This window comes from Vitis vinifera, chromosome 9, assembly GCF_030704535.1.
Source record: "Vitis vinifera cultivar Pinot Noir 40024 chromosome 9, ASM3070453v1".
NCBI classification, from domain to species: domain Eukaryota; kingdom Viridiplantae; phylum Streptophyta; class Magnoliopsida; order Vitales; family Vitaceae; genus Vitis; species Vitis vinifera.
The window spans coordinates 24,045,015-24,117,103 of record NC_081813.1 but is presented as its reverse complement, the minus strand read 5'-3'; the positions used below and the strand labels follow the sequence as shown (position 1 = coordinate 24,117,103).

The 72,089-nt window shown below is 32.6% G+C and overlaps 5 protein-coding genes across 9 annotated transcripts in view; 2 read left to right on the top strand and 3 right to left on the bottom strand.

Moving 5' to 3' along the window:
* Positions 1 to 10: 10 nt before the first annotated feature.
* Positions 11 to 1,793, bottom strand: LOC100242815 (coniferyl alcohol acyltransferase). The gene is made up of 2 exons (XM_002270172.4): positions 1,329 to 1,793; positions 11 to 1,020 (listed from the first exon to the last, which is right to left on the bottom strand). The coding sequence occupies exons 1-2, from the start codon at positions 1,758 to 1,760 to the stop codon at positions 52 to 54; spliced, it is 1,401 nt and encodes a 466-aa protein (XP_002270208.1). The 5' UTR covers positions 1,761 to 1,793; the 3' UTR covers positions 11 to 51.
* A 14,069-nt stretch (positions 1,794 to 15,862) lies between these two features.
* Positions 15,863 to 23,820, bottom strand: LOC100253078 (uncharacterized). The gene is made up of 4 exons (XM_059739617.1): positions 23,679 to 23,820; positions 16,724 to 16,950; positions 16,498 to 16,617; positions 15,863 to 16,404 (listed from the first exon to the last, which is right to left on the bottom strand). The coding sequence occupies exons 1-4, from the start codon at positions 23,818 to 23,820 to the stop codon at positions 16,102 to 16,104; spliced, it is 792 nt and encodes a 263-aa protein (XP_059595600.1). The 3' UTR covers positions 15,863 to 16,101.
* A 6,227-nt stretch (positions 23,821 to 30,047) lies between these two features.
* LOC132254306 (coniferyl alcohol acyltransferase-like) lies at positions 30,048 to 41,623 on the top strand. The gene is made up of 2 exons (XM_059739616.1): positions 30,048 to 30,159; positions 41,238 to 41,623. The coding sequence occupies exons 1-2, from the start codon at positions 30,048 to 30,050 to the stop codon at positions 41,621 to 41,623; spliced, it is 498 nt and encodes a 165-aa protein (XP_059595599.1).
* A 10,437-nt stretch (positions 41,624 to 52,060) lies between these two features.
* Positions 52,061 to 53,754, top strand: LOC100263348 (coniferyl alcohol acyltransferase). The gene is made up of 2 exons (XM_002270040.4): positions 52,061 to 52,607; positions 52,705 to 53,754. Exons 1-2 carry the CDS (start codon positions 52,173 to 52,175, stop codon positions 53,680 to 53,682), a joined length of 1,413 nt encoding a protein of 470 aa, XP_002270076.1. The 5' UTR covers positions 52,061 to 52,172; the 3' UTR covers positions 53,683 to 53,754.
* Positions 53,755 to 71,527: 17,773 nt separating this feature from the next.
* The window catches only part of LOC100241082 (uncharacterized), a 12,743-nt gene continuing 12,181 nt past the window's right edge, over positions 71,528 to 72,089 (bottom strand). For 4 of the 5 annotated variants that reach the window (XM_010656913.3, XM_010656915.3, XM_010656914.3 and 1 more), the window contains one exon: positions 71,690 to 72,089. This exon is cut by the window's right edge and continues 154 nt beyond it. In XM_010656913.3, the coding sequence (XP_010655215.1) occupies positions 71,926 to 72,089 (164 nt within the window). In that variant the 3' untranslated portion in view covers positions 71,690 to 71,925. Of the gene's footprint in view, positions 71,547 to 71,689 lie in introns of those variants that run through there. The other variant, XR_002030897.2, reaches the window with a different exon arrangement.

Here is a 72,089-nt window from a genome sequence, read left to right as displayed (position 1 = left end):
AAACCACTTGGAACTTTCATGTATATTGCTAACAGAGGGCAGGTATATGATCTATAATTTAAGATACTCAGATGCTAAAGGCCTAAAAATATGAGCAGCTTCCTTCTCAATCAAATCCATCTGGCCTTTCAAGAGGTGCATGTACACCACCCAGTCACCATCTCTGGCCGGACTTGGCATTGGCATCACGTACCCAGTTTCCCCTCCCCATGGAAAATGGTATGATCCCAGAGCCGGCCTACCCCACCCGAAATCCACCTTTGACACCGGGAATCTCTGCCCTGATGACATCACGAATGCTGGTTCATCGCTACTGCTACTGCAGTATATCTTTGTTAAAGCCGGTTCTGGCCGGTGAGCCTCCACCCAATCTATCAGCCCCAAGAAAAGCTCCTTTGTCGCTGCCCCTTCCAGATAGTCATGAACCGCATCTGCCACCCAACTCAATGGTTTCTCTTTCAACTCATGTATTGTCTTCTCACCAATGGCGATGGACAGCACATTTCCAATGTAAGATGCCATGGCTGTTTCTTTATCCTCGTCTCCAATGCTTAACCTCTGTCTTCCGTCCACCACAATGCCCATCTTGCATATCTGTTTGTTTGAATTTCCTACCACTGCAGCACTTTTGGCCACCATCTTCCACAGAAATGCAGTGAGAGACTCTAGTTTAGTCCTCCTGTAGGAGCTACCCTTGCTGATGGCTAGTGTTTGGAGTAGAATGATCTGTTCAGCCATGACATAGAAAAGGCGGCTTATGAGAGGATCAGCTTGGCGCTGCTGAGCTCTGGGAGGAGGTAAGGCTGAGTAGGGGATGTACATGTTGTCAATGGACGGATCATAGGATCCTGGATGTCGAGGGTTGAGGAGAGAGCGCCGAAAAGACGGTATTACGGATAATGGCTTGCATTGAGCGATCTCAGCCCATGAAACTAAGAACATATTGGTAGAATATGCATCTGCTATCCGATGATCAAACGTACAGGCAACCACAACTCCACCACATTTGAGCTCAGTTACCTGCCAATTGGTCATTTTTTTTTTCAAAATAAGCCTATTAGAATTAGCATGTAGTAAGAGTAATTTTACCATGAGAGCATACATTGCAACTTAATTCTTTGAATATCCTTCACGACAAAGATCAATAAAAAAATGCGTGCATTCACATTAAAAATTCAGTATTAAGTTTTCTCGTGAGTTATTTCCTTTCTATTTTGAACCAAGAATGTGATCCACCAGCTTACATAAATAAAAACTACATATTGTCCCATTAATGTACAAATATGCTTATATGCTGTATTTTGATATTCAGGGAGGGAGAGGGTTACCTGGACAGAGAGAACGCCATGCTTTTTCTTAGGGACAAGCTTGCCTTCAATACTTTCGTCGGGGTTATACAAGTCGAGGTCTTTTAGCTTTACATCTGCGTAAGCCTCCAGGAAATCAACCCCATGGTTATTGCAGAGAAGCTCAGGCTCACCCAATGAGTTCGACAAAACTTCTCCTCCAAAAGCATAGTAGGGCACCAGTGCTTGGGCCATGGCTTCCTTCAGAACCCTGACCATGGACCCAAAGGTGAAGTTTTCACCTCCATTGACACTCTCATGGGGCTTCTTGTAACATAAAAACACGCTAACATCTAGTGGAGGCAAAAGCAAATCCAGGTTGGAGAGTGGTAGCCAATACTCCAGAATAGGCAGCACCGCTGCAACTATATCTTTCCTGGTCACAGTTACAGTGAAATCTCCTCCACTGCCCATGGTTTCTACTTACGTTTTGTAAGCCTGTGTGGGTGAATGAGTGGGAGAGAGAAGAGAAGAGGATATGGATTTATAGGCACTAAGCACTTGTCCCAACTTACACTCATGGCCAACAAAATTTGCTCTTTAATCAACCAGTTACCCTTGAAGTTGTCCAATTCTTCGTCTTCTAGTCAATTAAACTATACATATAGATATCTGATGGCAGCCTTGATCCATCTGTCCACGAAACAACAAAACGTTTTAAGTGAAAAGAAACTATTAGGATGCGACTAAATACCTGACTGCGTCATAATAATATATATTGTTAGGGTGGGTAAACCATAGTTAAACGCCATAATGACACCAATTATTCAAACAATTAGCATCATGCATTAAAATATTGTGAATTTTTTAATATTTTTTTAGAAATTAATTGAAGTTATCCAAATCAGGTGCTACCTTATATGTTAAACCAAGTGATTATTGGACCAACCAATAATATAATCATTTTTTTTTAACAATTAACTGATCATGTACACATATATCATTCATGTCACCATACGCTGTATAAACATTTTTTTGCCATTGAAAAGAAACTGCTCACTTGTTCAGAATAATGTGCTCGACTTTCAGAATTGCCCAGCTATGACTTTCAGAATTTTGTACCTTCCTTTTTTTAGACGCCCACTTGAGCCTACTAGTCATTCTAGAAATTAAGGAATACATTTAAAAGGATGAACCATATGTTATTCCTTGCAGGCAGTATATTTTTATAGAGTTACGACGTTTGTTCTGCCAAAAATCATTATACTGTCCTAATGCAATAGAGGGAATAATTCACAGAAAAGGTTAGTGGTTGATTTCCTTCCATCCTTGAATTTTTGCACATTGCAAACATGGAGAGCTTGGGTCGGTTATCTCTTGTGCAGTAGTACTTTCCATGCTGGTGTAGATTATCTCTCACACAGATTTACTCTGCAAATGCCTTGGCAGATTTTTGGTTGCATGCTTATTTCCTTTATCAGCCCCCCACAAGCTAGTGAGTGGTAACTTGTGCACTTCTAGATTTGATCAAAAGTACTTGGAATGAGTTCTTAGGTAGTGCCTTTGTGAATTTATCAGCTACTTGTAAAGGTGATCGAAGACAGCGGGTAACAAGGACTTCGCTTGCAACTTTTTGTCAGCCAAAGTGGTAGCCGAACTCAATATGCTTAGAGCGGGCAAGGAAGACGGGATTTACCATCATGTGAAGCACACTAAGGTTATCACATAGGAATTGAGGAGGTTCACGTATTTGAATGTCAATATCACAAAGAAGTAAGTCATGTTATTTCTGCAGCACGGTAAGCAAGGGATCGATATTCGGCCTTCGAGCATGATCTATAAACTGAAGGTTGTGCAGATGATGCAGAAACTGGATGTGCTTCTTCTTGTCTCTGTGCATCCTGCCCAATCATCACCACAAAAACTAGTTAGGCAAAGCGAGCTTTTCTTAAGAAATTTGATACCATAATCCATTGTTCCTTTCAAATATCTTAAGATGCGTTTCATAGCTTGCATCAGCTTCACCAGGTGCTTGGAAACATTGGAAGGTCTTGTTACCGCATGTACAATATCAGGCCTTGTAAAGGTTAAACATTGGAGGGATTCAACTAGTTGTCCATATTGTATAGGGTCAATGGGTTGCTCATCAAATGGTGTTAAGGTTGCTCATCAGTGGTGTTAGAATTGAATTGAGAACCATGGGTGTGTTGATATGAGCGCACTCCAACATTTTTTAATGCTCTAGTAGATCTTAAGTGTGCTTTGCGTGAGAAACAGACAACTCGTCAGGAAGGTATTTGACCTCCAAACTTAAAAATAATGCAAGGGTCCCAAGTCCTTGAGAGAAAATCTTTTCTCAAGGTGCTAATGATGTCACTGATGATGTTGTTATCATTTCCTTTCAACTACAATATAATTAATACGAATGCGTATCAAAAAAATGGACTGACCTTTGCAAAGAATCAACAGAGATGAGTCTTCTTTACAATAGTAAAAACCCAAATGGAGAAGAAATTGAGATAGTATGTCAAACTAGGCCTTGGAGCTTACTTTGGGCCATAGAGAGAGTGATTTAACTTGTATAAATGATTAGGAAGGTCGTGTTTTATGAATCCCAGAGGTTGTTCAATGAATAGTTCTTCTTTTAGAAACCCATGTAGGAAGGTATTCTTAACATTCAATTACCTCATTGTCCACCTCAAGGTCAACGCTAGTGAGAGGATTAATCTGATTGTAGTATGCTTTATAACTGGGTTGAAGGTCTCTCCAAAGTCCAGACATGGTATTTGAGAGAATCCTTGAGCAACTAATTATGCTTTGTATCTGTCTATGGTTCCATCTTCCTTCAACTTTGTTTTAAACACCCATTTTGAACCCACGACATTAATTTGCTTCTAAAGGCATAGGAACCATATTCCATGCATGATTTTGGGTTGAGGCCTTGATCTCCTCTTGCATTGATTCAAACCAATGTAGAATTTTTAGTGTTGTGAGGTATGCTTTTGGCTCCCTAATATTATTTCTTGTGGCAGCAAAGGTGACCATTGAAGATTTTAGACTTGGGTTATTATTAAGCTTACTTCTAGTGATCATGTGAGTTCCATGGTTATCTTTCTACTGCTTCTAAGGACGAGAGATATCAACCATGAGTTGCTTAATGATATATTTTGAGGAGATGGATTCAACATACTCATTTGTTTGCCATTTTTGAGGAAAAGCGAGATTAAAACTAGGTGCTTGATAATACAAGGAAAATTACCAACAACGACTATATTGTAGCCAATGTTAAATTCAGTATGGGAAAACATTCCAATAGAATTTACACTTGACACTTCTGTATTTTGATCTATCCTATAGTTGGTGGATATGTTTCCTTCATCACTAAAATATTTTCCTTGTGTGGGTGTATTTTTCGAAATAGTTTTGACTTCAACTGCATTATAAGTAGCACATGGGTTGTGGCTCCACTTCATGTCTTAGATGACACATCTACTTGGTTGGTTGGTTGTGTTCTCCTTCCAAGGCTTTTTTTTGTTGATTTGTTTTTGGAGTCTCACACCATGCATCCAAAGTTAACAATAATTGAGACCATTTCTATAGGAATTTGTAGGTGATTTTCCTTGACAAAAGGGTTAGCATAACGAAAGCAATTTTCATTGAAGACAACATGATGAGATATGTGTACTCTTTTGGTTGAAGGATACAAGCATATATAGCCCTTGTGTAGTGACCTACATCCAATAAAGACACATGGATATGTCTTAAGCTGAAAATTTATTTTTCTTGTAGTCTCTGAGATATAGAAAACACTAGCAGCCAAAAATTCTCATGCTTCTATATTTTGTATATAGAAAGTAGCCTTTTAAAAAATAAATAGTATATACTTTACCAAGGTAGCCTTTTTTACGTTGGGAAACATTTTTAATAAAATAAAAGGAGTTATCTAAAAAATGATATGAAAAATGACTCAAATTAGGCATGATTTCACGAATCCCTTAAATCTAAAATCTCACATAAAAATCAAACAATTTTTAACAAATCCCTATAATTGATGTGTCCTAACCTCATATACCAAAGCATTGTAGTGTTTAGCTTGCTACTACTACATTTGAGAGAGGTATTAGCACTAAGATTATTGCATAGCAGTTATCCATAGTCCTCTACCCAATGTAGACTAACTTGTTGGGTTTGAGCTCTAAAAAGTAAAACATGATATAACAAAATCAAACTTGACTATCGCATTGCTATCATTTTTTATGCATTGATATTGATTTGAACATTTAATTCATATCTCTTACATTGTACATGACTTGGATGCATTAGGAGTTGTACAAAAGATACAAGTAATGAGTTCTTTGTAAGTAGATAAGTTGTCCACAATTAGTTCATGGATTTGGATAATCTAGTAATTAAAGGTTGTAGTGCAACACCTCCTAATTGGAGGGACGACTTGTCTTGGCTATTATGATACGTTTTCCTTGGTAAGAGCACTAGTATATGTGATGTACACTAAACATGACCTATGGTGAATCATGATGTAAGACTATTAGTTGTTATAATTCACCAAGTTATTATATTGTATGGACTCTCAACCTTGAGAAAACATTGAGTTTGTGCCAAAATCAATAAGAGACTTTGACTTATGAGTGAGACCTTAAGGCAGTCATATAATCCTATGGATTGGGTCACTATTGATAGAGGTTGGTGGTGATAGATATTCTTAATAGAGGCACCATGATATCTCATAATATTAAGACAATGTAACCCTTTGGGTGATCCAAAAGATATGTGATCATGAAATCTATGGTCATAACAATTCTTTTAGTAGAATTTGACATATACTCCTTGGAGCTACAGTACGTCAATTGATCACATGATAAGTGATATTTATAACTCAAGGATTTGAGAGGTACTCTTGATAGGTAATAGCACTACCTTGTTATGTAATAGTATATGCTCCTTAGATCTACAATACGTCAGTTGATCACATAATAAGTGAGATTTGTAACTTAAGGATTTGGGAGGTACTCTTCACAGGTAATAATGTTATCTTGTTAGATTACGGATACCATTTCATGGGGGGTTTGCATGCAATGGATAGTAGATCATGAACTTGAGCTTCGTCTTGTTGTTATTCATATGGGGTATTGGAGTGTAGTTAGTTTCCATGTAGTGGGATATTAAATCAACTTCAGAATTAGATTTTGAGGGAGTCGGTACTCCTATAGGTCCTAGTGGTCCTTACTTTGAGCTTATATACCATAATGATAGAGTTTATGAGGGCTCGATTGGGTCTTGATTCACTCTTGTACATAAGAGTGTTTTGGTAATTATGTAAAGTTGCACATGGGATAGTGAATAAGGTCTTTAGATTGGGTTAATTGTTTAATTAGATGATCTTGTGTGGTTAATTAATCAATTAAGACTCATTTTGGGTTAAATTTAGTAACCTAAGCCCATGTAGGCTTAAGTGATCACTTTAAGCCCAATAGGGAAACCCTATAAATACCCTTTTATGAGATTAGGGTTTCCTAATGACTTTTGGTTAGTCATCTTCCACCTCTAGAGTGAGAGCTAAAGCTTCCACCCTTCCAAAGTCCACTATTTGGAGTATCATGGTCATAGTTTGAGTCATTAAGTGTGAGACTTCCAAAGCATTTAGACCAATGTCATTAAAAGCAATCTTTTGGCTCACCTAGGCCATTAGGGTAGGTAGGGCAGTTGAAAGTCGCTTTTGAAAGACCCAGACAAGGTGACTAAAAAAATCCAATGCCTAGGCAATTGCCTTGGGATAAGGCGTAAGGCATAGAGGCGATCGTATTTGACAATGAGTTAAGATTAGACATACTGAGATTACAATTTCATTGAATCTGACATTGGATTAAATAAAATATAAAATGAAATATTATTTTATCAATCATAGAGATAATTAGATGGGGGGCTATTAATTTAGTCTTGATGGAAGTGATGATAATTATAATTTCAATTATGACTATGATGAGGATGCCCAAAACTTTTCTAAGATGTTCATTCTCTTATTTTGTTTTTTATTATGATTTTTAGATGTTTAAAAAATTAGAATATCAATTTAGATAGGATGAATATATCTAATATGATGTTTCTTCCATGTGGGGTGCAATATTTAGCACTTTGAATAATTATTACTATTTTGTTAGTTTTATAAGACATAATTAGGGATGAAAAATAAATAGTATTAACTATTGAAGACAACACTTATATTGGTAAAGTATCAAATATGTAAATATATGTTTATTTTTTCATTGCCTTATTATAATCAAGTTATCGCCTAGTTTTTTACCTTTTGCCTTAGGCTAAAAGGAGTCTTATCGCCTTGACATCACTTTTGATTTTGATAACATTGATTCAGACACATTCTTTATCGTGAGGAAACTGATTTGGGAACATCCAGATGTAGGTATGAGTTTCAAATCTCTAAATCCTTATTATTCTATAGTTTTTGAAGACATTATTTTTCGTTACATTATATTAGAGATCCCTAAGGATAGATTCATGCATCTTATGAGATTTGAAACTATGAGTATGTAATTATGAGTAGCATAGTACTAGATGAGGCTTCCAAGGATAGAGAATCCTCCTTACCTTTCGTAGAGGTTGTTTTTCTATTGGAGAGGGTTTCGACTTTATTCCCATAGTTTATGCCTCTTTTAGCTTCGATAAACTTGCCTTTATTAAGGATTTGATTCAATGCCTCAAAATGAAAATTTTCCCTTTTTAAGGCTAAGTTTTTTCTCAATCTCTTAATTTCTAAAATTAGGGATTTATTTTTTAAATATTAATTTTTTAAGGCTAAGTTTTTTCTCGATCTCTCAATTTCTAAAATCAAGGATTTATATTTTGTAAGTACATAATTACACTCATTCTATAGAAATTTTACCCTTTCTAAGATTTTTTATTTATTTTTAAGGTAGAGATTTTATTAAGCAAATTGGCAGTCTTAATAGAACATATATTCATGATCTATTATTTACATTTAAGCTCTCTACTTTATTTTTCAAACTCTCCTCAAGTAGGGCTTAATATACTTATTCTAAACTATCAAACCCACATTATCAGGACTTCAATATCATTTAAAGGATCAAAGTCACAATTGATAGATGCAACAAATGCAAGATAATAGTCATTTTGCTCATACCTATTGTCTTTGAATTTTGAGATTCACCATCATTTGAATCAACGTCACTCCAAGTAACCCAAATATCATTCTTACTATCCTTGGGACTAGGACAATAGGTAGCTATGTGTCGTAGCCCTCCATAATTAAAACATTTGACTTTCTTACCCTTGGATGAGGATTTTTCCATTTTTTTGAGTTTTCTTTTTGAAAATTCCTTTAAAGGGTCCTCACAGTATTTTAATCTTTTTTTTTCTTATCAAGCCCACATCATCAAGAGTCAGAATATTTTCATTAAATAAATCATACTCTCTTTTTTAATTAGATTTTGTTAAATGCTGGCTGATGAGCGAGGACTTTCAAAGAATAGAACGTAGTTAAAAAAATTATGAAGGCATGCTCTAGATCCAACAATGAAAAAGATGGAAACCGAAGTGGATTTTTAAAGACAGTGAGTACATAGAAAATCACGATACACATGTTAGGAAACTTATTTTAGAGTGAACGCTTGTAAGAAATTTCCAAAACCACCAACTTTTAAAAAAGTAGGGGGTGGTTAGAATGTCATGAAAAGTACTAGGAAAAATGCAATCTATAGTTAAAAGGCCCCAGAAACTGAATGACGTGGGATTTTTAAAAACAAAACGAACTTAAAGGGCTGCATTATTATAGTTAAAAAGGGCCAACTAAGTGGATTTTTAAAAACTGAAGGCAAGTTAAAAGAGCTTTTGAAAGTTGCAGAGGAAGACTTGAAAAATATGAACTCCTGCTTTAACATTGATCAATACGTACCAAGCTTATTTGGGTTGTAGTCTAGATACCCACCTCATAGATCAGTGATCTGCCTAATGGATATTGGCGGCATTTAAGCAGATCAATAATTTAAAATAATTTAAAATACATACATTTTTAATATGTCATCTAATTATTCCCTAGATTGGACTTCTTTACATAAATATTTCCCTTTCTTTTATATTTATTATTATTATTATTATTTTATTATTTAGAATTTTTTTTTTCACTTTCTAAGAGATGTTTGTTTAATTACTAGAAAGAAAAAAAAATCTCAAATAATAATAATAATAATAATAATAATAATAAACTTAGGGAAACATTCACGTGGAAGAGTCTTGTGAATTAATGTTGATGGCATCACAAGTAAAATGATTATTTTAAAGAATAATTAGATGATTCATTAACAAGTGCATATATTTCAAATTATTTTTAAACAAATGAAGATATTACCGATTTAAAAATTTTGGGATTCTTTTTTCATATATATTCATATTAGTGAGTCAAAACCCTCTTTTCCTTATCATATTTCTTATTATTATTTTTCTCTTTTTCATTTGACATTTCTTTTAATATGTTCATGTATTCTCTCATAAAATTTCTTTAATTTTAATTAACTTTGGACATATTAAATTAAAATGATAATATAAAATAAATAGTTAATATAACAATTTAAATAAAAACACAAATATATAATGAAAAAAATAAAAATATTATCCCACAAATAATATACTTGATGATTTCAAATATTAATTATAATAATACATTTGATAAATTAAGGTTTAAATTTATATTTTATATTTTATTATTTATAGGTTTATGATATTATATTTTTTATATTATCATTAAATAAAAGATTTATTTATTTTATAAATTCTATCACATGTAAAAGTAAAAATATCTTTGTAATACTATTTTACTATTTTTATTATTTTTAGTTTTGCTTTAAATTTATTATATCAAAATTTACTAAATGATGGTGCTTTTATCTTTCTTTTTTTAGTTTTAACTTCATCATGGATCTAACTTTTTGTTTGGTTAAAATCTTTAATTTTTTAAATAAAAGAAAATATATTTGTCATTAAAAAAATTGTATCTAACCTTTTATATTAATTTCATAAGAAATAGGTACATCCTTAAGAAAAATAGGTACATCAATTCCTAGGGAAATCGGGACCCCTATCTCCCTTATCATGGTTTATTTGTTCATTTTAGGACCTTGATAACTAATTGAAGGTCCTCCCCCGCCCCGGAATAAACTTTGGAACCTTAAGTACATTCTTAACAAAAATTGATACATCCATTCCTAAGGGAACTGAGACCCCTTCTCATGATCCATATATTCGTTTGGGGACCCTCAAGAAGAGATTAGAGGTTATTCCCCACCCCGGAACTAACTTTGAAACCCTAGGTACATCCTTAAGAAAAATTGGTACATCTAATCATCAAATAATCGAAACCTCTATCTCCATTCTCATGGTTCATTTGTTCCTTTGGAGACCCTCAGGAAGTGATTGGAGGTCATTCCCCACCCCGAAATGGACTTTAGAATCTTAGGTACATCCTTAAGAAAATTTGGTACATCCAATCCTCAAGCTACCAAGACCCCTATCTCCCTTCTCATGATCCATTTGTTTCTTTAGAAACCCTTAGGAAATACTAAATTTTCTTAAAGATGTACCTAGGGTTCCAAAGTCTATTTCAAGGTAGGGAATGACCGTTAATTACTTTCCAAGGGTCCTTGAATGAACAAATGGACCATGGGAAAGGAAATAGGGGTCTTAGTAGCCCGATGATTAGATGTATCAAATTTTGTTAAGGATGTATTAAATTTTCTTAAGAATGTACCTAGGATTTCAAAGTTCATTTTGAGGTGGGGAACGACCTCCAATGGTTTCTCAAGGGTCCTCAAAGGAACAAATAGACCATGGGAAGAGAGATAGGGGTCTTAGTAGCCCGAGGATTAGATGTATCAAATTTTCTTAAGGATATACCAAATTTTCTTAAGGATGTACATAGGATTCCAAAGTCCACTCTGGAGTGGGGAACAACCTCCAATCACTTCGTAAAAGTCCTTAAAGGAATAAATGGACCATGGAAAGGAAGATACGGGTCCTGATAGCTTAAGAATTGAATGTACCTAGGGATGACAACAAGACAGGTCATTCCTATCTCATTCCCATCCCAATTATATAATTTTTTTCCTATTCGCATCCCAAACTCAAGGCAGGGCGAGTTGGTGTCCCCCGTACCCATTTACAAAAGAGCTGATAATCTCATCCCCATCCCAAATGTGTTTTCAGGACGAAGCAGGTCGGGTAGGAGCGGATCGGGGTAGGTATATTGCAACTATTTGACTAGGTTGAAAAAAAAAATTATTCTACTATTGTCACAACTTGAAGCCACTTATCTATATTATGTTTTTTTTTTCCAAGGGAATTATGTCTCTGGCAACAAATAGAGCCTATTAAACATAACATGAGTCTCTATAATTTCAATAAACACTATCTGGGTTCTCATATTTAAGCTACAAAGAACCCCTTTCAAAATGATTTGCACTCCAAAGACACCTATGTTATGTTGTCTCTTCATCCACATTTAATCCAGCATTTGTTGTGCAACAAAACTGAAAATGCCCATACGAGGACAAAATGCATAGATCTAAGCAACCTAAAAAATCTCAAATCCATTAACTAAAACCAGAAAAATATGAAAAACAAGTCATATTTCTAACAAAGCCTCAAAACTTACAATTTTCTTACCTGGAATGGAGGAATCCATAGAAACCCTAATAATTTGTTGTCTACAAATATGGTATTTTGGTTTTTAGAGCAAAAAGTGTGCTTTTAGGTGAAACAGGAAGAAGCAATTTAGGAAGAAGTGAGAAAACGAGAAGAAATGAGAAAACAAGACCTCTCTTACCATCTTACGAGCAAAAGAACCTTATAAATTTAGGAAGGAACGATTATATATATGGAGGACTTTTTGGATGTTTTGTAATGTTATAAGGGTAAATTAGTAATTCATATATGGGGCGGGGTGGGTAATTGCAAAACCTATCCCCGCCCTAAACCCGATTCGGGTTTTTATATACTCCCCATATCCATTCTGTACCCGAATAGTATAGTCTCATACCCATCCCAATAGGGGTGAGATGAGGCAAGTGACCCGATTTACCCGCGAAATTGTCATTCCTAAATGTACTAAATTTTCTAAAAGATGTACCTAGCCAAAGTTTGTTCCGAGGTGGGAAACAACTTCCAATCACTTCTCGAGGGGTCCCCAAAGGAACAAATAGACTATGAGAAGAGAAATAAGGGTATTGGTAGCCCTAGGATTGGATGTACCAAATTTTCTTATGGATGTACCAAATTTTTTTAAAGATGTAGCTAGAGTTCCAAAGTCTATTCCAATGTGGGAAACAACCTCCAATCACTTCCTAAGGGTCCCTTAAGGAACAAATGGACCATGGGAAGGAAGATAAGGGTCCCAAAAGCCTAAGAATTGGACGTACAAATTTTCTTAAGGATGTACCAAGGGTTCCAAAATCCATTTCGGGGTAGGGGACAACTTTTAATCCCTTCCCAAGGTTACCCACAAGAATATATGGACTATGAGAAAGGAGATAGGAGGTCTGGAACTCTTAATTGGGATTAGATATACCAATTTTTCTTAAGGATGTACCGTTTTTTCTTAAGGTTGTAGCAATTTTTCTTAAGGATGTTGTTAGGGTTCCAAAGTTCGTTTCGGGGTAAGGGAGGGCCTCCAATCACTTCTGAAGGTCTCTAAAGGAATATATAGACCATGAAAAGAAAGTTAGGGGTTCCAATTCCCCTTGAAATGGATGTACCAATTTTTCTTAAGGATGTACATTGGGTTCCAAAGTTCATTATGGGGTGGAAAATGGCCTTTAATCACTTTTTGAGGGTCTTCAGTCACTTCCTAAAGGTCCCTAAAATAATATATAAACCATGATAAATGAGATAATGGTTCCAACTTCCCTTGAAATGGATGTACCTATTTTTCTTTAGAATGTACCTTGAGTTCCAAAGTTCATTATGGGATGAAGGAGAACCTTTAATCACTTTCTAAGGGTCTCCAAAGGAATATATAGACCATGATAAGGGAGTTAGGACCTCTAAGAATGGATGTAGCTATTTTTCTTAAGGATGTAACTATTTTTCTAAAATATGTTCAAAATTTGATTTCAAGGGTGGGGTATGGTCGCAAATCACTCCCCAATGTCCCCCAAACCCGATTCACCCTAGAAAAATGTATGTATTTTTTTTTTTTTAAGAATGTATATATTTTGATGAAAAATGTACACATTTTTCTTAAGGTTGTACATGGGGTTCAAAATTGGATTTAGTAACAAAATCATCTCAAATTTAATATTCTTTAAATATTTGATTTCATGAAGGTGTATGATAAACTTTATTAATATATTAATTCTAAATTTGCATTAAGATCATCAATTATATTAAATAAAATTATAGTATGTGACATAAAAAATTTCATAGCCATGTATTTAACAAAAAAAAAACTTTGAAGTTATATCAAACATGTATTTTAATTATCACTATGAGATAATGACAAATATGCATGACTAGTAAATTTTAAAATAATAATAATATAAGAAAATTTGACAACAAGAAATATAACTTATAGATTATATAAAAAAAAAAATGAATGAAAATGAAATATTATTTTTAATCATAAAAATTAACAAAAGTTTTTGTTTTTTAATAAAAAAAATTATTATCTTTTTACTCTAAAGTATTTACATACTCTTTTATTCTTAAAAATTATAAATTGAATATTTAAAAAAAAACTAACAAACTTCAATTTTTTTTCCATTGTATTTTTAAGTTATATTTTATGTGTTCTCTATGATTATCTATTATATGTTGTCATTTTTTTGTTTAATGGGCTCAATAAAATGATTAAAACCAATAAATATAAAAATATGAAACATTACAAAATTGAAACTAAAAAGGTTTTAAAAGGAGAACTATGGTGGCTTTGATATGGAGTGAAAAAAAGAAAAGGAAAATGATGTTAAACAATATAAATAAATAAAAAGGGTATTAGAGATGAAGGTATCGTAGAGAGTTGTAATTCTTTGTTTTTTTAGTGGTTTATCACATCAAGAAATGACAATTGTAGTAATACTATTCAAGTACATGCTTTACACTATTGACATGAAAGGTTAACAAAGGACGTGCATGTTTTACATTATTGGCATAAAAGGTCAAGAAAGAACAATTGTGGTAATACTATTTAAGTGCATGCTTTACACGATTGACATGAAAGGTCAAGAAAGGACGTGCATGTTTTACATGATTGACATAAAAGGTCAAGAAAGGACAATTGTGGTAATACTATTCAAATACATGCTTTACACGATTGACATGAAAGGTCAAGAAAGGACGTGCATGTTTTACATGATTGACATAAAAGGTCAAGAAAAGACAATTGTGGTAATACTATTCAAATACATGCTTTACACGATTGACATGAAAGGTCAAGAAAGGACGTGCATGTTTTACATGATTGACATAAAAGGTCAAGAAATGACAATTGTGGTAATACTATTCAAGTGCATGCTTTACACGATTGACATAAAAGGTCAAGAAAGGACACGCATGTTTTACATGATTGGCATAAAAAATCAAGAAAGGACAATTGTGGTAATACTATTCAAGTGCATGCTTTACATGATTGACATGAAAGGTCAAGAAATGACAATTGTCGTAACACTATTGAAGTGCATGCTTTATGCCTCATGTTTTATGACATGAAAATTGAAATTTGGAGTTTTTAAAAGCCTCATTTTTCTTTTTATTAGTGATTGAAAGCATGATTTTTCCTAGTTTCTACTCGCTTGAACGGTCAAGGTATTCTAACATCCTACTTCCTTTTGGAGTTTCTAATTTTGTTTTTCATGCTTTCTATGCACTTGTTAAACATTTCATAATCATTCCTTAATTAGCTCTAACAATTTCAAACACACACATAACTCATAGAATAATCAACCTTAAATTTCAATGACATCAGTAAGATCCTTGGATGCAAGATGCCCCAGACTTCATTCAAAAATGGAATTAAATTAGTGTTAATGAAGGATTTTTTTTTGGTTAGAGAAAAATAAAGTTCTTTACGGCTTTAGGAGACAGGTAAGGTTTTTAGATGTGTCCCAAGTCTCACTTTGAAGTGGATAGTCTGGTGGGAAAAGAAAACCAGAATATTGTAGGATAGGTGGAAGCCCAAGGAGGCTATGTGGGAAGCTGTATCATGTTGGATTAGAACCATGTTTCTTGGTCCAAGGATTTAGCTGAAGAGAAGCACTCAGAATGGACCCCTGCTCCTGTGGGCTCTATAAATTTAATGACGAGGCCATCATAGTTTACCCCAATTCATTTATACCTTTGGTCTGCCCTTCTGAATCCAACCAGCCTGGCTCCCTTCTGGTTTTCATTTACATATCCATCTGCATGGAAGTAAAGCCATACAGCTCAGGTTGAAGCCTCTTGTCTCAATATACCCCATTAGTCCTAATAATACCAGACTGCCTTTCAACATCCACCAGACTCAAGTTTTTGTAGAATAAAATATTTGATCAATCAGTAGGCAATAGAACAAATCGTCATTCATTCTTTATTAACAATTTGTTAAATGAAGCTAGTACATGTCAGTTACCTGCAGTGAGCCCCATACTTGAGCTCCTGCTGTTCATCAAAGACATATACAACACCCAACAGGGATACAACTTGTCTACAAGGCAAAAACACCAAAACTGCCACCATCCTCAAGTCATTTCCAAGGTGGAAATTGGCCTAAGGCTGCATATTTAGTATAAAACAAGCACCATTAGAGTGAAAGTTGGCCAGGCAGGAACAAGTAACAGAAGTGAGAATCGAAGGGAAGAATCCCACAGTTGCGTGAACAAAGAAGGCTTTGTCGCCTCTGTGAAATGCACTGCTCAACAAAGGCAGCCTGGTGAGGGGAAGGTAATGCCAGTTTTGCATCGTCCACAAAGCCTTTAGCAAAGCAGTGCAGCATCTTTGGCACCAATAACCTCCCTTTGCTGCTCAACCCCACTGAGGCCCCAATAAAATCGCGCTGAGCTTCCTGAAGCTCCTCCCTCACTTTCTTTGCTGTGTAGATCCTTATCTGCACAAAAATATATTTAGAATTCAAGTTGACTCATGGAACAAGATTAAGCTTCAATGAATAGTGGAAAAGTATCAAAAAAAAAAAACTTACTGCTGGTGACGAATACATACCACAGCTGAAAGCGAAAGCTACAAGAGGTTCACATGCATCAATTCCAGACTTCCGTAGCTCCTCTGACACCTTCAGTTTGTGAAGGGCAAGTAGCAAAGCCTGATAATATTCCATACGTGAAAAGTTAATGATTAGGTAACAAAGTGAAAGAGAAGAAGAAACACACAAGAGCAACTCATTAGAGGCCATAAAAGTAACTCCATACAATTTGTGGCCGATGGACAGGTGGTTTCATCTTCAGAATCACATACTCAATAGCAGCTGCACTGAAAGAATGCCCCCCAACAGTGTAAGCCGCCTGAAGACAGAAAACCAAGTGAGCAACTATATACACATCTGCTACAGCCTTACATTTCTGGATATGAGATGATAAATCATCAAAAACAATTAATGTATCGCCTAGATTGATCTGGTTACACAGTAAACAAAAAACTCATCAATGAGATGGATACAAGGCTTTTTAAAGTTCACAAAAAGATTCTTCATCCCTTTCTTTGAGAAATAAACAAGCAGAGCAGACAAGAGAAAGAGCTAGAATAACATTAAGATCCCTTAAAGCCTTTGTTGTCTAATAGAACCTTAAATTCTCGCCATAATTGTTTTAACCACAATAGGACAAAGAACTGGACAATTGCAAAAATAACTCTATGGTAAGAAAGAAGCAAGATTAATGAACACATCAAAATTCCAGAAATCATAATCAAAACATTCAAAAAGATAAATGCTTCTCCTCCATTGTTCTATAGTACCCGCAAAATTTGCTTTTATCAAAAGTGCTCACAACTTTTATCTCTCATTGGCTCATATATATGAAGTTAAATTATTACAAATATACTAATTATGTGATTCAAATATATTACTATGCTAAATTAATTTACTTATATCTATTGAAAACACATTAATTAATTATAAAAATGTACTAATTTAAATTCAATACTATATTAATTTAAAAATGTACTAAGTCAATTTATTCTCAATATGCTATTATTACACTTAAATATCAAAATAAAATAAAATAATTAATTTAAAACTAAATTATTGCAAATGTACTAATTATGTGATTTAAATGTATTTATGATTTTTATTTAAAAATATTGGTACATTTTGACACAAAATATTTTTATTTAAATATATTGATAATTTTATTTATGATTTTATATTTTTTTTTATATTTAATTAGTATACAAAAAAAATTATAAGATAATTAAATTTAACTTATTTATAATAATTTAATTTGTTTACATATTTCACTGATATATCTCCGATATATCTTTGAAATTTCAGTGATTTTTTCCCTTTTAGGACCGATATTTTATTTGTATAGTCGATATATCTGTGATTACCGATATATCGCTAATATTTATCGATATTTTTATCATACGACATATCTTACCTATATATCGTATTCACCTTCTCCGATACACGATTGGCTATATATATCACGATATTTTCATCCTTGAATGTGCTTTACTAGTCTTTTTTTGTAATTTGTAGTATAGCGATAAGTAATTTTTAGAAAAATCATCAATTATCTAGGGATGCCTTCGAGTGTTTACTAGCTTTTTAAAAAGTTTATCAAACACGAAAACAATTACTCTAAAGTGGGCTCTAAATAAAACTCATTAGTTACATTTGAAAATTCATCCCAGAGTTCCTCGATCATCTGCGGCCCTCACAACCGCAGCCAGAGTTTTTTTATCTTTGAATTATCCCCATGCAAATTTGATTCTATACATGCATGGGGTAATTCTACTCCATCCAGGTTCCTAAGGGACAGTTAATTCGGTTTTTCTCATCCTATAGATATTTATTCATGCGAGTCTCAAGTATATCTATGGTCCCTATTGACAAAAGAGAGTAAAAGTGTCTTCGTCCCAGAGAAATGATTGTAATAAAAAAAGTAGTGGCACCGCCATCTTTAGTTAATCACATTACTTTCTCGGAGTAGAAGTGTGACACCCCAAACCCGGACGTGTATTAAAACGAAACAAAAACTATTTCAATATATTTAAACAATAAATTTCATGATTCTTTCAAACACTTGAAAAAAAAAAATTAAAAAGACATAATTGAAAAGAGTCTCAAGTTAATTCCTAAATAAAATCGAGTTTAAAGAAGTTTATAAACAAAACACTCTTTCTATCATGATCTCTCCTCATTGATATTACTTAATCCTGAAAAGTGAAATAATAAAGAACAATGAATTCGACAACACAATAAGGAAAAATACTTCAATAAGGAGGTTCAAGTATAGTACAAAATTTAAATCATAGGAGATATCATATCTTTATAAAATTCAATTAGCAAGCAAACTCATTTAATTCAATAATTTAATTCACTTTCTCAAAAATTCAACACTTTTACTTTAAAGATAGAACAAATAATACACTTTGCATAATCAATTCATATTCAAAAGAATTTCAAAAACAAACATTTTACTTTAATCTACTAATATTGTGCCCTAAAATTGGGACTTGCACTAGGTGATTAACCTCAAAATGTTCCTTTTACTAGTGGACAGAACAATTTCTAATCAATGGTATACGAAAGGCCAATAACACTCTTATTGACTAGGATTACAAAGCATCCTATCCCCACCAAGGGTAATGAAATCAACAACTTATCCTCTAATTAGGACAATTGATATCTAGAGTTTCCAAAATCATTTTAGTCAATTAAAAAAGTAAAATTTACTTTCATAATAATCAAACAAATCATATGATATTCCCAATTTATTTTATAAACTAAGAAACACATCAAAACATATTTTAGAAAAATATTACTTGATCAACTTTATGGAATTTAAACATCTTGATACTTCCAAAAATAGATGAAAAATAGATAGGGAATAATAAAATGAATTATTGTACTATTAACCCTTACCTCGAAGAAGTCACTCAAATTCTTGAAAAAATCAATTCACACCTTTAAATTGCGGAGCGAAGCAAATACTAAAACATTTTTCTTTCTAACTCTTCTTCAAATCAAAGTTCTTTAGAAATCATTTTTTTACTTTATATTTTAGCTTTTCAGTTTTCGACAACACAGAGAAAACATAACAATATAAAGATAGTGGGTGGTTAAAGGACCAAAAATATCTCACTTATAATTTTTTTAATACATAAATATCCTTAAAAATAAAGATAGGTCTTTTTAAATTTTCAAAACACATAAATATCCCTAAAATCAAAACAAATCATTTTGAATTTTCAAAATACATAAATATCTCTAAATTAAGTTAAGTCCTTTTAAAATACATAAACATCCCTAAAATTCAATGACGTGGCTAAAAAATCACCAAAAATTCAATTTAAATCAGCTAAATATTGATATATCATCAATAAATTGATGAAAATGACTTTGAATATTGCAATATCCCAAATTGAATAGGGGAAAAAGTTCATAGAGCTATATAAGTATGGACTCCTTCTAACCATCTAAACACATTTTAAAGCTATAAGGGTTTAAGCCCAAACTGGACAATATCTACATGGTTAGGAATAGATCATTACAAATGGTATCAAATCTAATCCTTAACCTCGATGTGGAGGGTTTGTTTAGCCCCATGAGGGGTGTTTATCTGTTTAACCCCATAATCCCATGAGACACAACAAGAGCATTGTGTTTGCATAGGGGTGATTGTGATGTCCCACATTAGATTGGGAAAAAAGTTCTTAGGAATATATAAATATGAGCTCCTTTTTAACCAAGTAAACATGTTTTAAAGGTATGAGGGTCCTTTAGGCCTAAAGCAAACAATATGTACATGATTGGATGTACTAAATTTTCTTAAGGATGTACCTAGTGTTCCATTGTTCGTTCTGGGGTGGGGAATGACCTCCAATCACTTTTCGAGGGTCCCCAAATGATCAAATGGACCATGGGAAGAGATATAAGGGTTTCAATAGTCCGAGGATTGGATGTACCAAATTTTCTTAAAGATATACCTAGGATTCCAAAGTCTATTCTAGGCTGGGGAAGGACCTCTAATCACTTTCTGAAGGTCCCTAAAGGAACAAATGAACCATGGATAGGGAAATAAGGGTCCTGATAACCTAAAGATTGGATGTACCAAATTTTCTTAATGATGTACTTAAGGTTCCAAAATCCATTCTAGGGTGAGGAACGACTTCCAATCACTTCCAAAGGGTCCCCAAAGGAATATATGGACCATGATAATGGATATATGGGTCTCAATTCCCCTAGGAATGAATGTACTTAGGGTTTCAAAGTTTGTTTTAGGGTGAGGGAGGACTTCCAGTCACTTACCAAGAGTCCTTAAAGGAATATATGGACCATGATAAGGGAAATAGAGTCTTGATTTCTTTAGGAATGAATATAGCTATTTTTCTTAATGACATACCTATTTTTATGAAATTAATATAAAAGGTTAAATACATTTTTTTATGAAAAAATATATTTTCTTTTAATTTAAAAATTAAAGATTTCAACCAAACAAAAATTAAATTCATGATCAAGTTAAAACCATAAGAAAAAAAAAAAGATAAAAACACCATCACTGATTTTGATATGATAAATTTAAAATAAAAATAAAAATAATAAAAATAATAAATAGTAGTACAAAGATATTTTTACTTTCACATGTGAGAGTATTTACAAAATAAATAAATCGTTTGTTTAGCATTAATATAAAAAATCTTATATCATAAACCTCTAAATAATAAAATAGAATTTTAAAATTTAAACCTTAATTTACAAATGTATTATTATAATTAATATTTAAAAGCATCAAGTATATTATTTGTGGGATAATATTTTCATTTTTATCCATTATATATTTATGTTTTTATTTAATTTGTTATATTAATTATTTATTATATATTATCATTTAAAGCTTAATATGTCTAAAAAATAATTAAAATCAATAAATATGGAGAGATTAGAGAGTGAAAAAAAATAAAATTAAAGAAGTTTTATGAGAGAATACATGAGCATATAAAAAAAGAGTCAAAGAAAAGATAGAAAAATAACAATAAAAAATATAATAGGTGACAATAGATACGATGGTAAAAGAGAGGAAAAAAGAAAGAAAAAATGTAGAAACATGGCAAATTAGATGTGTGAGAGAGTTGATATAAGATAAATAAAAAAATAAATATAAAAGTGATTGATGTACTTGTCAATGATGATAATTTTGGAACAAATATGAAAGCACTATTGGAGTGCATGAATGGATAATATTTTTTTTTTTTCCATTTTACATTAAAATTGGAAAGGTAAAAGCAAAGTTCTAAAAAGCTTAATTTTTTTGGGTGATGTATGGTTGCATGATTTTCCCAAAAAGTAAAGCTTTGCCCATCTATCATGATTTTTCCTTGACTTTATAGCCCTACAACCTATCTACCTATTATAATTTTGTCTTGTTGTTTCATAGTCTTTTGGCTTATTTGGTACAATACCACCTACCTTTTTGTTGTCACATAGTCCTACATATTGTCCATTTGAGCCTCACAATACAACTCACCTTATTGTCCATTTTATAGCCCTAAAATCTATTTATTTAAGCTATGTATGGTACTCCCTAACTTGTTAGTCTAGTCAAGTTAGATTGAGAAGATTGAACCAAACGTAAAGCCTGTAAAATGAGAGGTGACTTAGATTCCATGGAAATTGTTTGAGATGGTTGAGTGCAATGAGTGTCAAATATTTGGTCATTGCAAAGGGTTTAGATAGATTTTCATATAATTAAGAGAGTGGTTTGAGAGTCTCAATACGATCAACGGATTCAGGTGAGACTAGTTCTAAAAGAAAAATATTGTGGGTCAACTTAGAACACTATGTTTGAAGTTATGGTCAAAGGATAAAGGATGGATCACCATCGTTTCATGAATCTTTTTTCTATTTACCTTACATTTTGAGTTATGATCACTTATTAGCCATACACACTTAAACTCTTTTCAATATCTTCTTCCCTTAAGTTTGTTGGAAAATTAATTCTTTTTATTTTTCAAAAAATTAAAATAAAAATTCACATCTAGATTACTTTTCAAAATATTTACCAAAAACTAATCTTCTAATCATATCAACTTTTATTTTAATGTTTTTTTTTCATAATAAAACCACAATTGTTGACTTTAAAACCACAGTTAACAACTGTGGTTTTGTCATATAGAAAATAAAAATAATAATGTGTAGATGTTGATGTGGCATGGACACATCACTTTGATGAATATTTTGAAAATGCTTACTTTGATAGCAAACTTTCTTACCTTTCTTTATACCATGGGGAGGGACCTATTGGTGGTCCTATATATAAGTTAAGACCTCATTAGTCGTGTTGAGATGCAAAAAAATTTTATACCACTTGTTGGGAAAAATCACAACACTTAAACACAATAGAGAAGAATAAAATGACAAACTATTTACGTGGTTCATTATAAACACCTATGTCCATGAGAAATGGAGATCAAATTTATTATACCCTTCAAGATTACACACTTCAAACTCTATAAACCTTTTTCTATCTAAAACCCAATACACCCTTTACCTATCTCTCTTCACTCTTTTCTTACTTTTTTTTTCTTCTTTCTCTATTTTTTTTCCTCTCTATAAAACCACATATTTATAGAGCTTTATGTGTTAACCCTAAAACAATAGTTTCCTAAACGTAATCAAACTTTAAAAGGTAATTTACCAAAACATAAACTCTATAAATATTGACTTTTCTAAAAATAAATAATAAATAATTTGAGTCTAATCCCAAGAAACTCCACCTTGACTCAAATTCTCTCAATCCTACATAATTAATGAGAATAAACATGTGTCAAGTTTAAATTCTCATCAAACTTGACTCGAGAAACCGTCTTTGTCTTCTTCATAATTACTCTTATTTTTGTGCCAATGAGTACTCTTAATTGAAAACTGAGTCTTGATCATTTTGTTGTGTTCATTTACTTCGACAATTTCTTTAACACTCGCAAAAGACTCTTTATGGCTTGGTTCCACCTTCATAGCTTCACCTAAAATTGTCTTCCCAATCAAAGTGTATAAAATTTTCACCTTTTTCCCATTCATAGCTACCAAAGTACCTTTGTTGATCTTCATAATACCATTCTTTGTAGAAAAATCATAGTCCAAATTATCCAAAGTCTTTAAATAAATTAAACTTCTTCTCAACTTAGGAATATGCTTAACATTACTCAATGCCTTTACAACACCATCAAACATCCTCACTTTTATGGGACCAATCTCAATTACTTTAGAGCTTGAATCATTACCCATGAAAACAATACTAGCATCACATTCCTTGTATGTACCAAAGCATTCCTTATATGGGCACATGTGAATGGAACATCCATAATCCAAAATCCAAGAGTTAGCAAAATTTTCATCAACTATAATTTAAAAAACATCACCTTCCTTACCAAACTCCTCATCAATAATATTAGTAGAATCTCAAGTATCATGGGATTCAAGGATTTTCCTTGCTTCTAAGTGCTTTGTCAAATTTTTACAATGACTTGTCATGCCTACAATTTAACATTCATAGCATCGCGCCATCTTGAGATTCAATGGCCTAGGAGAATGATGTTGGTTCAGTTTGAGAACTAATGGTGAGAACAAATTCACGATATAGCTGGGAAAGCTTGTGGTAACTCAAGCAAGAAGAAATAGGACATAAAAAAGGCTTGGAAGAAATGTGTTCAGTGAGGTAATAGTGATAATCAAACAAGTAACTAGTTTTGTGACAACATGATGTGGATGTGAGCATGTTTGAATTGGGGTTGGTGAGGAAATGGACTCTGGACTATAGGGAAAAGACATGCTAAGTTGACTACAAGAAGGCTCATAGATGGAGTGAATTGGCTTGGGAATGACACAATCACTAAACAAATCAACAACGTCATTGCTCATGGAAAAATAAGCAAACAGAAGGAGTGATTCATGAAAAATGACATTTCGAGAAATATAGACCTTATTGTTTTCTAAGTCAAGTAACTTGTAACTCATATAACCAAAATGATAACCAAGAAAAACAAGGCTCAAGCATGAGAGGAAAACTTTGTACGTTGGTTAGAAAACGTGAAAGCATAACATAAACATCCAAAAGTGCAAAAATGATTGTAAGTGGGTTTGTTGTTATTCAACAACTCAAATAAGGTTTTATTGGATAGTAATGGAGAGGGTGTACAATTGATTAAATAAGCAGTATTCAAAACACAATCACCCCAATAACAAAAAGGAATACAAGATTGAAACAGTAGAGTTCATGCCACATTAAGTATGTGCTAATGTTTACGCTTGATTACTACTCAAAAAGAGCATATTTTAGATAATAATTTTCATGAGTTTCACATCTTTTGAGTAGTAATTATGCCTAAAACACTCAATTAACATGTTGTTGCCCTTGCAAGAGTTACTAACAAGTTTTATGAAGTTTTGGAGTCATTTCAAGGTATCATTTTGATAAATTGGTGACAAAAGAGATGAATCAAATTGAAGAGAACAAATAAAGTTGATGATGATCCAAATGCATAATGAAAGAAGCAATGCAATCGATTTGGATTGGGATTTGGAGTTGATTTGGAGGTAGTTGAAGTAGAATCAAAAGAAAGAAATGGAAGAAATGACAAAAAAAAGAGTTGAAAAACTGTGTTTTTCCATTTCGCATGAACATGCGGAAAATTCACACAGTCGTGCGAAATGGACCAAAAAAAAATTTGGTTGTAGCTCAAAGAGAAAACTAAAAATTGATTTCGCATGACCATGCGAAAATTTTGCACAGTTATGCAAAATGCTCCAGAAAGGCAAAATTGGCGCTGGTGCATTTTCCACTTCGCACAATCGTACGAAATTGTTGGAGCTCGTGCGAAATTGCATTTTTTTTTCCAGATTTCTTGGTGAAGAAGCCTCTAGAAGACCTCTTAGATGATGTCAAGTGCCCACTTGACCTTGGCCTATAAATAGAAACTTGATTTTCTTATTTAAAAACTTTTTTTTTTACATTTTTCTAATTGTAGAACTTTCCAGATTTTCTTTCTATAGAATTTTCTACTTTCCTTTATTTTTCTCTCATTTTCTCACTAGTCAAACATGCCTTGTGAGATCAAATCTCCAAGCATGAGTGGCTAAATCTCGTTTTTCTCGGAGAAGGGAGGATCTAGAGGCAAAATCTATGGTGAATTAGAGAAATGAGCTTGAATTGCAAAGGTAATTTGATCCAATTGATTGTTAATTGAAATTTGAGGATTTTTCTCTTCAAATTGTCTTGGATGATTACTACAATGCAAGCTAGGTAGATTCATCAAATTCTTAATGCTAGATTTGATGAGATTGAATAGTTGCATTGTGTGAATCATTGGAAGATAATTTAAGATGAATTGAATATATGATTTGAATTGATCTTTTGGATTAGATGATCTAATTTGAAGAGAAATTATATTTAGACCTAAAGCTAAATCAATAATCGGTTTAGATAAAAATTTAGGTTTTCAATCTAATTTGATGAAAATTAGATTTCAACATCTATTCACCATGGAAATTGATTTCTATAAAATCTTAACTCCGTGAATTTCATTTTATATTCATTTTCTCATATTTTACATTTCATTTTTCTTCTCAATTTTAGACCATTGTTAAATTGATTTTTCACTATGAATTTTCAAATCAATTTCACTTGATCACAATAATTTCTTATCCTCTCATTCAAGCCTTAATTACTGAGAATAATCCATCCTAGTGGACAACACCTAAAAACCACTATACTATAGTAGTTTGTACTAAAACCAATTTTTGATCAGGTACAAGCTACTCTAGAATAGTGAATTAGGTTATAAATTTTTTTGATCCAATAAACGACAAAAATCTGAGCGATCAACGCTTTATAATTGAATTTTGTTTAGGTATAGCAACACAAGAACGATAAGGAATAACACCCTTGGTACATAAAATAAAAAAATCACGGGAAGCTAATTTAGGGGCATTATCAAAACAAACAAATTTAATTACAATGTTATATTGAGTAGAAATCAAATTGAATTTTTTTTAAAAAAAAATAGTGAGAACATCAGCTTTAGCACAAAGAATATATACCCATGTAGTTTGTGTGTAGTCATCAATAATAGTGAGAAAATATCTATGTTCAACTAGTGTACTAACATGAAATGGTCCCCAAATGTCAATGTGAACTAGATTAAAAGGATTAGCATACATGTTATTATGTGAAACAAAAGACAAACATTTTTGCTTGGCCATATGACAAATTTTATGGTGAGAAGACAAATGGGATAAAAAACTGGGAATGTGTAATTCATTGTGTAGAAATTGAATTTTTACATGAGATGGATGTCCAAGGCAAAAATGCCAAATATCTCTTTTCAACACTATAGAATTTGCAAATACAAAATTAGAAAATTCATTCCCTAATTCTAGAAAATAGAGATTGTTTCATATTCTACTCTTCCCAATCATCAAGTCCCAAGTGAGGTCCTGAATGACACATGAATTTAAAAGGAAATTAACACTACAATTATGGCTAAGAGTAAAAACACTAATGTTGAGAAGATTGAAAGTGAACATGGGAACAAACAAGACATTATCCAAGCTCAAAGTATTAGATAACTTCATAGAACCTACACGATTGATTGCAACAACATGACCATTGGGAAGAGTGACAATGGTATTATGAACAAGTGTGGAATAAGAAAACAGAGAAATATTGCAACAGACATGGTAGGTGGTCCCTGTGTCAATTATCCAAGCATTAGAAGGAACAAAATGATGAGAAAAAGACAAAGTAGAACAATTGTTACCACATATTTGAGAAATTGAAGGTCTCGACGCCGATAGAGACTCAAGTGGGTCGATAGTCTGTTATTGAAGGTGCGTGCTAAGTAGGCAATGAGTTGTTAAACTTGATCTAGCGAGAGAGAGGTAGGTAGTGGGGAAGATCCCACCATAACAATAGAATAAAAATAATGAATGCCTTTGGATGGTTCAATAAAGGAGCTTGGTGGAGTAAATTAGGATTGAAGGGGCTTGTTTGAGCCATTTGTGTTTTGGCTTTCCCTTTGGATTTATAACTCGGTGGAAACCCATGCAATTTATAACACCTATCTACTATGCCTTTTGAGCCCACATTGGGTGCAAATTAGGCATTCACATCTGGGCTTGTTGTGAGACGATGCAACAACTATTGAAGGAGCTAGATAATAGTATTAAACGCCATGGAATCCGATGGAGCTGAGGACCCAAATCCAACAGACCACCGACGTTCTTCTTGAACAACAAGATTGAATACTTTTGCCATACGAGGGAGCAAATCAATCATCACAATCTAGTCTCTTGTGCTAGCATAAGATTCATTCAAACCCATTAAAAATTGCATCACGTACTCTTGCTGTTGATAATCTATCTAAGCTTTCATACTTCCATAGTGGTAGACGGGAACTGGTTGGTAGTTTTTAAGTTCATCCTAGAGAATCTTTAGTCAAGTATAATAGGTTATTAACATCAAGCGAACCTTGTGAGAGACCATGTAATTGTTGCTTGATTTGGAAAATTCATCTAACGGAAACGTTCATGCAAATATGCCTAAATAGTCTAGGCACTCTTGAGATAGAGAGTTTTGACCCAAAATGAAATATTTAAAAAAAAATCCATAAAGTAAACCGGTTTTCAAAATAATGTCCAATGTAGTGCGTTTGTACCACGTAGGTTTTCATATCATAAAACTGTAGTTGGTGACTACGGTTTTATTTTAAAAAAAAACCGGTCAAAACCGTTGTCACCAACCACGGTTTTAACTTTAAATTTAAAACCATAGTTGGTGACTACGACTTTGACTATTTTTAAAAGTAGTCAAAGCCGTAGTCACGAACTACAACTTTAACTTTAATTTATATATTTAAAACTATGCTATTTGATTTAAAATATTTAACTTTAATTTTTTTAAATAAAAATATTATATTATTTTGATTTTATATTTACTAAAAATATGTGACCACATGGTATAATAAAAATATTTAACTTTAATTGATCTCACTATTTAAAAAATAGTAATTTAATTGATGTCTTTAATTTGATATAAAAATATTTTTGTTTAATTTTATTAAAATAATTGGCACTATACTCAATATAAATATAATTAGTTATAAATATACTATTTTATACCCTCATAATGAAGAATATAATATTATTTTGTAACTTTGTGAAAAAATTAAAGCCAATTATGCATTTGTACAAAATATAATATGACTTCAAGTGGGTAAATGATTGGAAAATTACTTAAATACAACATTTTTTTTCCCCATATTTTTCCTTTCAAAATGGGATCAAAATGGAATGGAAAGGCTTAAAATTTTAAACTTAAAATGCCAACCTAATAGAAATTGTTTTTCCACTTCTTAAAATATAGAATTCTAGAAAGAAAATACCTTTGTTTTCTCAATCAATTCACTATTTATTTTTTATTTTTTTGGTAAATAGATGAAAATGTTTTTGAAATATTTTTGTCAATTCATTGAGAATAAGACAAATGTTCCTTATTGGGTACTAATGGGAGTTTTGGGCAAAAATGATTTCTTTAAAATAAAAAATTCATAAATTAATTTTATTCTCAAAATAATTTTTAAAGTGATGTGTGTCTTATTCATGTGGGTATTCACATCACAAAACCGTAATTGGTAATCACGATTTTTGAATTTTTTAAAAAATAGTCAAAATAGTAGTTGGTGATCATAACTTTAAATTTAAACCTAAAACCAATATTTTAAGTTTAAATTTCAAATCATGTGAATGTTCAAGTTAGTAAGTAGTATTAGTTTAAGAATTATTTTGATTGGAGGTTTAGATTGTAAATCTTTTTAATGCATTATTTTTTCTATATCAATATAGTGTTATTGTTGTATGTAACTAATTAGTAATAAATATAATTAGTTTAAATTTAAACCTAAAACCAATTTTTTAGATTGTTGGATTGTTATATGCAAATGGTATATAATATCACACACACACACACACACATAAAAGTTAACAATATAATGCAAATGAAAATAAACACAAAAACTAAAAAACAATCCTCAATGAGTGCCACATGATGGGGTCTTCCTCTTTCTCTGTAGACGCCTATGATACAAAGACATCTTTTTCGAATCTATCTATGCAATATGTCATGTCTCAGTATGTATAGGTTGAGATAGAGTTGATGGAGGCAAGACTCGACGTCTACGTGGATCACAACATCGTCTAGGTGGGAATACATCTAACTGTGTAACATGTGTAAGGTATGATGCATGGTAGTCTCTATGGGAAGAGGTGTAGGTGATGGTAAAGTGATATATAATATGGTAGCATCTAGGAGAGGTGATATAGGAGATGGAAGAATGACATCTGATGTAGTGGTAGCTAGTGCAATAACATCTTATATAGTGGGCTCGAAGAGAGGAGATACAAGTGATGATGGTGAGGTGACATGTGTAGTGGTCTCCTCAAGAGAAAGTAGAGGATATGGCAGATTAGTAGATGGTGGGGTAGTCTCTGGTGTAGTGACATAAGGTATAGTGGCCTCTATGGGAGGAAATACAGGTGATGGTAGAGTAGTATCTGATGCGACGTGCTTTAAGGGAGAAGGTCTAGGTGAAGGTGATGGTAGGGGTGAAGGGGGAAATGTGAAAACCTCAGGTACAAATGGGGCAGATGATGTGGATAGTGCTAACATAATCTCGGGTGGATGCATAGATCATCGAGGCTATTAATCAGCTCACCTATATCTCCCTCGGCCTCGAATAGGTTGCATCCTAACTGTAGTGGATGACATAGGTGGTCTCATGGATGGGTCTGATGATGTAAGTGACTGACGGACTGAATGTATGCGATGCTCTTCTCCAATAACATGCAAAATATCAATAGCAATCCGATGAATGTCACCTAATGCACTTGAAGTAGGCCCAACAAATCGACTAGCAATCTCAACCATACCAGTGATCTATAAATAAAAAAATTAAAATAGACAAAGATGATTTTTTATTAATTATAATTTAATAAACCATTTCTAAATTAAAAAATCTTACCAACAATTGAGTAGTTGTTGTTGTACTATGATACCTCATCTGATCTTTATGGAGAGGGGGTGTGATCAAATGTCTTATATGACGTCTGTACCACTCCATATATGGTTCATGAAATTGCATAGCACCCGTCATAGACGGTGTTGTTGCAATATGCTTCGCACAACTAGCCCATAAGATAATATACTGTGCATGGAATGCCCCCTAATCATACTTATGTTGTCCTTGCCTATCCACAGAATGAAGGTCTTGCTCTATGGAACAAGATGGAGGTATCCCTTATTAGAGGCCAAATTGTCACAACACTCGCATCTGTCGATGCCACTTGACAATGTCAAAGCAGATAAGAGGTGACATCGTCTGCCAAATCTCTGGTCTGCTAGAGATATCGCTTGAATATAGACAACTAAGTCTCCCATGTAAGGCTCCCATAAAACCTGTTAAAATCAACATTTGACATTAATAATGTTAATGTTTATATGGTTAACAATAGCACATTGCATCTTATATGTACTTGGTCATGGGTCTATGAATCTAATTGGTCTTGATAAAATGTCAACACACGTGATGGATTTTGAGCCCATGATAAAGGTACTCTCCACCTACATCCTAACGGATTAGTTGGTGAACCCTCATCTAACAATGCCTCATCTTGTAATCCCTAGTCTTCATCCAATAATCCATGGTGTACTCCAATAGGACCCTTAACTGGTAAATCATTGGCTGCATCATGATCTAAATGCTGAGTTGCTAGAGGGGTTGGTGGTCAACCAAAATCTGGTTGACCCACATGGATTCTCTCCCAAGACCACAATTGGAAAAAAATGTAACATTAAAATTTTACTTAAATTATAAACTTGAAACAACTATAAATTTTAATCTAATGTGAATAATTAATTATACCTGTAATAGTGTGACATATTCAACAATATCGATGGCACCATCCAAACTCGCTCGACATAACTCCCTATATAAGTGTGCTAATACTACACTACCCCAACTATGCATAAATGTATGAGTCAAGTCTCTATACAGTGGGAGATAACACATATGGATGTGGGTACCCTTCTTGTCTGTAAATGCGTTGAACCTATGAGTGTTAATATGAAAGCTTGTCCATACCGCTCTAATGTGACATCATCTGAATCAATTGGTGGATGAGAGAACTGGTGACATAGCCATCATGTCGATATCGCTAATCCTTTATTCTCAGATGTAGGGGAAGTCACACTTAAAAGTTCATAACATAGCAGTGACCAATCTATGTCACATGTGCCAATGATGGGAAGCCCATGAATACAAAGTTCTAATATGACAGCAACATCCTGTAAAGTAATGGTCATTTTCCCAACAGGTAGGTGAAATGTGTGTGTCTTAGGATGTCATTTCTCAACTAGACTAGTGATCAGTCCTCAATCTAGTGTAATGTGTCCAATATGGTATACACCATAAAATCTAGATTGAATAATATAAGATCGAAGACGAGGATCCATCTCCCATTCCTACATAGACCTAGATATATGTTGTCAAAAAGTCAAGACTGAAGCAAATTGTAAAAATACAAATAAATCATTTAGATAATAAACTTGAAAATTTTTCATTCTTTAAAGAGATATTATGTGCTTTCATATACATATATACCTGGCCAGAGTCAACTAAATGAGACCTATGTCTATCCTGTAGAACCAAAACAAACGTATCTAATGGATCTGGATCAGAACTATGTCCTTTATACTCCATATCTATAACAAAATTGTGAAGATAAATAAACAATACTTATTGTTTTTAAATTAAAAATATTTATAATGGAAAAGTTTTAAAAATTTATGGAGTTTTCCCTATATTAAGTATATATCAATTTGATAAATTTAAGTAAATCAATTCATTTATGACCAATAAACAAGTCATACTAGTCTAAATTAAAATTAGAGATACAAATACAATGGAGTATTTTGTTACCATTTTTAATAGAAAATTTCAAATTTTTGATAGAGTTTCCCCTATAGTATGGACATTATTCCAAATACAAATAACCTGATTGTGGAAATAACATCAATATTTATAATCAAACCAAATCCAATAATTGCATAAAGGTAGTATCATAGTAGCTTACATCACAATATCCAAGAAAATTACACGCATACATCACACGGTCTAATAAACTCTATTACTGTTTTGACAATAGCAACGATTGTGGCCACTTTGTTTGCATAACCCACATGTAATAGAAGTCTTGCCCTCTCTAACATCCATTTCATTATGCAAATGACTTAATTTAGGTCGTCCACTTGATGCACGTTTCATCGACTCAGAAGGCATGATAATCGGACCATCATAAGGAGGCCACTCATAGACATTGAAAATGGGATGGAACAAGGGTGCCCAAGTATTATAGTATGATTGTGTACTGTAGTAGTGTTGAATAAGTGGTCTAAAATCAACTGAACGAAAATGACATGCTGCTAGAATATGGCTACATGGGAATCCATATATGAGTGTTTTACCACATATGTATGCATGCTCATGTAAGTTGACGCGATATGTTCGACCACTAGCTGAGCTACTCTTAGTACCCTTACTAGTCTTCACATGGAATCGTCCTTGGATGTGATAATATAAAACAATCTCATGAGATCCTGCCTTAACCACATTTACCTTAATCTTAGCATTGACATATGGAGTGTATTCCTCATTTGAAGCAAGTCAATTAGCACCTTGTTCCATTCTCACAACAAAGTAACTATTTAGGTGAAAAAATGTCAATTGAACCAAAGCAGTTACGGGTAAGCTATGAGCCTCTTTAAGCACACTATTGAACACCTTTAACATGTTTGTAGTCATGATGTCATACCTTCGACCTTCATCATGAGAGAGCGCACATTTCTCAAAAGGGATTGCTTCCAACCATTGTTGTGTGGTTGCATTAATCCTCCCAATTGTGTTCATATGTTTATTAAAATTTTCAATCTTGGTTGCTAAGGCTGCTCTGTACATCAAATTTTTCAATATTTTATCCTTAAATCGAGTCATAAAATTGTTGGCAAGATGATGCATACAAACCCTATGATATGCGTATGGCACAAACCAACCAAGATGAACATCGCTCATTGCAACCATAATGCCTGGATGTCGATCTGATATAGCACAAAGTCCTCTCCTATGAGTTATTGTAGTTCTAATACATGCCAAAAACCATCCCCATCTATCAATATTCTCACCATCTGTTAGGGCAAAAGCCAATGGGAATAATTGATTATTTCCATTATAACCCATAACAATCATTAAAGTTCTTTTATACTTCCCAAACAAATGTGTACCATCAATACTGAGTATGGGCTGATAATGTTTGAATCCTTCAATAGATGGATGAAATGTCCAAAAAACTCGTTGAAATATCTTTGTATTCTCCATAATACCAGGAAATGTTTTTGAAATTACAACACATCATGGATTTTCCTACTCTAAGGCAATGAAAAAATATGGCACCTTTGCAGATGACTTATAAAAATCATCAAAGAAGTTTGTAAGTGCTTTAAGCATCACTTTAGATGCCTTCTTGTATGATATTTGGTATCCGAATTTCTCCACAATACTTGCTTGAATAGCAATCACTGACAATGTGAATTATGCCTTAATCATTCCTTGGATATGACTAGCAATCAAGTTGGAATCTAATTGTTGATGGTCCCGATTCAAGCAAGGATTTACACATTTGTGCGAACTATTGTATTTATTGATTGCAAATAAAGTTGTACCTTTTACAACCATAGTATGAAGTTTCCATGGACATTGAGATTGCTCAGCCTTCTTGCATCTTAAGATGAACAACTTTTTAGTTGATGAAACAACAACGTACTCTTGGTGTGCACTAATAGAATACAACTTCTCAGCATGTTATAAATCTGCTTTTGAATTAAAAACTTGGCCAACCATGAACTCTCCACCTGAGTTTCCAATATTAGTGTTCCCCCATGGGGTCCAGTCACTTAAAACGACATTACCAATGTTTTCTACATTTTCAAACTACAAAGATGATGCTGAGTGATACTGAACAGAGGAAAACTCTATTGGGTCCTCAGAATCTAGGTTATTTGACATATCACAACCTTCCCCATCTACAGAGACATATCTCCCTTGTTCACTTTCCATTGCTTCGTAAAGAGCTAAGAAAGATAAAACAACATTAACATTATTGTTTTCCTCATCCATAAATTCAAATACCCCATGGCCATCATGTTGAACATCTCCTACTCTCTCACTTTGATCATCACCTTCTTAGGATTCACATTCATCTTCATCTTTATCTGCTCTACACTCATAAGTCATTGCAACTGGGGCACTACTAGGTTCACAACCATACTCAAATTCCTCAACATTATCATTTTCTCTAAGTAATAAATGTGTGAAGTTACCCAATAATTGCCCTCTCACTCGTGGTTGTACTGGCACTTGTTCAATATACAATTCAATTTCGTCCATTCTAAATGTGTTAATCAATTTCAACATTTGGGATAAACTATTATCATCCCATATTGGACAAGGTTGGAACCTATTTTCCCTTTTTAAAGGATACCTACAGTTGAGGACTAATTGTAATTGTTTTTTGTCAATGCCAGTTCTCGAGTATATCATAGATAACAAGTGTTCATATGTTGAACTCCAAAGGCACAATTACAACTTGATCTCCAATATACTTTACATCTGTTTCTGTCCTCAACATTTTTCCTTTACCAAAGTAAATTCTAGGAACAATATATTCAAACATGATTTACCTACAAAAAATACAATATCAAATGGTTTAATAATCAATGAAAATAATAGCAAGTCTTTGTGTTTTGAACTTAACATACTTGTTTATTAAAATAATTACAAAACACACATACAATTATGCTAAAGAGAAATTGCATATAATCTTTTAACACGTGAATACACAATTATATAATAAAACACCTTCTTACACATTAGGGAGAAAAATATAAATCACTTCATAATAATAAATTTTTTATTTAAATAGTTATCTATGATACAAATATATTTATAGATAAATGTTTCATAAAATTTTTATTTAAAACTTAGATAGTGGGTTATAAATCAATAAATGTTTAGTTTAACCTAAAAGGCTAAACAATTACAAGAATCTCAAAATTAAATAAAAAATAATCCACCAATATTTTTTTTTGTTGATAAAATATCATATATTAAAATAAAATTAAATGTTATCAACCATTAAATAATATATAATTTAAATAATTATGTTGTTATTCATAAATCACTTGATATTTTATTAAACCTAAAAGTCGAAAATGATTTTAAATCTTAAAATTAAATAAAAGATAAATCACCACAAAAAATATATTAATAAAATATCAAATACACAATTATAGAAAAAAAATCATTCATATATATATATATATATAAACATTATTTGAATATTAAAAATGAAAACAAATAAACATTTTATAAATCTATTTAATATTAATTTTAATTATAGAAAAAAATCATTTATAAATTAATTTTAATTTTAATTTATAAATATATTGAATATTAATTTTAATTTTAATAAAATTGATGCCAATAGGATGGCCCTTCTCAAATCAGCCACCAATCATCAAAAGTAGACTTGTAACCTTATTGGTGTACCTGAGATGAAATTGTCTTTTCCTTTTACATAGCTGAAACAACACAGTCATTTATCTTGTTCTTGTTGTGGATTCAGCCAGTTAATATAAGGTAATTCTAGGAGCATGTTTGCGGCCTTGCAACAAATCCAGGCACGAACTCAGCTGACCCCTATAACTACTTGACTATATTGTTTTCTCATAGTTTTGCTCAATATTTTATTTGACCATGCATCTGTGATTTTTTTTTTGAATTTGTAGGACATCAAAGGCGAAGTTAACTTGGGTGCTACTAAAAAATCTTTGCCTATGGATCCATCAATTTATGGGCCAACAATTTTGCAATCAAAATTAGGACTAGGTGGTGCAAGTAACATTGCCTCACCCTACATAAAAACTAGGAGATATTTTTATATGGACATATTTTTTGTGTTACTATGAGCAAAATAATGATTGATGTTATTTCCTCTTTTGTAAAGACCATATGGGTACATAATGGTGTCAGTGGAATAACATAGAATAAATTGGGCACTTCCTATTTTTGGTTGAGACAAATGGCAACAGCTAAAAGTTGATATAAGAGAAGGGCTAATGCCTTGATCTAAGGCTTGAAAATCTCGTATGACAGTTTCAAGATTGTTTATGACTTTTTCTTGGGAAGTTTTCTAGTCACTTAGATGTGTTAATGGCGTTAATACAGTCTCATATTTGATGTTATCTTCTAAATCTTGTTAGTACTAGGTTTTATGTATTTAATTCAATCTCATAGTTGCTTTTATCTTCTAAATCTTGCCAATTTTCATATGTTCCACCCATGAACATTGATAACTTACTATGAGCCTAACAAAGAATTAAAGATAAGGTCTCAAACTTATGGTTATAGAAAATCAAATCCCAAGAATAGCCAAGCAGAGTCTAAATCAAGTAGAGTTGAAATATTGAAAATTTTAAAACTATTTAGTTTGAGACTCCTTAGAGGATGCAAATAATGCCTTAAATCTCTAGACCAGAACTAACCCATGATGACTCTGTTTTAACCCTCATAACTTTCCCCTTTCTAGCTCTATCTCTCACCACTAGATCATATTCCTGAATTTTAAGGTCAACCAAGCAATAGGGAATTTGAAACCCACCAAGTAAGAAAAAGATTAGAATACTCAGGACCACTAATGAAACCAACTAGCTCTATTTTATCATAGAGGAATGGGTCCATCGAGTGACTCACATTGTAGAGGAAATTCTGATATCATTTTCTGGAGTTCTACCCCACCTAAATGACAAGTCATACATGCACGCTTTAGCATTACTTTCCTCTATTTTCTAGGCAACCAAACATTCCCATAATTTGGAGAATGATGTAGAAACCAAAAACAACCCCACACCTTCAATCTCCTAGCTTAAGATAAAGCCCTATTCATTGGCCCTTGAAAAGTGGAGTACTCCGATTTTTTCTATTTCTATAACAAAAAAATCAGTGCTCGTCCCCTTCATTTTTGGAGTTCTTAAGAGTGGTCCCCTTCATTTTTGGAGTTTGTAACTGTGGTACCCTCCATTTTTGGAGTTCTTAATAGTGGTCCCCTCCATTTTTGGTATCTTTAACAAAAAAAATTCATGGTGGCCCCCAATTCCATATTCATTTTCTTTACCAAAACAAAACCGGCCTTTTTCTTTCTGCCAAGCTCACAATGAAAATAAAATAAAAAAACCAAACACATCTTTACCAAGCTCAAGATGAAAATCAAAAACAATAACAAACTAAAATACGTGAAAACCAAACATATTTACAAAAAATAAAATAAAATAAAATAAAATTTATGTAAACTGAAAAGCTCATAAATCTTACTTGAACAATGATAGAACAAGATTAAAATTTGGAAAATACTGAATTTGAGCGAAGGATGAACCAAAGACAACCAGATGCAACGGGAGACAACAGGAAAGACGAATAAGAAGACAAAACCCTAAAGGTAAGAAACCTAATCGAAAAGGGAAAGGAACTGAAAATGATTCAAAACCGTAGTTGGTAACTACGGTTTTGACCGATTTTAAAAAAAAATCAAAACTGTAATTGGTGACTACGGTTTCTTAACTTGGACTCCTACGTGGCACAGACACACTAGATTGGGCATTATTTTGGAAATCGGTTTACTTTCCGATTTTTTTTTTTAAATATCCTATTTTAGGTCAAAACTTCGAGATAGAAAAGATTATCAAATGTCTCTTTTAAGACAATGTTAAGGAGCCAAGACGTAACCATGTTGTTGTATTAGGATCAGATTTAAACTGTAGGATCATCGGCCATGGGTTGTGAAAAAGTGTCATCTACGAATTTGAGCTTATTCTTTGCGTTGAGGGCCATCATCATGGCCCAACTCCATGTATTATAGTTCGGACCAGTGAGGAGACGCAAAACAAACACCAAGCATAGATGATTGCCGCTATGCAAGAAAAAGGGGCTATTGTTGTCCTCCATGAAAGACAGATCTGATTGCACTACAGTGCTACCAAATGGAGGGGGTGTGAAGGGCTGAAATCTATTAGCATTATTATATTGACCACCATGAGCCATTTTAGAGAGCAGCTGAGGTAAGACGCTCTAATGCCATATTACAAAGGGAGAATGGAGAGAAAATGATAGATTCTCATTCAATTGATTGATCAGAATAAGTTGTAGTATAGGGATATAAAGCAAAGAAGCCAAAAAGCTTTACATCATAGAAGTCACGCATAAGGAGTTGTAGAGATCAACTAAAAAACAACTTAACCAACTATTGGTTACAATAGAAAAGAAAAATAACAAAAATAAAATAGGCTAATTAATATGCTAAAAACAAGCATAACTTATTTTCGCTATGTTGGCTTTCCATGATTTATTGTTCCATATCATTTGAATTTAATAAAAATAAATTAAAAAATAATCTAATTTTCTAATTTTATAATTTTGGTTATAAAATGATAGCTTCTATCAAAAAATTTGTAAAAATGACTTGCATGAGCAAAGTTAACAAATATAAATATTTTGAAAATTACTTTTGGTTTTACTAATAGGAAAGAAAAAAAACTATCACTTTTTATTTAATTTAAGAAACTTTTAAAAATAGTATATATCAATGAAAATTCAGGATAACTAAATCTATACACAAGCATATATACTTAGGCTATGTTTGGTTCCCGGAAAGTACAAAGGAAATAAAAAAAATGCTAAGGAAAATGATTTTCTCATGTTTGGTTGTCCTATGAAAAATATCAAAGAAAATCAAATATAATTAAAACTAATTAAAAACTTATATATTTTTAAATTATTTAATCTTTATATTGATGAGTTAAAATAAATAAAATGAGTTTGAAGTAACAAAAAAAATAATTTATCAACTTTTAATCTATTTTTTTATTTTCCTTCACTTTTTCTTTCCTTCTACTTTTCCTTTACATTTTCTTTCCCTCGCATTTTCCCTCAAATTTTCCGGGACCCAAAGGCTTTGTTTAAAGGCTACTAAATGAGTAGCTACAAACACCATAATCTTTTCTGTAATTAACGCTTTAAGTTCTAAAATTTTTGGATGAACCTTGGACAGTATGTTAGTTAGGTTACAATTTTAGAATAAATACAAAAAACGAAGGTTATTGTATAAAACAGTATGTTGATTATACCCCATGGTCATTCATAATATAACACATCAGCATTTTGTGTTATGTTGGTGTTGGAAAAATATCTAAAAGACAACATAGATAAATACCTCTAGAGGAAGCTTGACAATTTGAATATAGCTTATTATTATAGGTCTCTTTTGCTGCAAAATCTTTTTGCAATCAAGAGCTACAAGAGTCCTTTGTATCTTTCCATCCTCTAAAATCAAAGGTAGGTACGAAAATTGCTTACCTAACTAGAAAAGGCTCCAATCAGGGGAGAGAAAAATTTGTACAAAAATTGTTTTAGGTTTTAAGGTTACGTTTGGTTCAAGAGAATCTGAAGAAAAAAATAGAAAGAAATAATCAAAGGAAAGAAAAAGTGTTAATTATGGATCAGGTACAAAACAAATTCAAAATTTAACATCTCCTCATTGGATGTCATAAAATGAATTTTGAACGTTCTTCTCTCAATCTCATGTCCAAGTATGACTTTATATACCAACATGACAAGAAGGAGAAAGGTATGCCACATATGTTAGCAAAATATGTAAACCAACACATCACATCACTCAAAAAATATCTCACAACATAAATTGGTGGAACACAATAGATCAAGCATTTTTAACCTCCACAAGTAATTGCTTACTTAAAAGGAATGTTTAACCTTAACTTATATATATACCTATTTATACTCATATATATATATATGCATGCTCATCTCACTCTATTTTTATTTTTGGAATATTTATTCTATTTTTAATTTTAGTTGGCAAATATAATTCATCTTCAATGATGTCCCATATTTCATAGTGTAGAAGATTGCAAATATATACTATGTCAATTCTATTTTTCCAAAATTACCATAATCACTTCCATTAAAAAGTGGGCTATTGATTCATTAAAAACCTTCCATGATGGATGAACTTAATTATTTAACCATGTTTCTCTTACATACTTAGGTCTATTTAAGAAGTATATGTAGCTTTGATACCAATTATAAAGTCAATCTACCCAACCTAAGTATACACTCGGGCACTTTTAATGTTTTTTAATAGATCTTCAAAACAATAAAAAATTGTAATAATAATAAAATTGAAATCACAATAAAAGAAAAGGTGCAAAGATAGAGAAAATCCAAACACAAAGATTTATAATAATTCAATAATTACCTATAACTTGAAAACCTTATTTAATATAAGGTGATCGCCCCAATCATTACTAACCCTGTATCCCATTCCCTCGATCTGAGTTGTGGTATGTGTGATCTCATAAGCCACATATTTCGTTTCTCATATGAAACACATGCAATATACTTCTATTTTCTTCTTGGTAGGGTGGCTACCTCTACAAGTCAACAATTGAGTGATTCATGCCCAAAAGCACCTGATATTTCACTTACTTGGCCCAAGATTGGTATAAGAGAAACCCTTGAGTTGGGTGGCAGATGCCGTTCACGAGTACCTGGAAGGAGCAGTGACAAAGGAGCATTTCTTGGGGCTCATTGACTGGGTGGAGGCTCATCGTCCAGAGCCTGCTTTAGAAAAGATATACTGCAGTGGCAGCAGCGATGGACCGGCATTTGTGGTATCATCAGGGAGGACATTCCCAGCCTCAAAGGTGGATTTCGGGTGGGGTAGGCCGGCTCTGGGGTCATACCATTTTCGATGGGATGGGGAAGCTGGATACGTGATGCCAATGCCAAGTCCGGCCAGAGATGGTGACTGGGTGGTGTACATGCACCTCTTGAAAGGGCAGATAGAGTTGATTGAGACTGAGGCCGCCCATGTCTTTAGACCTTTAACATCTGAATATCTCAACTTGATCAGCTGAAATTGGCTTACATCCATATGACTTCTTAGATTCTTCATCCCTCCGTCTTATAGTTTATCAGGTCCTTCTAATTTCTCTTTCCAATATGGTGAATGTCTTGGTCATAATATGAAGAGTGAATTTTTGGAGTGATATAATGAAGTTCTGAGGATTGTGTATGATAATGGTAAGACCCTAAGGAGTACTATTTTCTTCTTTCTCCCAAAAAATATACACAAAACTCAACAATGAAAAATTGATTTCCTCTTTCCGATTCACTAACCTTTAAAGCTTTAGTTATAGGTTATAAGCTCCAGAATTCATGATCTTAACGAAGTATATACTGAAAAGAAGAATTTTTGAGGCCCTACCAGCTTTGAGGATCACGGCCCACAAAAGGAAACAAAGTATATCTACCTTTTCAATTTTAATGTAAAGTGAGAAAAACTATTACCTCTTCATATATTTTATTAGTTGAGGACTTACTTCAAAAGTTGTTGACAAATACACTTACCACTTTGTTTTTTTTTTTTCTATTTCCCTCATATCAACTCTCTCACACATTCTCACCTGTTACCACCTTCCTACTTTTTTTCTTTTTTCTATTTTCCCTTTTTCCATCCCTTACCATCATATTCATTACCACATATTATTATATTAGAAAAAGTGAGTTTTGATTCACTACTATAATAATATATGAAAAAAGGAATCTTAAATTTTTTAAAATTACTATTATATTCATCTATTTAAAAATAATTTGAAATACATACATTTTTAATGTATCATCTAATTATTCCCTAGATTGGACCTTTTTACATAAATATTTCCCTTTCTTTTAGATTTATTATTATTATTATTTTATTTAGAATTTTTTTTTTTTTCACTTTCTAAGAGGTGTTTGTTTAATTTCTAGAAAGAAAAAAAAATCTCAAATAATAATAATAATAAACTTAGGGAAACATTCACGTGGAAGAGTCTTGTGAATTAATGTTGATGACATCACAAGTAAAATGACTATTTTAAGGAATAATTAGATGATTTATTTACAAGTGCATATATTTCAAATTATTTTTAAACAAATGAAGATATTACCGATTTAAAAATTTTGGGATTCTTTTTTCATATATTTTCATATTAGTGAGTCAAAACCCACTTTTCCTTATCATATTTCTTATTATTATTTTTCTCTTTTTCATTTGACATTTCTTTTAATATGTTCATGTATTCTCTCATAAAATTTCTTTAATTTTAATTATTTTTGGACATATTAAATTAAAATGATAATATAAAATAAATAGTTAATATAACAATTTAAATAAAAACACAAATATATAATGAAAAAAATAAAAATATTATCCCATAAATAATATACTTGATGATTTCAAAGATTAATTATAATAATACATTTGATAAATTAAGGTTTAAATTTAAAAATTATATTTTATTATTTATAGGTTTATGATATTATTTTTATTATTATCATTAAATAAAAGATTTATTTATTTTATAAATTCTATCACATGTAAAAGTAAAAATATCTTTGTAATACTATTTTACTATTTTTATTATTTTTAGTTTTGCTTTAAATTTATTATATCAAAATTTACTAAATGATGGTGCTTTTATCTTTCTTTTTTTAGTTTTAACTTCATCATGGATCTAACTTTTTGTTTGGTTAAAATCTTTAATTTTTTAAATAAAAGAAAATATATTTTTCATTAAAAAAATTGTATCTAACCTTTTATATTAATTTCATAAGAAATAGGTACATCCTTAAGAAAAATAAGTACATCAATTTCTAGGGAAATTGGGACCCCTATCTCCCTTATCATGGTTTATTTGTTCATTTCAAGACCTTGATAACTAATTGAAGGTCCTCCCCCACCCTAGAATGAACTTTGGAACCCTAAGTACATTCTTAACAAAAATTGACACATCCATTCCTAAGGGAACCGAGACCCCTTCTCATGATCCTTATATTCGTTTGGAGACCCTCAGGAAGAGATTAGAGGTTATTCCCCACCCTGGAACTAACTTTGAAACCCTAGGTACATCCTTCAGAAAAATTGGTACATCTAATCATCGGGCAATTGAAACCCCTATCTCCCTTCTCATGGTCCATTTGTTCCTTTGGAGACCCTCAGGAAGTGATTGGAGGTCATTCCCCACCCCGAAATGGACTCTAGAATCTTAGGTGCATCCTTAAGAAAATTTGGTACATCCAATCCTTAGGCTACCAAGACCCCTATCTCCCTTCTCATGGTCCATTTGTTCCTTTAGAAACCCTTGGTAAGTGCTAAATTTTATTAAGGATGTACCTAGGGTTCCAAAGTCTATTTCAAGGTAGGGAATGACCTTCAATTACTTTCCAAGGGTCCTTGAATGAACAAATGGACCATGGGAAAGGAGATAGGGGTCCTAGTAGCCCGATGATTAGATGTATCAAATTTTGTTAAGGATGTATTAAATTTTCTTAAGAATGTACCTAGGATTTCAAAGTTCGTTTTGAGGTAGGGAACGACCTCCAATGGTTTCTCGAGGGTCCTCAAAGGAACAAATAGACCATGGGAAGGGAGATAGGGGTCCTGGTAGCCCGAGGATTAGATGTATCAAATTTTCTTAAGGATGTACATAGGATTCCCAAGTCCACTCTGGAGTGGGGAACAATCTTCAATCACTTCGCGAAAGTCCTTAAAGGAATAAATGGACCATGGAAAGGAAGATAGGGGTCCTAATAGCTCGAGAATTGAATGTACCTAGGGATGGCAACAGGGCAGGTCATCCCTATCCCATTCCCGTCCCAATTATATAATGTTTTTCCTATTCGCATCCCAAACTCAAGGCAGGGCGAGTTAGTGTCCCCCGTACCCATTTACAAAAGAGTTGATAATCCCATCCCTGTCCCAAATGTGTTTTCGGGATGAAGCAGGTCGGGTAAGAGCGGATCGGGGTAGGTATATTGCAACTATTTGACTAGGTTGAAAAAAAAAATTATTCTACTATTGTCACAACTTGAAGCCACTTATCTATATTATGTTTTTTTTTTCCCAAGGGAATTATGTCTCTGGCAACAAATAGATCCTATTAAACATAACATGAGTCTTTAGAATTTCAATAAACACTATCTAGGTTCTCATATTTAAACTACAAAGAACCCCTTTCAAAATGATTTGCACTCCAAAGACACCTATGTTATGTTGTCTCTTCATCCACATTTAATCAAGCATTTGTTGTGCAACAAAACTGAAAATGCCCATACGAGGACAAAATGCATAGATCTACAAATAAGCAACCTAAAAAATCTCAAATCCATTAACTAAAACCAGAAAAATATGAAAAACAAGTCATATTTCTAACAAAGCCTCAAAACTTAGGGTTTTCTTACCTGGAATGGAGGAATCCATAGAAACCCTAATAGTTTGTTGTCTACAAATATGGTATTTTGGTTTTTAGAGCAAAAAGTGTGTTTTTGGGTGAAACGGGAAGAAGCAATTTAGGAAGAAGTGGGAAAACGAGAAGAAATGAGAAAACGAGACCTCTCTTACCGTCTTACAAGCAAAAAGAACCTTATAAATTTAGGAAGGAACGATTATATATATGGAGGACTTTTTGGGTATTTTGTAATGTTATAAGGGTAAATTAGTAATCCATATATGGGGCAGGACGGGTAATTGCAAAACCTATCCCGGCCCTAAACCTGATTCGGGTTTTTATATACTCCCCATATCCATTCTATACTTGAATAGTATAGTCTCATACCCGTCCCAATAGGGGTGAGATGAGGCAAGTGACCCTATTTACCCGCAAAATTGTCATTCCTAAATGTACTAAATTTTCTAAAAGATGTACCTAGCCAAAGTTTGTTCCGAGGTGGGAAACAACTTCCAATCACTTCTCGAGGGGTCCCTAAAGGAACAAATAGACTATGAGAAGAGAAATAAGGGTTTTGGTAGCTCTAGGATATTATGTACCAAATTTTTTTATGGATGTACCAAATTTTTTTAAAGATGTAGCTAAAGTTCCAAAGTCTATTCCAATGTGGGAAACAACCTTTAATCGCTTCCTAAGGGTCCCTTAAGGAATAAATGGACCATGGGAAGGAAGATAAGGGTCCCAATAGCCTAAGAATTGGACGTAAAAATTTTCTTAAGGATGTACCAAGGGTTTCAAAGTTCATTTCGGGGTAGGGAACAACTTTTAATCCCTTCCCAAGGTTACCCACAAGAATAGATGGACTATGAGAAGGGAGATAGAAGGTCTGGCACTCTTAATTGGGATTAGATATACCAATTTTTCTTAAGGATGTACCGTTTTTTCTTAAGGTTGTAGCAATTTTTCTTAAGGATATTGTTAGGGTTCCAAAGTCTGTTTCAGGGTAAGGGGGGGCTTCCAATCACTTCTTGAAGGTCTCTAAAGGAATATATAGACCATGAAAAGGAAAATAGGGGTTCCAATTCCCCTTGAAATGGATGTACCAATTTTTCTTAAGGATGTACATTGGGTTCCAAAGTTCATTATGGGATGGAAAAGGGCCTTTAATCACTTTTTGAGGGCCTCCAGTCACTTCCTAAAGGTCCCCAAAATAATATATAAACCATGATAAATCAAATAATGGTTCCAACTTCCTTTGAAATGGATGTACCTATTTTTCTTAAGAATGTATCTTGAGTTCCAAAGTTCATTATGGGATGAAGGAGGACCTTTAATCACTTTCTAAGGGTCTCCAAAGGAATATATAGACCATGATAAGGGAGATAGGACCTCTAAGAATGGATGTAGCTATTTTTCTTAAGGATGTAATTAATTTTCTAAAATCTGTTCGAAATTTGATTTCAAGGGTGAGGTATGGTCGCAAATCACTCCCCAATGTCCCCCAAACCCAATTCACCCTAGAAAAATGTATGTATTTTTTATTTTTTAAGAATGTATATATTTTGATGAAAAATGTACACATTTTTCTTAAGGTTGTACGTGGGGTTCAAAATTGGATTTAGTAACAAAATCATCTAAAATTTAATATTCTTTAAATATTTGATTTCATGAAGGTGTATGATAAACTTTATTAATATATTAATTCTAAATTTGTATTAAGATCATCAATTATATTAAATAAAATTATATTATGTGACATAAAAAATTTCATAGCCATATATTTAACAAAAAAAAAAACTTTGAAGTTATATCAAACATGTATGATAATGACAAATATGAATGACTAGAAAATTTAAAATAATAATAATATAAGAAAATTTGACAACAAGAAATATAACTTATAGATTATATAAAAAAAAATGAAGGAAAATAAAATATTATTTTTAATCATAAAAATTAACAAAAGTTTTTGTTTTTTAATAAAAAAATAATTATTATCTTTTTACTCTAAGTATTTACACACTCTTTTATTCTTAAAAATTATAAATTGAATATTTAAAAAAAACTAACAAACTTCAATTTTTTTTCCATTGTATTTTTAAGTTATATTTTGTGTGCTCTATGATTATCTATTATATGTTATCATTTTTTTGTTTAATGGGCTCAATAAAATGATTAAAACCAATATATATAAAAAGATGAAACATTACAAAATTGAAACTAAAAAGGTTTTAAAAGGAGAACTATGGTGACTTTCATATGGAGTGAAAAAAAGAAAAAGAAAATGATGTTAAACAATAAAAATAAATAAAAAGCATATTAGAGATGAAGGTGATGTAGAGAGTTGTGATTCTTTTGTTTTTTTAGTGGCTTATCACGTCAAGAAATGACAATTGTAGTAATACTATTCAAGTGCATGCTTTACACAATTGACATGAAAGGTCAAGAAAGGGGGTGCATGTTTTACATGATTGGCATAAAAGGCCAAGAAAAGACAACTGTAGTAATACTATTCAAGTGCATGCTTTATGCCTCATGTTTTATGACATGAAAATTGAAAGTCGGAGTTTTTAAAAGCCTCATTTTTCTTTTTATTAGTGATTGAAAGCATGATTTTTTCCTAGTTTCTACTCGCTTGAACGGTCAAGGTATTCTAACATCCTGCTTCCTTTTGGAGTTTCTAATTTTGTTTTTCATGCTTTCTATACACTTGTTAAACATTTCATAATCATTCCTTAATTAGCTCTAACAATTTCAAACACACACATAACTCATAGAATAATCAACCTTAAATTTCAATGACATCAGTAAGATCCTTGGATGCAAGATGCCCCAGACTTCATTCAAAAATGGAATTAAATTAGTGTTAATGAAGGATTTTTTTTTTTTTTTTTTTGTTAGAGAAAAATAAAGTTCTTTACGGGCTTTAGGAGACAGGTAAGGTTTTTAGATGTGTCCCAAGTCTCACTTTGAAGTGGATAGTCTGGTGGGAAAAGAAAACCAGAATATTGTAGGATACGTGGAAGCCCAAGGAGGCTATGTGGGAAGCTGTATCATGTTGGATTAGAACCATGTTTCTTGCTCCAAGGATTTAGCTGAAGAGAAGCACTCAGAATGGACCCCTGCCCCTGTGGGCTCTATAAATTTAATGACGAGGCCATCATAGTTTACCCCAATTCATTTATACCTTTGGTCTGCCCTTCTGAATCCAACCAGCCTGGCTCCCTTCTGGTTTCCATTTACATATCCATCTACATGGAAGTAAAGCCATACAGCTCAGGTTGAAGCCTCTTGTCTCAATATACCCCATTAGTCCTAATAATACCAGACTGCCTTTCAACATCCACCAGACTCAAGTTTTTGTAGAATAAAATATTTGATCAATCAGTAGGCAATAGAACTAATCGTCATTCATTCTTTATTAACAGTTTGTTAAATGAAGCTAGTACATGTCAGTTACCTGCAGTGAGCCCCATACTTGAGCTCCTGCCTGTCCAACAGAAATACAACTTGTCTACAAGGCAAAAACACCAAAACTGCCACCATCCTCAAGTCATTTCCAAGGTGGAAATTGGCCTAAGGCTGCATATTTAGTATAAAACAAGCACCATTAGAGTGAAAGTTGGTCAGGCAGGAACAAGTAACAGAAGTGAGAATCAAAAGGAAGAATCCCACAGTTGCATGAACAAAGAAGGCTTTGTCGCCTCTGTGAAATGCACTGCTCAACAAAGGCAGCCTGGTGGGGGAAAGGTAATGCCAGTTTTGCATCGTCCACAAAGCCTTTTGCAAAGCAGTGCAGCATCTTTGGCACCAATAACCTCCCTTTGCTACTCAACCCCACTGAGGGCCCAATAAAATTGTTGATATATGGCACAAGAACAGGATAGAAATTTTATGACAGCAAAGGAAAAACAAATTTTTTTTCAGTAAAGAAAAAACTTGGTATCTGGAAGTATGTTTTTATTCATTGCATTGCTCCTCATATAGAGCTGAAACATAACAGAAAGTCAAGAGAATTTGCTAATTTCAAGCCATGTCTAACCAATTCCTAATATCAAGCCATATATATATATATATATGCAGAAAATATTTCCTAAAGACTTGGTCTATTGACCAATTATTCAGCAACTTTTTGTTTGCCCATAACTGTAGCAACTTAAGGCACGTTTCCAACACTCCTCCTTGCCTTACTAGTTGCATAGGCCTATTTTGCATCTTAAGGTTTCAAATCTGGCTTTTGGTAGAGCCTTGGTTAACACATCTGCAATTTGATCCTCAGTCTTGCAATAAGGCAGTTTAACTTCACCATCCTTTTGTTCTTCTCTTAAGTGATACAACTTGATCTTGAAATGCTTAGTCTTGCCATGAAAAACAGAATCATTTGAAATTGCAATTGCAGCTTGGTTATCTACATAAATCTGTGTTGGCTCATTTTGCTTCATGTGTAGATCTGCAAGTGTTTTTCTAATCCAAATTGCTTGATTTACAGTAGCATTGGCTGCTACATATTCTGCCTCTGCTGTACTTTCTTTCAAATAATTTTCAAAATTCATATTTCTTTCAAATTTAATTTTTCAAAACTCCAATTTTTAAGTTTCATTTTCAAAACTTTAACTTCCCAAGCTTTAATTATTTTCAAATTTAATTTTCAAAATTTCCATTTTTCAAATAATTTTCCAAATTCAATTTTTTAAAAAAAAAATATTTCAATTCTTAAATTTATTTTGCAAAACTCCAACTCTCAAATAATTTTTAAAATTCCAATTTCTTCAAAATTTAATTTTCAAAACTCCAATTCCTAAATTTATTTTGCAAAACTCTAACTCTTAAATAATTTTTAAAATTTCAATCTCTTTAAAATTTAATTTCCAAAACTCCAATTCCTAAATTTATTTTGCAAAACTCCAACTCTCAAATAATTTCCAAAATTCCATTTCCTAAATTTAATTTTCAAAACTCCAATTCTCAAATAATTTCCAAAATTCCAATTTCTTTTAAATTTAATTTCCAAAATTCCAATTTCTTTTAAATTTAATTTCCAAACTTCCAATTCTTAAATTTAATTTCCAAAATTCCATTTCCTAAATTAGTTTTCAAAACTCCAATTCTTAAATTTAATTTCCAAAATCCCAATTTTTAAATTTAATTTTCAGAACCCCTATTTTCAAATAATTTTTGTTTCAAATTTCTAATTTTCTTTAAAAAAAAATTAATTTTTGAGACTTCATTCTTCAAATAAATTTCAAAACTCCAGTTTTATTTCAAATAGTTTTAATTCCACTCCAATTTTCAAATTTTTTTTTTTTTAAGATTTCAATTTTCAAATAATTTTTAAAATTCCAGTTTTCTTCAAATAATTTTAAATCTACTCCAGTTTTCAAATAATTTTAAGTCATCAATTTTATGTCTTTCCTTAAGGTTTAGGGTCACCAAGAATCCCGTTTTTAATAAACTCATTCCCTTTTTCTTTCAGGCAAGCAGCTTCATAATTTTTAAAAAAAATTTAAAATAATTTTCTCATTGTTCACTATTTTTAATAAGCATGAATAAATTTTCATAACTCCAGAAACAATGGAATTTAAGAGATTAATTCATGCAAAATCAATTGGGCTTTCTTGGGGGTCTTATATATGATCTCTTCTGATTGTCAACTACTATGCTTAATGAATATTGTTTGATCTTTGTCTTACTCTTTGATATGCATATGATAATTGTATACTTGAGCTAACCTTGTTTCCATTATAGTGCACTATTACTTACTGCTAAGGTACAATCTCACTCACACTTTGCTTATTTTTATGCATGATTCGTTCTATTATTGGACCATCTCACTGGTATCTATTGATTTCCTTATCAATTGTCACACTTGTCTCACCTTATTTAGTAGAGACCTTATTATAGGGCTTAGAAGGGTGTTATAGCTCACCACCGTACCTTCCCAATAGGTAACCTGACCCCCAAACCTGACTTTGGTTTTTCACAGATTTGTTTTTCCTTCAGAAGTTACACTTAGGGTTTTTCTTTCTTATTTTGTTTTTCCCTTTAAAAATAAAACAAAAATAAGTGGCAACTCCAAGTCTTTTTCCAAAAAAATCATTTTTTTCACAAATAAATTAAAAGCGAGCCACACCGTCGAGTGGGAACGCATGTGAAAAATGCGGGGTCCACACCTTTGTATCTTTCCATCCTCTAAAATCAAAGGTAGGTACGAACATACCCTTTAAAACCTTTTTGCTTACCTAACTAGAAAAGGCTCCAATCAAAGGAGAGAAAAATTTGTACAAAAATTGTTTTAGGCTTTAAGGGTATATTTGGTTCAAGAGAATCCAAAGAAAAATATAAAGAAAAAAAATAGAGAGAAATAATAGAAGAAAAGAAAAAGTGTTAATTATGGATAGGTACAAAACAAATTCAAAATTTAACGTATCCACATTGGATGTCATAAAATGAATTTTGAACTTTCTTCTCCCAATTATCTCATGTCCAATTATAACTTTATATAGAAAATGAACCATCCATCCAACAGTATAAGAAGGTGAAAGCTATGCTACATATGTTAGCAAAATATCTAACCAACACATCACATCACTCAAAAAATATATCACAACATAAACTCGTGGAACACAATAGATCAAGCATTTTTAACCTTCACAAGTAATTACTTAAAAGGAATATTTAACCTTAACTCATATATATACCTATTTATACTCATAACGACCTTATCATTGAGTTGTAGTTTCTTCCAATCATGCATGCTCATCTCACTCTATTTTTATTTTTGGGATACTAACCCTATTTTTAATTTTAGTTGGCAAATACAACTCATCTTCAATGATGACCCATATTTCATAGTGTAGAAGTTTGCAAATATATACTACGTCAATTCTATTTTTCCAAAATTACCATAATCACTTCCATTAAAAAGTGGGCTATTGATTGATTAAAAACCTTCCATGATGGATGAACTTAATTAGTTAACCATGTTTCTCTTACATGTTTAGGTCTATTTAAGAAGTATATGTAACTTTGATACCAATTATAAAGTCAATCTACCCAACCTAAGTATACACTCAATAGGGACAAATAAATTGAGTGTCGGCACCCTAAAAGGATCTCTTTCATTGCTCCCTAGGGGCCTATAAATCCACTCCTACTATCCATCCCCTCTGCATATTTCCTTCTCTCTTGACTAAAAACCATGGGTGGTGGAGGAAAGTACTTCACGGTGACTGTGACCAGGAAAGAGCTAGTGGCAGCGGAGGTGCCAATGCAGGAGCATTGGCTGCCGCTATCTAACCTCGATCTGCTTTTGCCTCCTATAGATGTGAGTATGTTTTTCTGTTACAAGAAGCCCCATCAGAATGCTAATGGAGGTGATGACTTCACCTTTGGGTCCATGGCTGGGGTTCTGAGGAAAGCCTTGGCCCAAGCACTGGTCTCCTATTATGCTTTTGCAGGGGAAGTAGTGAGTAACTCAGTGGGTGAACCTGAACTTCTATGCAATAACCAAGGGGTGGATTTCACGGAGGCTTACGCAGATGCAAAACTTCATGACCTCAGCTTGTACAACCCTGACGATAGTATTGAAGGCAAGCTTGTCCCCAAGAAGCAGCATGGTGTCCTCTGTGTGCAGGTAACGCTTCTCCCTCTCTCTCTCACTCACACACACATCATGATATAGTCGGGGCATTATTACTCTATGTGATAAAACAAATGGAGGAAAATGACAGGTGACTGAGCTCAAATGTGGTGGAGTCGTGGTGGGCTGTACATTCGATCATCGGATAGCTGACGCATATTCTGCTAATATGTTCCTAGTTTCATGGGCTGAGATGGCCCTGTGCAAGCCACTATCTGTGGTTCCATCTTTCCGGCGCTCTCTTCTCAACATTAGACGTCCAGGCTCCTACGATCCCTCCCTGGATGAAATGTACGTCCTTATATCAGCCTTACCTCCTCCCAGAGCTCCGCAGCCGGGCGGTGCTGATCCTTTCATAAGCCGCATATACTATGTCACGGCCGAACAACTCAGTCTACTCCAAACACTAGCCAGTATCAGCAAGGGCAGCTCCTACAAGAGAACTAAACTAGAGTCTTTCAGTGCATTTTTGTGGAAGATGGTCGCGGCAAGTGCTGTCATGGAAAATGATAATAAAATGATATGCAAGATGGGCATCGTGGTGGACGGAAGAAGGCGGTTAAGCAGTGGAGACGAGGATAAATCAGCAGTGATGGCCTCTTACTTTGGAAATGTGCTGTCAATCCCCTTTGGTGAGAAGATGATAGATGAACTGAAAGAGAAACCCTTGAGTTGGGTGGCAGATGCCGTTCACGAGTACCTGGAAGGGGCAGTGACAAAGGAGCATTTCTTGGGCCTCATCGACTGGGTGGAGGCTCACCGTCCAGAGCCTGCTTTAGCAAGGATATACTGCAGTGGCAGCAGCGATGGACCGGCACTTGTGGTATCATCAGGGCAGAGATTCGCAGTGTCAAAGGTGGATTTCGGGTGGGGTAGGCCGGCTCTGGGATCATTCCATTTTCCATGGGGTGGTGAAGCTGGGTACGTGATGCCAATGCCAAGTCCGGCCAGAGATGGTGACTGGGTGGTGTACATGCACCTCTTGAAAGGGCAGATAGAGTTTATTGAGACTGAGGCCGCCCATGTCTTTAGACCTGTGACATCTGAATATCTCAACTTGATCAACTGAAATTGGGTTCCGTCCATATGACTTCTTGTTCAAATCTACATAATTTGGTATTGATAATTTTTTTACTAAAATAATATTTTATTGCATTCTACTTTTCAACTTAATAACAAGCATATTTATAATAAACTAATTGTTAGACCAAGAGTTCTCATAATCACATTTTAATGATAACAAACCATAATTATTATTATATTAATGGTTCAAAATCAAGATATGTTTTAGGTTTTAATTGAGAAAATCAATTGGAATGACAAAATATTCATCAAGGGATCAAATGATGCAAGTTTAAGAGAATATGAAGACCGTCGTTCAAGCCTAGAATTTGTTTGTAAGGTGAATGCATAAGTGTACTTAGGATATACCAATTCATGCATCTTTAAATACTCAGTTTGTACATTAAAATTAAATTTTTATTAAAACTCAAGTATTTTCATACAAACCTTTGGCAAATTGTTTTAAATTTGACATGTTAATTTACTTAAAAACATTGCTTATGTGTTAGAAGTATAAAATAAAAAGTAAATAAATAAATAAAAAGATAGGTTTTTGAATCAAAATAGATGAACCAGTCAAAGAGACTAGTCAACTAACTCAACCAATTAGAGAACCATTCAACCAGTTAAGTCTTCCTAGTCAAGGACCGATCGAGATATGCAAAAAATCTTCTTTTTTCCAATAGTTATGCATTCCTAGGTGGAGATGAGATCTCTCCTGGTCAAGGGGTAGGTTTTCCTAGTCAAGACCTAACGGTCACCTGCTGTACATTTAATGTCCAACAGCTAGTCAACGGGTCAAATCGAAACTCGACCGGATGAGGCCACTTTTCAACTTTTTTATCTCCCGAGAGTAGAAACCTATAAATAGAAAGCTTCACTTCATTTATGAACAAGATAATACCTACAATCAATTGTCTAACCTCTTATTCTTCATTTAAAATTCTCATTCTCTCTTTGGTGCATTAATTTTCACTTGCATACCCTCTAGTGCACCCTTTGTTATTCATCCTAGTCTTTGTTGTATATTTGAGCATTTATTGAGTTAGGTTGAGAGTTTCTTTCATTATTATTTAAGTGAGATTGTGAGCATTGAAAGTTTCAAGTTGGTGAATACTTGAAGGGAGTGTGTAAGTGTTCATTGGAGCCAAAATCCAAGTGTAAAGACTTTAGAAGCTTCAAGAATAGTAGAACCCTCATTTAGTTAGAGCTTGAGGAGAGTGGATGTAGGCAAGAGGTGTTAAACCACTATAAAATTTGTGTTTGCTCTCTCTAACTATATCTCTTTATATTTGAGCTTTTTAAATAAATTAAAAAAAAAATTGTAGTGATTTGAAAAGTTTTTCAAAAACCAAATTCACTCATCTCCTTGGGTAATTTTCTTAATTAGATTAGTCTTAATTTCACACTAACCATATTTACACTAGGATTTCAATTCCTATTAGACAAAAAATCCGAATTGACATAAGAAATCTAAATAAATAACAATTCCTAATATTTCTCAAATTCCTAAAATTCTTCTAATTTGACTTTAAGTTGGATTATAATTTCAATAGACTCACTTAATTCGAGTTATAAACTCAACCACACCAAGCATCATCTTCAACCTCTCAAACACATCCATTTTAGTGACTTTGTAAAAATATCTGCAACTTGATCTTCTGATCTACAAAACTCAAGCTCGATCTCTTAATTTTTCACAAGTTCCCTAACATAATTAAATTTGATTCTTATGTGTTTGTTTCTACCATGAAACATCATATTCTTGGTCAATGCAATAGCAGACTTATTATCACACAAAATCTTTGTAGGACCCTTTTATTCATACTTCAATTCATTAAGCATTCTGCAAAGCCAAACTGCTTGACATGTTGCGAAAGTAATTTTCATGTATTCAACTTCTATAGTTGATAATGCTACAACTTATTGTTTCATTGATGGCCATGAGAATGCTTATATTCCAAGATAAAAAAACATACCCAGTAATACTTTTTCCAGTCTCTACATCACCTTTGTTGTCACTATCTGTGTAGCCCACTAAACTAAAGTTGTTGAAGTAAGGGTAGAAAATTTCATGATCATGAGTACCACTTACATACCTTAAAATTCGTTTTGTCACTTGCAAGTGTGATTGATATGGTTTTTCCATAAATCGACTGATAATTCCCACTTCATAAACAATATATGGTCTAGTAGAAGTCAAATAATGAAGACTTCCTACTATGCTCTTGAAATATGTGAGATTTACTAATTTTCTAGTGTCTTCCTTTTTCATCACTAGTCACTCTATTGTTGATGATAATTCCATCTTAAATCGCTTTAGAATCTATAGTATAATTTTTTGTGAGATAAAGATATCATCATCTATTTGTTGGACTTCAACTCCAAGAAAATAGGATATTAATCCTAAATATTGATTACTACTCAAAAAGTGCTATTTTGTAGCTTGTAATTAACTCTTTTAAACACTCTTGAGTAGTAATTATTACCTTTTAACTCAATTGACATGTTAAGGACCCTTGCAATCGTTTCTAATCAAATTGTGTTAAGTTTTGGTGTTTTTGATAGCTTTTAGCTACACCAAAGCAATCCAAGAATGAGGGAGAGTTGTATATAGTTCATGGCAAAGCTTTTGGAAGCTCAAATTCATGAAGAACCAAGCTTTGGAGCTCCATAGCCCTTTTCCAAAGTCGTTCAAAGTATGCAAGGAAAGAACAATGGAAAGAGGAAAAACAGAGTGAAGAAAACAGAGGACAGCAGCTGTAGTCTTCTTTTGCACTTTTGGAGCACTTACTGAAGTCCATTTTCTACATGCTATATACCATTTCAAAGCTCAGGAAGTCAAGAATCCAACACTTCAAACAGTGTACGAATTGGAGCTGACATGAGGAAGATATGTCCTTTGCAAGACAACTGCATCCAGTTGAAGGACAAATTCGCATCTTGAGAATTTGGAACTCCAACGTGCGAAATTAAAGCCTACCTTGCGAAATGGAAATGGAATACAGTCGCACAGTCACAGAGAAGCCCAACTTGCGAAAGTGATTTTTCAACTTGCGAACTTGGAGCTCAACGTGCGAAAATGGATTCCAAGTTGCGAAATCAACTTGCGAGATTTTCGCAAGTCACCATGCAACGTGAGAAATCTACATGCGAACTGGGATATTTGTGCACCGACTCTTTTAGATCTTTTCTTCAGATATTTTTGTATAAATTTCCATTCTTCTCCTTGTAATCCACCAACCATAAGATTTCTTAGCTAGGAAGGTTGGAAAAACTTCTCTATATATATTCCCTTGCATCCATTGTAAAAGATATAGATAGAAGTATGTAGAATCGATCAATATATAGAATATACAGAGCCTTGCTCTGTTTTTCCTTCTCTTTCATTTTCATTTTCTTTTTCTTTCTAGCCAACCAAACTCTGAGGATTTTTCCTTAGAGGATGAGAGGCTAGGCTCTTCGTCTCTTGGAGTGAGGAAAGCCGAGTAAGTTTCCACATACATAAATTGGAAGTTTTGTTGTTTTAGTTTTTAATGAAGAGAAAGTGTGACCTGTTAATGGTTTTTATCTTTTTAGTTAACTTAAAAAGCCTTCAATTCACCTGAGCCAACACTTGGTAAGGCAAGTGATCTTCATCCATGGAGATGCACTAGTTTATCTCTTGTGAGCTTTTGGTAGGTGGTTTGAAGGTAGGATTTTCTAAAATAGCCAACACTTGGTAAGCTTTTGGACTCCAAGGAGACATCCATTATTTATCTCTTGCGAGCTTTTGATGGGTAATCCAAGGTTAAAGATCACCTTGAATGGCAAGTGCTAGGTGAGAGGTATGAGTCATTGCAAGGTGCATCAGTGAGAGAGATTTAGTGTTTGAACCCATTAATGGGAAGCATCTGTACAACACCGGTTCGGGAAATAACTATATGTTAAATCCCCAATGGGAGGAAAAGAAACAAGTGACCGGAACTCTCCTTTTTGTATAAGGAACCTAAGCCTAGTGATCTAAACTCTAAGAAACACTTTTCTTTGTAAGTAAAATCAGTTACTATTTTTGGTTAGTTTAAAACCAAACCTTTTCCAACTCATCTTTATGTTTTCTTTTAAAGCTAACCTTGAAATGAAAAGGCACCAATTCAACTTTGAATTAATACCATTTGTGAAGTGAAAACCCATCCCAGTGAACGATCCTAGAGCCACTATGCTATAGTAGCTTTGTCTTTGCTACCCTAGTACATGGTGTAATAGGTTATAAATTTTGTTGATTACTCCCTCAATCAAGGAGCACCAGTTGGACATGAATCAGTTGATACACCAATTAGGCACGAATCAAATATGTTATCTCAAATTGTTGTTTTATTGCCTCCCTAAAATCTTCAAACATTTGTTGACATCTTCCTATAAAAATTAAATCATCCACATAAAAGCATACAACAATTACATCTCCATTAGAATTTGATTTTATATAAAGTGTATGCTCAAAAGGGCTCTTTCGAAATCCATGTTAAAATAAATAGTTATCAATCCATATGTACCAAGCATGTAGTGCCTACTTTAACCCATTCAATGTCTCTTTAAGTTTGAAAACTTGTTTCTCTTGTATTTCTTTAATATACCTAATGCTTGTTCAATAAAAACCTCTTCTTCAAGTACACCATTAAGAAAAACTAACTTCACATCCATTTGGTGAATTTTCCACCTTTTGTGAGTTGTAAGTGAAATTATCATGCAAATGGTATCGAATCTAGTAACTGATGCAAAAACATCAAAAAAATCAATATATGGCATCTATTTATAGTCTTTTTCAACCAATCTTGCCTTAAACTAATCAATTTTACCATCAGGTTTATATTTTGTCTTATAAACCATGTAATCCCTATAGGCTTCTTTCCAACCGGAAGATTAGTTAACTCCCATGTATTTCTCTTCTCTATTGATTAAATTTCTTCATTCATTACTTGAATCCACTTCGCATCACTTGTTCCTTCTTCATTCGAAATCATATCACGATCTGCAAATAGACAAAAGTTAACTAAACATTCATCAATAATTTCAGTATCTTAATTTCATGACTTCATAATCCTTTAGATGTCCAACCATAATGTGAGAATGTTTTAGGCATCCTAGTGATTTAGACTCTTACTCTATTTCTGTTCGCATAGGAGAAATTCTAATAAAAAAAAGTGTGATTGAAGTAGAAATATCTATTATAAAATCCTTTTGATGCTCATTGTCTACCACATAGTCTTCTTCAAGACAACTCTTTTTTCCTCACTTTGTGTTTAAGTCCATATCCAACTCTTATTCTCAAGGAATTGAACATCTCTACTAACCTTTAGTTACATCATTATAACCAATAAAAATATGCTTCTCGTTTTTATCATCAAATTTTTTACTATGCTCTTTTTGTATATAGTGTAGGATCTCATGCGCTACCAACTCTCCTAAAAGCAATTGATGTTAGGAAAAACTCATACCCTAGCCTTATAGTGCATTCACCTAAGCGGCCACAATATTCGAACACAAAAGGAGCTAATAGATGTATCTAACCTCTGATCTACCAACAATCTCCCCCCAACGACACCCCTAAGGTTCAAACCCATGACCTCGGCTCTAATACCACTTGTAGGACCCTAGGCGCTACCAACTCTCCTAAAAGCAATTGTTGCCAGGAAAGGCACATATCCTAAGCTTATGGTGCATTCACCCAAACAGTCATAGCATTCGAACACAAGGGGAGTTGATAGACGTGGCTAACCTTCAATCTACCAACATATGGGAATATGTAATACACCCGAAAATTCGTTTAAAAAAAAAAAAAAAACTAAAAATTTTTGGCTTATAACCACTCCAAGCTTCCTCAGGTGTTCTTCCAAAGACTGCTTTAGTAGGACACATATTGACTAAGAACACTACACATGTAACAACTTCTGCCTAAAAGCTTTTTTGAAGAGACTTGGCCTTTTACATGTTTTTTATCATTTCAACAATGATTCTTTTATTATTTTCAACAATATCATTTTGTTGAGGTGTATAACTAGCTATCAATTGTCATCAAATACCCTAACTTTTGCAATAATTATAAAACTCATCGGAGGTATCTCAATATCTTAATATTGCAACTACTTTGTCTTTCAATAAGAACTTTGAATTCTCTAAACTTATTAAAAGCTTCATATTTTTATTTTAACATATAAATCCAAGTTTTTCTTGTAAAATCATCTATAAAGGTCAAAATGTAGTTGTTGTGACCAAGAGACCTTACCTTATCGAGATCACATATATCTGTATGTACCAACTTCAAAGGTTGTTTAGCTCTTTTGGATCTTCCAATTAGAAAAGAATTCCTATGTTGTTTCCCAATGAGACTTCTTTCACATGCATGATCCGGAATATCAATCATAGGTAATCCTATTACCATGTTCTTCTACACTAACAACTTCAACTCATCAAAATTGAGATGACCAAACCAAAGATGTCAAAGCCAATTGTTATCTTCCACTATTGTCTTCAAGCTAAATAAAGTTTCTGCTTTAAGAAACATAGGAAACATCCTATTCTTTATCATTTGCACTTTTGCAATCATCTTCTTATTTTTATCACTAAGGGTGCAAACTCCATTAGAGATATTAATGATATGTCCTTTTTTTTGTTAATTGTCCTATACTCAACAAATTCCAAAACAAAAAATACATTTGTTATAGTAACATCAGTACCATCTTTAGAACGTATTTTAACATTACCTTTGTCCATGATCGACACTTTGGATTTGTTTCCAAAATTAACTTCGTCTCAAACTTTTTATCTAATTGTGAAAACAATTCTTTCTTAACGCATATATGATTATTGCCTCATGTATCAAGATACCAAACATCTTGTTGGTCTACATTTGATGTTGCTACATTGCAAGTTTATACCAAATTATACTCTACCTCAACCGTGTTTGCCTATTCGTCTTATTCATTCTATAATTTTGTTCTACATTCTTACTTATAATGTTCATACTTTTTGCATATGAAACAATGCATGTGTAACTTGTCTTTAAGTCTAGAAGTGTTGCCCCTTCCTTTAGAAGAATTTACGTCAACATCTCCATCTTTATTGTTGAAGTTGTTATGTCCTCCTCTAACTCTACCACGACCATGGCCTCTACCACATTGTTGACCACCACGCCTCCGATAGATGCTCTACTCTGCAAGGCTTGCTCCAAATTTGTAGAGTTGATTCATTGTTCATGCAAACACAATAAACCTACATCTAGTTAACAATAGTTTGTACTCAATCAAAATAATATGAGATAGATTCAAAATCAATCATGCAAAGAGACTCAAATTCACCTCTTAATATTTGCAACTTCATTCACTTGACATGTTCATCACCTTTGTATAATTTTTGTAGAATAACTCTCTTTTGTTGTTTCCATCTCTGAGATTTTCTCAAATATGAATTCATCTACTATTTAGAATATTTCATAGAGTGTTTTTTTATTTTTCTTTCGAGAATCTCTCAATGAATCTTTTTACTCCTTTGATAGTGCCTCAAATTCTTTTGAATCGATCACTTTGTTGTTACCACTATTCACTAAATCTTATAAATCTTGAGACCTAAACAAGACATGCATCTGAATACACCAATTATCAAAATTCTTACCTATGAATTTTGGGAATTAAGGATAAATTGAATTATTATTTGTAGTCATACTTTCACCAACAAAATTGCAACTTTCTTGTAATTTTGCACATTCCCTGATATTCTAGCTCTAATCTAGCATTTCACCTTCTCTAGTCTTCTAGCTTTGACACCAATTATTGAAACCCACACAATTAGGTATTGATAATATTTTTACTAAAATAATACTTTATTGCATTCTACTTTTCAACATAATAACAAATCTATTTATAATAAACTAATCATATTTGTACTAGGACTTCAATTCCTACCAGATAAAAAGTCTTAATTGACATAAGATACCTAAATAAATAACAATTCTTAATATTTCTCAAATTCTTGAAATTCTTCTAATTTGACTTATCATGTTGTTTAATTTCTCTCTTCAATATGGTGAATGTCTTGGTCATAATACGAAGACTGAATTTTTGGACTGATATAATGAAGTTTACAGGATTGTGTACGATAATGGTAAAACCCTAAGGAATACTATTTTCTTCTTTCTCACAAAAAACAAAAAAAAAAAAAAAAAACTCAACGATGAAAAATGGATTTCATCTTTCAGATTCACTAACCTTTAAAGCTTTAATTGTAGGGTATAAGCTCCGGAATTCATGATACTGAAAAGAAGAATTTGTGAGGCCATACCAGCTTTTGATCGGGGTCACGGCCGTGAAAGGAAAACAGACAAAGGCTGAAAAGGTCCAAAGTAAAAGGGAAGGAGATTCACATGATTAGTTTTGTTAAATGTAGTAGGTTTCCAAACCTATAAATCTTTTTAAAATATGAATTGAAAATTCACATTTGCATATTTTTTTCAATAGAAAATAGTTTTTTTAGATCTTCTTTTAAAAACAAAACATTCTCCGTCGCATTCTTTAATTGTTTTCACTTCTTTTCTTTTTTTTTCTGAATTGTTTGAAAAAATAATAATAATAATGCAATTCTTGATAAGGAATGAAATTATATAAAATATTATAAATAAAAGTTATTTTATTCCCTGTTGCATACTTTAATTGTTTTCACTTTTTTAAAAAATTGTTTTAAAAAAATAATAATAACAATGCAATTCTGGATAAGGATTGAAATGATATAAAATATCATAGATAAAAGTTATTTTATTCTCTCTCGCATACTTTAATTGTTTTCACTTTTTTTTTTGAATTGTTTTATAAAATAATAATAATAATGCAATTCTAAATAAGGATTGAAAATATATAAATTACTATAGATAAAAGTTATTTTAAAAAAATATTTGAAACATAAAAAAAACTAGTTAAAATATTTTAAGTTTCTAAATAAATTTTGATTCAAAAAAATATTTTTGAAACTTTCTCAAGCAAAGAAGTGTTTTTAAAAATGTTCCCAAATAATGCCTCATTCTTCTCCACATTTAAAGGCCATAAAAATTAATTGCCTTTGAAATTAAGCTTCTCTTTCAAACAAGTATTTAAAGGGCCATGGCTAGCAACGCTTGCAAAGAAATGCTCTTCGGAAGAATCACTTCACAAAAATGTGCTTTGTTTTGTTTTTTAAATAACAGGTTGTATAACCAAAAGAAAAATGATTCTTTAAAAATCATCTTTTATTCAAGAATAACTTCAATGAATTCTCTAGATTTTTTAAAATAATGATTTTTAAAAATTTACAAAACACCTCATTTATGTGAGGAAACAATTTCTTCCATATAATTTGATTCTATATATGCATGGGGTTTCGGACAAGGAACCAAAATAAGGTTTAATACCCTCTCAGGTACAGTCTCATACCTGAACGTAGAGACACATAAAAAGACGTAAAAATGAGACAAATAAATGCAAATAATCCTTGTTGGTCTTATATACATGCAAATGGGGAAATAAATATGCAAATTATAGAGAGACGACTACACCAAATTCTAATGTCATGTAAAATTATCAAATTTTCTAAAAGCTTAAACTCAGAAGGATTTGGATTTGGATTGAACAGTTTCTTCAATAAAAGCCTGATAATAGTCCGGATCTTGGCAGCCTTAGTTGGATATTTATTCAGCATGTGAGTCTCTCAGCGTAGGCCTGGTCCCCATTGATAAAAAAGAAAGTAAATGTACAAATGTGATTGTGTGTGGAGAGAAATTATTGGAAATTTGTGGTGACACCACAATCTTACTTCCAGGAAACAGATCTAAGCTGAGAAGACGTAAGGCTATCCTTTCTTCTGGGCAGACGGTTGTCCTCTTGAAGGCCCAGTGATAAAGATCCACCCATGTAGTACATAATTTTGGCTTGCCCACTTTTATATGCTGGTCGGTCATGCGTCGACCGCTGCCTGTTGGCACCCACCATCAAACATTCACGACACATTTGTTTCTGATGCACTCACTTGGAAACCTAGCTTGGGGAATGGGAATTAGAATAGATTTCAAGCTATGATTTTTGGTGACGTTAACATCCATGTGCCTGAATTTTTTTTTAAATGACTATGATTTTACATAATAAAGCCATAATTGTATTGGTAAATACGGTTTTGAATTTCTTTTTTCTTTTTTTTTTTTAAATGGATTAAACCACATACAACCACCAAGATTTTAAATTTATTTTTAAAACCATAATTAATAATTATACTTTTGAACTTAAATTCTAAAATCCCAAACACCAACTATATTTTTGACTTAAAATTTAATTTTTTTTTTAATAAAGTTTTGTTGTTTTATTTAAAAATGTTTTAGTTTATTTTTTTTTAAATAAATTTAATATTATTTTTAAAATTAAAAACTTTTATATAAAAATATATATTATATCTTTAAAAATCACTTCAAAACATTTTAAAATTTATTAGATTAGACAAGAATTTCCTATGTGTCTCTTTTTTTTTTCCTTGGATTATTTAATAAATAAATAATCCACCCACTTAAATTTCAAATAATCTCCAACCTACGCTTCTCAGTCATCTTGGCATGCACGTGGCCTCAATTGTTCTTCATATAACAAAACTGTTGTTACCATGATAAAACCGTAGTTAGTAGTTACTATGATTTTGAATTATTATTTTTTAGGGAAATTATTATTTTTTGCTATCTTGAATAATCCGTTACAAAGGAAAATATATATATAGATTACATATAACTTATTTAAGGAGAATTTGACATCCTATCACAATCCTATCAATTCCCAAAAATCAAGGGACAGTCTTACTAATTACATAAAAAATAGGAAAGTGTTACAATTAGGAAACTACTCTATTTTACCAAAATCTTTAGAGTTGTACATTGATTTCTATAAGCCAAATAATCACATAGATTCTCCAACACTCCCCCTTAAGTTGGTGAATAAAATTATTCATTCCCAACTTGCTTGTAACTTTTTGGAATGAAGAACCGATCAATCCCATGGTTCAAATATCTTCTAATTGTCCCATATGTTGGGACATATGGTGTATATGTCAATCCGCTCTCAAACTTCTCTTTGATGAAGTGTCTATCGATTTCAACATGTTTGGTTCAATCATGTTGAACCAAATTATGATCAATGTTGATGGCTGACTTATTGTCACAATACGACTTCATTGGTCCTTGCCACTTAATTTTGAGATCATCAAGAATGATTTTCAACCACAAAAGTTCACAAATACTATGAGTAGTAGCTCTAAATTCTACCTCGACACTTGACCTTGCCACCACAATCTGCTTCATACTTCTCCAAGTTACTAAATTTCCTACTAATCAACATCTATGTATGCTTTAAGGCTTAGTTTTGCATCTTTTTTAACCAAAATTCCTTTCCTTGGGATACTATTGAGATATTGGAGAACTTTATAGGCAACTTGAAAATGAACATCCTTTGGGTTATGCATAAATTGACTTATCATACTCACCACATATGCTATATTCGGTTGTGTGTGCAAAAGGTAAATTAACTTGTCAACCAACCTCTGATATCTTCCTCGATCCCTTGGTGTATCATCACTAGCCTCACTTAGTTTGTGATTCGGTTCAATCGATGTGTCAATAGACTTGCATCTTAACATTCCAGATTCCTTGAGAAGATCAAGTATGTACTTTTGTTGTGACACAAATATTCCTTTTTTTTATCAAGTTACTTCAATTCCTAGGAAATACTTAAGATTTTTTCAACTTCTTTTATTTCAAATTCTTTAGCCAACTGGTCTTTAAGCAATTGCATTTCCATTAGATCATTACCTGTCACAATTATATCATCAAAATACCCAATCAATGTTGGAACGACTTTCCCTGAACCTGAGTATTTAATGAACAATGTGTGTTCTCTTTGACTTTGTTTGTACTTCATCTTCAACATTACTTTAGTAAATCTTCCAAACCACGCTCTTGAAAATTGTTTCAACCCATATAAATTTTTTTTCAACCTACAAAATTTATTCATGTCAAATAACTAGTCAAAACCCGATGGTGCCTCTATATACACTTCTTCCAAATCACCATGTAAAAATGCATTTTTCACATTAAATGTCTATAAACACCAATCTAAGTTAGCTACCAAAGATAAGAGCACACGCACGATATTCATTTTTGCCACAAGTGCAAAAGTTTCTTGATAATCAAGCCCATAAGTTTAAATGTAGCCCTTGGCTACTAATCTTGTCTTATATCTTTCTAAAGACTCATCAACTTTATATTTTATTGTACACACCTATTTACACCCCATAATCTTTTTTTCTTCTAGAAGGTCCACTATTTCCCAAGTTTGATTTTTATTTAGCGCCTTCATTTCCTCATTCATGACATTTTTCCAATTCTTATCCCTATGTGCCTCATGGTGAGTTTGAGGAATTTAAATAGAATTTGCTTAGGTGAAAAAACTCTTATATTGAGAAGATAGTTTGTCTAAAGAAACAAAATGGGATATTGGATGTTGAGTGCAATTTCGAATTCCCTTCCTAAGTGTTATGGGAACATCTAGATCATTTATAGTAAGAGGTGTTTCCATACTTGGTTGCGAATTGGACTCTTGAACTTGCATAGGTGGAGGAATGGACGTCCTTCTTCTAGAGTACACTTGGAGTGGCTAAGCATTAGCATGAACTGAGGTTGGAATTTCTATTTCAAGCTTTATTTCAGGCTTTGTTTCAGGTTGATTGTTGCTTAAAGCTATAGGAAATGACCTAGGTAACACAAAGAAGGATATTGACTATTGGGGTGAAGTAAAACTTGATGAACCTGATAGAAGAGAAATATCAAGTAGAAAATAATCCTTATCCTTATCTTTTGTAGTGTTTGTCTCCCCTTGAAGATAAGGAGTAGAGAAAAAGGATTGTTTTTCAACAAAAGTAACATCCATGGAGATAAAGAATTTCCTTGAAGATAGTTGATAACATTTATATCCCTTTTTTGTGGCGGAATATCTTACAAATATGCACTTCAAGGCATGTGGGTCAAGCCTTCCCCAATTATGGGCATGGATATGCACAAAGTTAACACACCCAAAAATTTTAGAAGTAAGCTTGCAAGTGATGTGAGAATTTGGAAAATGGTTGGAAAAAACACTCATAGGACTCTTGATCATAGAATCCTTGAGAGCATTCGATTTATCAAGTATGTTTCTATCAACATGGCTTCTCCCCAATAAGATTTAGGAGCATGTGTTTGAAACAAAAGTGTTTATGTAACCTTAAGTAAGCATCTATTTTTCTATTTAGCAACCTCATTTTGTTGCGGAGTATCCATAAAGGATGAATAATGAACAATATCTTCCTTTTGAAGAAAAGTTGATAGGGTTTGATTAAAATAGCCCATTGCATTACTCCTTAAACTCTTAATGCATACCCCAAATTGGCTTTTGATCATTTTGAAAAAAATTGGAAAAAGTTCACTCACTTCGGATTTTTATTTGAAGAGAAAAACTCATGTTACCCTTGTGCAATAATCAATAAATGAGACAAACCATTTCGCACCTGAAATATTAGGAATTTTATATGGACCCCAAATATCAAAGTGAATCAAAGAAAATGGAGAAGATGATCTTGTATTACTCAAAGGAAAGAAAATACAATGAGGTTTAGCAAACTCACAAATATTACAATGTAAATTGTGAATATCAACATTTTTTAATAATAAAGGAAACATATCTTTGAGTAAACTAAATGGTGGATGTCCAAGATGGAAGTGTTGAAGCCAAATGTCATCTTTATTGAAGGAAAAATTATTGGATAAATAGAAATGTAAAGGTCAGTAGCTACTTCCACCCTTTGTCTCAAGGAAATAAAGTTCATCATTTTCCTTAGTATGTCTAATTGTCCTCCTCATAACCCAATCCTATGAAACATAGTAGGTTGGATAGAAAGTCACTTTATAATCTAAATATTTAGTAACTTAATGAACAAACAAAAGATTGATAGACAATTTAAGAACATCTAACACATTTTTTAGTGAAAGAAAAGGGAATTAAGTAACGGTTCCTTAACCTACAACAGTAGTGAAAGACTCATCTACAATTTTGATTTTCTTATTATTAGGACAAGGATTATAAGTGATAAATGACTAAGAAAAATATGTCATATGATCGGTTGCTCTCGAGTCTATGACCCAAGGATCATTGTGGAGTGTGTTTGAGGCACTAAGGGCATAAAAAGTAGGAAACTTACCTGATTATACAAATGAACACAATTCATTTGTTTTTTTAAGTGAATTAACGAGATTTCTTAGCCTCTCTATCTCCTAATTGAATCCTCTAGTCTCCAAGCTACTTGAATTGGGATTCTTATAAGGATGACTTTCTACATGAGTCAAGTGAGCTTGTCCTCTCTATTGTCCACCCTTAAAACTACCATTTCAGCCTACTCCTTAGGGTTTCCCATGGAATTTCCAACAAGTTTCTTTAGTGTGTCGAGGCTTCTTACAGTAGGTGCACCATACTCCATCATGGTTAAACAACCTTGTTAACTCATTCTTAATGGTTTTGATTGTGCCTCTTTATCTCTCAACATCCCTCTTGATTCCTTCATCACTTGTTTTTATGGAAACCATAGCAGAAACCCTTTTAAGGGTTGTGATTCAAGCATGACACCTCTTCAGCTTTCTTCAGCTCAGATTATTGAGAAAACACCCTACAATGCGGGTAGAGTTTCCTTCCCCAAAACTTGCACTCAGACTTGGTCAAATTCAACATTAAGTCCTAAAGAAACTCAAAAATTCTTTCCCTTTTTACAAGCTTTAATAACATAGCAACATCTTCACTACACTTCATTTTAAAATTTTAATAATAGTCTAATTCAAGACAAAGTCCTTTCATGATATTATAGTATTCAATGATTAAAAGAGTACCTTGTTTGATTGTTTTTATTTTTGTCTTGACATTATAAATGAAGCTTGCATCATGCATCTTGGAATAGGTTTGGCAAACTGTTTCCCAAATCTCCCTTGTTGTTGTTAAAAACATACAATTTTTGCTTACTTCTGGTAACATCGAATTCCATAACATAATCATTGAATTTTCCTCATCCCATTTGACAAATGTAGGATCATTCTGAGCAGGCCTGGTTCCTATCAAATGGCTTAATTTCCTTTTTCCTTTCAAAGAATTCTTCACCACTTGTGACCATTGTAAGTAGTTTTTGTCATTCAATCGATGTGACAATTGAATATTCTACAACTTCTCTTTTAGAGAGTTTTGTTGCACTTCTTTAAATTAGTTTTCAGTAATCATAGTAATAAGGTTAACTTCTGATGTTTCAAACATGGCTAAATAATGAGTAGGAATGAATAATGGACAACTAGAGAGGATTTCTTAGAGAATCAAATTTCTTAGAAAACTTTTTCAACAAGAAAAGCTATAAGATTTTGCACAAATTTTTTCCCAAATAGCAAGAACTTTGATACCAATTTGTTATGTTAGCGAAAACTTTAATGCAAACAATGTTAGATAAGAAACATAAAGATAAAACAATCCATATAAAGGTACATGAGGTTTTAATGCGGTTCGACTAACCATACCTACATCCAAGGATGAATAAGAATCATTCCACTATACCATAAAGAATATTATAGAGGATAGAACCAAATACAACTATTGGGTTCCCAAAACATCTCATATTTCTTCACTCCTTGCATTTATACTCTGAACCACGAGTCCCTAGCTCCACCAAATGTCTCCCAATCTTCCTTACATATCTATCCACCTCATATAGTTTTATGAACTCATTTTTGTCTCATAACCTTTTTCCCCTAATGATTTGGAATACTTTTAGAGATATTCTTAATAACTTTCATTTTTCTATAAGGAAATCTAATATTACAATAATATGTCAACTTAGGAAATATTTTATACAATATTCTTTACAGAAAAGAATCTTTACTAATTAGGAATTTGGGACATTCCCAACAATTTCCACCTTGGACCAAATTCCATTAAGTCAATCTTCAATCTCTCTATGATACACTCTCTTTGTATCACATTCCAATGAGAGAGCAATGAACTCCACCTTCAACTAAAATTCCTTTTGTCTTCATCTTGTGTGCTCTATTCTCTTTTACTCTTCCAAAGATTTTCATCTTATGTGCTTTATTCTCTTTTACTTTTCCAGAGATTTTCAATCTGATGCTCTGATACCATGAGGAAAAATATTATTTTATGCTATCTTGAATAATCATTTACCAAGGAAAATATATATATACATATTACCTACAACCTATTTAATGAGAGTTTGACATCCTATCAATCCCCAAAAATCAAGAGACAACCTTACTAATTATATGAAAATTAGGAAAGCCTTAGAATTAGGAAACTACTTTATTTTACCAAAATCTCTACAACTATACATTGATTTATGCAAGTCAGAGAATCACATAGATTCTCTAACATTTTTAAAATCATAGTTGGCGAGTATAGTTTTAAACTTAAACTTAAACTATAGCCACCAATTGCATTTTTAACTAAAAACTTTTTTTTATTACTAAAATTAATAAAATTGATTTCTTTTATTTAGAAATATTTTAGTTTATTTTGGCTAAAATAAATTTAATATTAAAATTTTGTTATATTAGTGCCTGTTTCAATATACTTCTTTTTTTTAAAAAAATAAAATTAGAAACTTCTATATAAAAGTAAAACATCTTGTACAAAAAGTACAGATTTACCTTGTGCCTTTAAAATTACTTCAAAAATTTTAAAATTTGAGGTAGTACATGTTTTTTATACGTCAATTTTTTTAAAAACGGTTTTTAAAAAACCCATTCTTATTTCAACATAAATCTCTAAGAGTTTTCATATTTTATATACTAACACTTTTTTATTTTAAAATAGAAAAAATGAAGTGTATTCAAAAGAATACTTATTATTATATAGTTTTTGTATCTTATATAAAATTTACTGACATTTTCTAATTTTAAAAATAAAAAACACCAAGTATATTCAAATGAACACTTAATATTATATATATATATATATATATATATATATATATGTGTGTGGTTTTTTTTTTATCATTCTTTATATTTATATAATTATTTTTTAAAACAATTTTTGAAAAAACAAGTCAAAACATCTATAAAACATGTTCTCTTTCAAATTTTTAATTTCACCTTGTTGCTTCTTTGATTTAAGAGTCAAAAATTTATATAAAGTTTCTTATTTTTTAACTTTTTTATTCAACCATTAATCTAATTTCTTTTCTTAAGCTTTCCTAATCAAGATAAACTTTTTCGAGGTTGAATAAAAACTAATGCTCTTTCCTTCAAACTCCATATTATAAAAATAAAATAAAATAAAAACCTAAAATTGGTTTCAAACTCAGAGAATAATCAACCTCGAAGTTCAATGACATCAGTAGGATCCTTGGAGGCAAGATGCACCAGACTTGATTCAAAAAAAGAATTAAATTAGAGTTAATGAAGGATTTTTTTTGTTGGAGAAAAATAAAGTTCTTTAGGGGCTTTAGGAGACAGGTAAGGTTTTTAGACGTGCCCCTAGTCTCACTTTGAAGTGGATAGTCTGATGGGATAAGAACACCAGAATATCGTAGGATAGGTGGGAGCCCAAGGAAGCTATGTGGGAAGCTGTGTCATGTTGGATTACAGCCTTGTTTCTTGCTCCAAGGATTTAGCTGAAGATAGGCACTCAGAATGGACCCCTCCTGTGGGCTCCATAAATTTAATGAAGAGGCCATCACAGTTTACCCCAATTCATTTATACCTTTGGTCTGCCCTTCTGAATCCAACCAACCTGGCACCCTTCTGGCTTCCATTTACATATCCATCTGCATGGAAGTAAAGCCATACAGCTCAGGTTGAAGCCTCTTGTCTCAATATACCCCATTAGTCCTAATAATGCCAGACTACCTCTCAACATCCACCAGACTGAGTTTTTGTAGAATAAAAGATTTTATCAATCAGTAGGCAATAGAACAAATCTTCATTAATTCTTTATTAACAGTTTGTTAAATGAAGCTAGTACATGTCAGTTACCTGCAGTGAGCCCCATACTTGAGCTCCTGCTGTCCATCAACAACATATACAACACCCAACAGGGATACAACTGGTCTACAAGGCAAAAACACCAAAACTGCAACCATCCTCAAGTCATTTCCAAGGTGGAAATTGACCTAAGGCTGCATATTTAGTATAAAACAAGCGCCATTAGAGTGAAAGTTGGTCAGGCAGGAACAGGTAACGGAAGTGAGAATCAAAGGGAAGAATCCCACAGTTACGTGAACCAAGAAGGCTTTGTCGCCTCCGTGAAATGCACTGCTCAACAAAGGCAGCCTGGTGGGGTGGAAGGTAATGTGATATCCATACAGCCA

What these genes read in the sequence shown, in the direction of transcription:
- LOC132254306 (XM_059739616.1), top strand. Translation starts at nt 30,048, where the DNA reads ATGGGAGGAAATACAGGTGATGGTAGAGTAGTATCTGATGCGACGTGC. An exon ending in GGGAAATGTGAAAACCTCAG is followed by an intron (nt 30,160 to 41,237) that starts GTACAAATGGGG and finishes GTTGGGTGGCAG; the next exon opens with ATGCCGTTCACGAGTACCTG.
- LOC100263348 (XM_002270040.4), top strand. Translation starts at nt 52,173, where the DNA reads ATGGGTGGTGGAGGAAAGTACTTCACGGTGACTGTGACCAGGAAAGAG. An exon ending in ATGGTGTCCTCTGTGTGCAG is followed by an intron (nt 52,608 to 52,704) that starts GTAACGCTTCTC and finishes GGAAAATGACAG; the next exon opens with GTGACTGAGCTCAAATGTGG.
- LOC100242815 (XM_002270172.4), bottom strand. Translation starts at nt 1,760, where the DNA reads ATGGGCAGTGGAGGAGATTTCACTGTAACTGTGACCAGGAAAGATATA. An exon ending in ATGGCGTTCTCTCTGTCCAG is followed by an intron (nt 1,021 to 1,328) that starts GTAACCCTCTCC and finishes ACCAATTGGCAG; the next exon opens with GTAACTGAGCTCAAATGTGG.
- LOC100253078 (XM_059739617.1), bottom strand. Translation starts at nt 23,820, where the DNA reads ATGTGCCCATATAAGGAATGCTTTGGTACATACAAGGAATGTGATGCT. An exon ending in CTGTCCATCGGCCACAAATT is followed by an intron (nt 16,618 to 16,723) that starts GTATGGAGTTAC and finishes GAATATTATCAG; the next exon opens with GCTTTGCTACTTGCCCTTCA. An exon ending in GTATGTATTCGTCACCAGCA is followed by an intron (nt 16,405 to 16,497) that starts GTAAGTTTTTTT and finishes ATTTTTGTGCAG; the next exon opens with ATAAGGATCTACACAGCAAA.